Source organism: Notolepis coatsorum (genome assembly GCF_963971535.1).
Source record: "Notolepis coatsorum genome assembly, chromosome: 13".
NCBI lineage: Eukaryota > Metazoa > Chordata > Actinopteri > Aulopiformes > Paralepididae > Notolepis > Notolepis coatsorum.
Window position 1 is genome coordinate 127,900,843 of NC_140177.1, and position 72,089 is coordinate 127,972,931.

Genomic DNA, 72,089 nt, shown 5'->3' on the forward strand with positions numbered 1-72,089 from the left:
CACACCAGTCCTAGCCTCCCTACACTGGCTCCCAGTCCCACTTAGAATAGACTTCAAAATCCTCCTCCTCACCTTTAAGGCACTATCGGGTGCAGCACCCCTATACATCACCGAGCTCATCACCCCCTACGCAGCACCCAGGTCACTAAGATCCTCCAACCAGGCTCGGCTGGTCCCCCCCCCGCACCAGACTCAAAAAGAGAGGCGATCGCTCCTTCAAGGCCGTGGCCCCCAAGCTATGGAACCAGCTTCCCCTGGAGATCCGATCTGCCCCCTCGCTGGAGACATTTAAGGCCCGTCTAAAAACCCACTTCTATTCCCTGGCCTTCAATAAACCCTGATTCTCCCAGGCCTAACTCACACACTCCCATGTAATTTTATCCTGCCCCCTAACTCTTGTATCTCTTCTTATGCTCCTCTGTCCCCTGTGTGCTACTGTACTTTGTGTTCCCCTATCCGTGTGTTGTCCTACTGTCCTATTCTCTGAATGTACTGTCTTGTCCTGCTGTGCCTTTTTGTATTTTTGTATTTGTGTATTTTATATTAGGACATTGATTTTAAGCTTTGATTGTACAGCACTTTGGTTGGCTCTTGTGCTTTTAAATGTGCTATATAAATAAATTACTTGACTTGACTTGACTTGATACATGGAACATTCTGGAATAACAGCAATATGTGGCCAGACATACAGCCAGAAGACCTCCGGGGGAATAACATTCTTCACAACGGAACATCGCCCACCCCTGGCTAGGGGAAATGCTGAATATACGTATTTAAAAACTTATTTTTATTAATAGGAAATAATTCCACTACTTCTCCACTTTATACTCTAGGTGTTTAAGCATAGCAAAGCTCTTTCAAGATCTAAGTAAACGTTCTCTTTTCTTTTTTTTCTTTTTTTTTCTCTATTCAGTTCAATACCTCTCTATTATTCTTGGGTTGCTTTAACTTACACAAGTTCGTATAAAATGTAAGTGATTATGGTATGATATTTGAAGCCTATTTTTATTTTATTTTCATTTTCATTTTTTTTTATTTTTTATTTTTATTTTATTTTACGGGAGAGTGGCCAAGCCACAGTTGACATTCTACTTATGGTAGAATTTAGAATGTTAGATCCTATGGTATACATAGGAAAGTTAAGGATAAATGGCTTATTCTGGGCTAACCGGTGGTGTAAGGGAGGGAGTTGTACGCAAAGGGGGTGTCAAAGGAACACAACCTTGTACAGCTCTTTGAGGGAGGGGGGTTTAGGGGATTATTTGTATATATGTATGTTTTTAAGCTCGGCTCTCAACGGGACCTCAATAATTGGATATATATCCATTGTGAATTCGTACTCCAGACGCATTACTAACAAGTACACAACAACATGTATAGATTATGGCTAGTTTGAATATAATGATCTGGAATACTGGGGGAATAAATAAACAACATAAACGCAAAAGCGTGCTCACACTGATGAAAAACAAACAGGTTGATGTGGCTCTTCTAAGCGAAACGCACCTTTTAGTGGAAGACAAAGTAACGGACAACATATATCATAACATTAGCCACTCTTCCTTTGGAACGAGATCCCGTGGAGTTGCTATAGTCGCGAAACGGAAGCTGAATATTGAATTGCAGGAAGTATGGTCTGATACAGATGGTCGGATAACCATAGCTAAAATTGTATACAGGAACAGGAAAATAGTGTTGGTAGCGGCATATGCCCCAAATCTGTACGAGGCTAACTTCTACGCTACACTTACCAGAACAATGTTAAACTTTCCTGAATACTCATTTATAATTGGCGCAGATTTTAATGCCATTTGGGATCCCGAGATGGATAAATCTTATCCCACCTTTTCCAATGATCAGAAAAATTCATCTAATGCATTAAAGGATTGGTCTAAGAATACAGGTGTAAATGACCTATGGCGATCACTCAACCCTACGACCCGAAAGTACTCTTGTCGATCAGCAAGACATAAGATGCACTTGTCCTAATAAACTAACCTACACTGTAGCACTCAACACTTTTATGAACATTGTTGCTCAGCTGATAGAGTTGTGCCCTTCCTGATGGCTTGTCATACAGAACTTGTAAGTCGCTTTGGATAAAAGCGTCAGCTAAATGACTAAATGTAAAAATGTAAAATAACACATTTTCCAGAATAGATTATGTTTTTGCATCCCCTAGACTATTTGATAACTATGACGTGGAAATGGTACCCAATGCACTATCAGATCACTGTTATTTACTCCTAAAAGGTTCATTTGGTATACTGTCATCCCGAGCCCCAAGATGGCGATTTAACTCGATATTGCTGAAAAACAAGAAATTCATTACACAATTCAAAGAAGCTCTTGTTGTATTCCTGCTGGAGAATGCGCAATCGGTACAGGACCCCAGAATATTATGGAAGTCTGTAAAGGGATTTATCAAGGATTTTACCGGGAACTTTTCCTCCAAAATACGCAAGAATTGTTGTTCAAAACTGGCAGAGCTGGAAACGCTTTACTCTACGTTATTTTCATCTTTACAATACAACTACTCGGTTCGATTGGAATCTCAAATTAATGTGTTAAAAAAAGAGATTAATGCCATTTTAAAACAACAATCTGAAGTTCAAATACGTAGCACAAGACAACAGTATTACTTTCATGGTTCTAAACCAAGTCACCTACTAGCTATGCAGATACGAGCCAACGCAAAATGTGCAGATATACCTACTATTAAGGCACAGCAAGGACTTGTTACAGACCCTAAAAAAATCAACGAGACATTCAAAGAGTTTTACTCCAACTTGTACAAATCAGAAATGGCCTTCGATCAAAACAAAATGGACATATATCTTAATCAAATTAACCTTCCTAAACTATCAGAGGATGACGCTAAACAGTTAGAAACACCCATCACACTAGATGAGCTTAGGGAGGCCATATCTGAAATGCAAAGTGGTAAGGCTCCTGGAAGGGACGGTATCCCACCAGAAATGTACCTCTCATGCTGGGATGTAATTGGACCCCTATTACTTAATATGATTTTATACTCAATCAAGGAGGGGAACTTCCATAAGATCGACAATATTGCACTCATAACAGTCCTCCTTAAAAAAGACAAAGACCCCACCGATTGCGGTAGTTATAGACCCTTGAGCCTCCTCGGAACCAATATCAAGCTGTATTCCAAGGTATTAGCCATCAGACTTCAAAAGCATATGACGTCTTTAGTTCATCCTGATCAGACTGGCTTCATAAGAGGTCGCTTGATCACGGATAATATAAGACGGTTATTACATGTGCTAGATGCCAGCAAGGATGACACCCCACCTATAGCGATGCTGTCCCTGGATGCGATGAAAGCCTTTGATAGGTTGGAATGGTCTTATTTATGGGCAGTACTAGAAAGGATGGGGTTAGGAAAAGGATTCATTGATATGATTAAAGTATTATACAAAGACCCATCGGCCATGATTACAACAGGTATAATCACCTCCGAAATCTTTCCGGTATCGCGCTCTTCCAGACAGGGTTGCCCTCTTAGTCCCAGACTATTCGCTTTATCATTAGAGCCTTTGGCACAATATATAAGACAATCCCAATCCATAGAACCAATCGCAATTAAGGGCACACAACATCATAGTTTCTATGCGGACAACATAATATTGTTCATGCAAAACCTTAACACCTCAATGCCTCATCTTCTCAAGTTGATTGATGACTTTGGCAATCTATCGGGATTTAGGATAAATTGGCCAAAGTCGGCCTTCCTTCCACTTAATGCCCCTGCAAAGAATATACTCCTTCCAGAAAAAATACCAATAGTTAAACACTTCAGATGTTTAGGAATTGAGGTATTCCCTACTATAAGCCAAACGGTGAAGTACAATTACACAAAATTCCAAGATAAGATCAAATATGACTTTGACAGGTGGTCCAAACTTAAAAACTCAGTACAGGCACGAGTATCAATAGTTAAGATGGATGTTTTACCTAGAATCAACTCCATTAGCTCAATGTTACCGTTACCCCCTCCTGATGGTTACTGGAAAAAATTACATTCCACCGCATATAAATTTATTTGGAATAACAAACCTCCATGAATAAAAAGATCCACCGCACAGAGAAACAAAGCCGACGGAGGTTTGGCATTTCCAGACTTTTACCACTATTTTAAAGCGTACTCTTTAAGACCACTGACAACCTGGTTTGACTCCCAAGCATCTGTATCCTGGAGAAACTTAGAAGAAAATATAGTAGCACCACATAGACTGCAGGACATAGTATACACCATATTATCAATTAAGCAATGCGAATAGAAATTTGGCCCCCTTATTACACATGTGATCCAGATATGGCGTGAAACACAAAAAAAAAATTCTAACCAACATAAATGGCATAGCCATACTCCCCTATTCAATAACAATGCACTCCTTATTGGAAAACGACCTATAAGCAGGGGTGTAAAGTACTTGAGTAATTGTACTTCGTTACAATACTTAAGTACTGTGTTGGGGGATTTGTACTTTACTCGAGTATTATTAGGTTTGTATACTTTGTACTTTTACTCCATTACATTTCAGAGAAAAAATACATACTTTTTACTCCTTACATTTAAAATGCAGACCTACAAAGTACAAATCTCACAGGTCCAACCATTTAAATTAGTATATTTTAATTGTTTATCTGGCCGAACTAACGTTAACGTTATTAATCCTGCGACCGCAGGTAAACAGCCAATCAAATCCCCATCAATGGAAAATGAACCCACCCATACCCATGCTGATTGGTCCTTGTGCAACACTAGAAAGCGGGGATCTTTGATTAAACACCTGCTATCAGAAGAATAGACAGTCAGATCCGCATTATGCTGTGGTTAATATTGTGATATTATTCAGGGTACTCCAGTATTCTGTCTTTAATATTGTGATATTATTCAGGGTACTCCAGTATTCTGTCTTTAATATTGTGATATTATTCAGGGTACTCCAGTATTCTGCCTTTAATATTGTGATATTATTCAGGATAATCCAGTATGCTGTGGTTAATATTGTGATATTATTCAGGATACACCATTCTGTTTTTAATATTGTGATATTATTCATGCTGTGATGTAAATGCCATCCATGTTAGTTTACCTTCAATGGAGAAGTGCATTAAATAATTTTAATGCAAAAAAAGTGTCCTCTGTTCTTTCATTTCAGCATTGTCTATCGCAGAACACATTCCATTGTGGGCAGAGTGTCTGCTTGGTTTCATTCCAGCCTTGCCTAAACACCAGCTGATGATTTCACTAATTGGCTCACCTCTTCAACTAACTCACCTGGTGCAATGTATAGTTAAAATGAAAGCTTGGCCCACGATGGAATGAGTTTGAGACCCCTGGTCTATCCCTTTAAAAAAAATTACTTTTACTTTTTAGTACTTAAGTACATTTAAAAGTAGGACTTTTTTACTTTTACTCAAGTGTGTTTTTAGCCAGATACTTTGACTTTTACTTGAGTCAGATTTTGAGACGGTACCCATACTTTCACTTAAGTATAATTTCTGGGTACTTTTTACACCCCTGCCTATAAGATACCCCAAATGGGAAAAGCAGGGCATACACACATTGGGAGATGTTTTCAACAAACGGGGTTTTTGTAGCTATCAAGATATACATAAAAAATGTAACCTCACCAGTTCCACATATTATTTTTACGCACAGTTATTGGATTGTTTGAAGGCTCATGGAGTCCCATTAAGGATACCAATTGAGCACCACAGATATCACAAATTCTTCTATGAAAGAGAGACATCAAGAGGCTTCGTATCTGATTTTTATCATCACTTACTAACATCTTCGTATGGAATCCTCCCCCTAGACTCAGTCTGGAGGAGGGATATACCAGACTTGGAAATAGATTTTGATTGGCAAGAAATCTGGGCAAACGTTCGAATTGCGTCACGTAACCCGGACCATCAACAAATGAATCTTAATTATATTCATAGGACATACCTGACTCCTATAAGATTGAACAGAATGGGACTTAAACAAGACTCCCTATGTTCCTTATGTACAAATGGGGATGAGGGTACATTTATGCACATGTATTGGGATTGCCCACCGGTTAAGATATTCTGGAAAGAAGTGTCCCAGCAATTATCAGTATTCTTATTTCTGAACATACCTGTACATCCCTCTGTATTGCTGTTGAATGATGTATTTCAGTTTGCAGCCCCTATACAGCTAAAGAGACTAGTTTTATCCGGTCTCACAGCTGCTAAAAAGCTGATAGCATCACGATGGATTCAACCGGAAAAAATTTGCCGGAAGGTATGGGTTCTTACCTATCTCGATGTGATTTATCTAGAAATATCGACAGCAAGAATTTTAGGTGTCAGTGAAACCAACATTGCAATCTGGTTAGAAGTGGTGGAGAGAATAAAAGCTAGCATATGAAGTGTAGTGCCTGGTTAGAAACGAATGAAAATGGATGGATTATCCAAGTGGGGGTCCGGGGGGGGTGAGCGAGCAGGAGCATACAGTATGTTCGTATGGTATTAGATAGCAAGTATTAGGTATATATCTCGTAAACTACATTTATAATGATTCAAATGTTGATTTCATTGGATGTTTACTGTTAATGCTTGTGTGTCTAATTTGTTGTTATGTTTAAAAAAATAAAAAAAACAAAAACAAAAAAAAATAATGTCCACAGTGTAAAACGAAGATATCCAAATGGTTTATTTCTCTTCCACAGCGAAGTCTTTCTTTACAGAAGTGGTCCTAAAGCTATTTTCCTAAATATTCACGTTACTACTACAAGGTAAGAAAACTGTATTTTCCCAGTCTCCAAAATCACAGCCGACTCGACACATGAAAATTCCTCCACACTGGAAAGCCGTAAATCAACTTGCCGGCTCTTTCCACAGCAAAACGGTAGGCTTGGCACCTTGGTTGAGAAATGCAGGCTTCTGGTCTATGTTGTTTAGTCTATCTGTTCAGTCCTGTTCAGTCCTGTTTCAAGATGCACACTGACTGTTCTTCTTCTTCTTCTTCTTATTTGAATTTCCGGCAGTGTAGACGCATCGTGGCGTATTACTGCCCTCCACAATTCTTGCTTCGCCCACACTTGAGAAAGTTTACACTCTTCTTCTTCTTCTTCTCATCTTCAAAACACATTTCTATCGTCTCTGTCTCCTTCTTCTCTGCTCCTCTTGTCATACAATCACAATACAAACATCATCTCCTCTCTTGGAGGGCCCCCCCAAGAGGGGGAACCCTCCATCTCATCGCCACTATCCTGACTGTTCTGAGAGAATTGTTGAGTATATATAGATACACAAATGTGCTAGAATGTTTGATTATGACATCATACTGTGACATCACAAATTGTGACATCCTCCGGGCACGATGCAATTAACACAAGTAGATTTCTTGAACTGATTTTAATGAAGCTTGTTCATTCTCCATCCAAACCTTCATCCAAACCATAAAATCTATATAACATACAAATGCATACAAAAGATACCATTAACATTGAAAGTCCATTAAAACCGTGGTCAGAACATCAACTGTCACATATACCAAATCATCATCCAAAACAATCAATACCTTATTGGCTGCGTGCCAGTATGAGAGAACATCGATGCGTTATGGTGTTATGTCTTTGATCCTTATCTTGGAAGATTGTCTTAAGTTGTCTTGATGGATTGTCTTTTGCTTGTTAAGATTGACAGGAAAGTCAATAATCCACCCACAGTCATGTCGCAACTCAAGAGAAAGAAGGCGGAAACACGTCACCGGATACCAGGTGGACCAAGTCTCGTGAGATGAAATAATTGCACAAACAAATAGAAATAGTGCGCCACTAATATATCTTATATAAACCCATAAGAAATACAACGAAATACAATTGTGTGTATTATTATTAATATACAAAAATAAGCATATAAAATTGTAAACGAATATAACTATATTAAATTAACCAACTGTTAACCATAGCTGCAGTTACACTCCCACCAATTACACATACTAATAAAATGTGGAATGTCTTATTGCACATACTTATAGAATGTGGAATTTCTTATTGTGGATACTTCAAAGGATATGTCTCTAAGATCAATTGGATTCAACCAGGTAAGTATCTCTTTCCAGTGTAAGACAAAAAACTAAAAACTCCTATTTCAGAGTAAAGGTAAGCAGAAAATGGGTAAGTGCCAAAACAGCTTAATGTTGAATAACTCACTAGTGCTCTAATCTGCTTCTATCAATGTAATGATCTTGTGTATTGGTCTCTCTAAATACACTGTACTGGTTGTAGCTTTCCCTTTGCTATCGTATGTGGTGTGGCTTACTAGCAGCTTCAACTTTCTGACTCTACCATCTTGTCCTGGGTAGACTTCAGTGACTCTTGCTAGTCACCATTCGTTGCGTGGTGTCAGTTCATCTTGGAGAAGGACGATGTCGTTGACTTTAGAGTTCCTTCTGGTTTTACACCACTTGTCTCTGTTGTAGGTTGAGAAGATATTCTTTCCTCCATCTTGTCCAAAACTCGTTGGCCAAATACTGAACTCGGCGCCACCTCTTTTGTAGGTACAGATCTTGCTTGATGAATTGTTCAGGTGGGGCAGAATGATTGTAGATTTCATCGTTAGAATGTAGTTAGGGGTTAAAGGGTCAGGTCCGGATGGGTCGTTCAGAAACTCACATCCCAGAGCCTTCAGTCTTTCTTCATTCATTCCCTTCATAAGTTCTGTAAATTATCTTCTCGCGCCAACAAAATTGGTTCCTTGATCACATCTGAGTTGGCGAACGTTTCCTCTGATCGCAATGAATGATCTGAGTGCATTGATGAATGAGTCTGTAGTCATATTGTCAACCACTTCTATGTGAATGGATCTTGAACATAGACAGGTGAGTATAAGTCCATATCTTTTTAGATCTTTTCTTCCTTCTTTAATGCAGATTGGGCGTCTTGACCTACACGTCCTCCCACCTTGAGGATCCTGTCTTCGTCCAGGAAGGAACTTAGCTTTTATAGCTTACTTTCTTTGGTCTTGGCAAGTTCATGCTTTTGCTTGAGTCCTTTAATCTCAGCTGGGAAGGCCTCTTCTTGAGTAAGCTTGATGATAACAAGCTCAGCTTCTTTTCTTTCTTCGATACTTGTATTCTCGTTGGTGCGTTCTTTTGTATATTCGGCACCTGACACATCTGCAGAGGTGCGATGAGACAGCGCTGCTGGATCCCATGGTCCACCATCCATTAGCTCTGAGTGCATTTGTTAGGTCAGGACCAGTGAGCAGATGGTCGTTGAGGGAAGTCTCTCGGAAGCGGGCAGAACAGTCAGACACGACGCATATTGTTGTGAAGGGCCAGATTAAAAGCTGAGAATCTACATTTATTGTTTTATATACCTTGTATATTATTTATATATACACGTTATATCCCTTTAAGCCTGCGTTTGAATCCCAGTAATATTCACTTTCCTCATTGGAGAACGTTCTCGGCGCCAGGCGGCGAGCCCCCAAAGTCAGGTTCAAAGGCGAGTCCAGGCATGTTGGAACATGCCTGGAGACGGCGCATTGATTCGAGACGAGAACTGAGGTTCGGCACTAGAAAGCCACTTAAGTATATATATCGCGGCAGGTGCGAACAGTAGCTGTTCATCAAGTTCAGTGTGATTCTAATGTAGTGAGAAGCAGTTCATCTAACAGAGCGTTGAGAACCACGTGCGAAGTGAATAGTAAAAGTGTCAGATTTAATGCAGTAACGTCAAGTTCGACTTAGCTTAATGTGAAGTAAAGAGTCGTTAATTATTGTGTATCGTGCCAACAGCAGTTCGTTCGTGTGCAGCATTACCCAGCAGTTCGTTCGTTTAGCTAGTGGAACCTTAGCCAGTGTGCGTGGACTAAATACATTGGTGCCAGTACACGAGGAGGGCCTAGTCGGAGAACCTACTGGACATGTGCATATTGGAACCGACGGCGGCGATTGCAGAACCAGTATTTGGTTGGATTATAGTGATTGTGGAACGTACTACCTGGAGAAGAGCATCGTTAATACCCACTGTCATTTGGATTTAACCACCGTGAGGATCTACTTCGGGCTGGCTTCGTGGACCGAGGCTAGCTGGCTATCATCATTGCTATCGTGCAATTGGATTACAGTTATTGCTTTGTTGCTGAGCATTTGGATTACAAGGACTGGATTCTGTACGTGAACCCCCTTCTTCTTCAATTGAACAGACTGAGTATCCGAACATTCTTCTTCCCTCCAGAGCTTACATCTCTGGGAGGAAACCCCTTGTCTCCAGCGGTACCAGCGTTTCCCCCTATAATTGCCATCCTACGCCAGGCGGCGTTAGCCTAGTACCCCATCGTAGGAATTATTCTATTCCCACTGACTTTTGCTACTGACTGACTTATGCATATTCTTCGCCATACAAGCGCGACCTTAATTCTCATATCTGTACAATTTGCTGCATAATAATAAATACCCTCAATGATATTTCTTTGTCACCGTGCCGTGTTATTATGAGTGTCTGCCATAATTAGTTGTACTGTCTGGCAAGTAATACTAAGTACATAATTAGCAGTGGTTTAATCTATCACAATCTTTAATACAGTCAGGGTTTTGTAACCCCTCAGTTACACATATTTTTCCTGGCTTCTGAGGATGATACACCCCGTGATGAGGTATGTACCAGGCCGGGCTGTTGTCTATCTCTTCCTCAGGGACTCTTTCTGCGTCACCACAGGAGATGATATTCTCCATAAAGGTACAATAGTCCTTGTAATAATTTCCATCTTTGTTCAGTCTTCTTTCGAGACCCTTCAGGCAGTGAATCGCGCTGATCTTGTTGTTACGTAGCTCTGGTCGTTCTCCTTTGAACGGCAGGGGCATCTCATAGTGACCGTTTTCCTTCTGTGTGATATTTTCTTTCAGCTTCGACAGGAGCTTCAGGTCATCTTGTGAAATGGGATTATCTTCCTTGGACCTTTCTGAGAAGTCGGACTCGAGGACCTTTAGGATTTCTGTAGGGGTCCCTTCTTTCACTTTGAGCCGATTTACATAGTGTACTTCTGTTTGAAGGTTGATCGAATACTCAAAATCCGGTGTCTTTTACCTCTATATGATGACTAATGGGGATTCTGTTTGAACTCCCTGCATCTGCCAGGACCCTGACGAGCTCCGATGTACTTTCATCCGGGGAGGAGACTACAGTTATTGGTGCAGAGAGCACATACAGGGAAGGAGGACTTGTAGGAGCAGGCATTTGGTTGACTGTTCTCCTCTCACTATCCACTTCGATGTTTAGCTTCTCTTCTTCTGTTGTCGCCACTTGGTCGTACACTTGGATTCTCGCTTGGGCTGTATTTAGACTTTTCATTTCCTCCAGTTGCTGTACCCTTCTTTTCCTTTCATCCAGGGTTCTTTGGAGGGCTGTATGTTCCTCTTCCAGCCGCTGTATTTCACTCTGTTCTTGGTCTTGCTCTTTCGTTAGCTTGAGAACAGCTTGGCCTGCAGCGACATCGGCAGCAGCTTCTTGACGTCTTACTGTGGACCTATTTGATCGTACAGAGGTCTTCTTTGAGTTAGAGAAGCGAGAGTTGATGCTTGCGTGGAATAGAAAACCTGCTTCAGGACAGTCATCTTCTTCTTCAGGAGTATGTCCATCCAGTAGGCTCGAGGCTCTTTTGAAGATGAACAGGGATGTTTGGGAGCACAGATTGACTCTCCTACGGGTTTCCTGATCTAGCGTGTCAACTTGTCATAATTCTTCATATGCGCGCTGGACGTCAGCGGAGAAACCACAGGTTTCAGTAATGACTGTTTCGAGTTCCTCAGTTACTGTCTCAGTTTGCGATAGTATCTCCTTGGCGCCTCTCACATTTATTTTCCATCTCTTATATACGAATTGGAACCTTCGCTGGAGTCCTATAATTTTCTCCTCTTGCATCTCTCTGCCCTTCTCTGTCAGAGTTATGATTCTTTCACTTTTTCTTGTATGCCTTTCAGCAGTGTCGCCGTCTTTACACTTTTCGGGCTGCTCTTGGGAATCTTCTTTGTTTCTGGGTTTATCTTTAACCTGTTCGATAATCTGTTCCTTTTGAGCTATTGTGTCATCTTCTTGTTCTAGCTCAGTAATCTTTCCTTTACGTGACATGTTGAAGACTATATGTAAATGTCAAGTTAATATGTGAGGATAATAAGTGTATAAGCCTTACTATTATTACTTGATGTGCGATTACTTAATTAATTGCTTAGTTATAAATGTAGACTTAATTAACTAAGCTAGTTTACTTATTTAACACTATGGCGACCGGAGCCCCGCTGCGATTTAGGCCTCAGAGGACAGAGGATTGTAAACAAACCGATGTACTTTCTAAGAGCTTTATATATCATTTATAGTATTGCTATCTGTCCATTCTCATTGTCACTTGAGTGCATAAACCGTGCCTTCATAATGGCTTAAAGAAAATAAAAATCCATCGTTGGTTGTCATTTTATAGCGTCGTGAATATAAGGTATATCGCGCTTTTCGTCTAGGCTTTTCTGCAGAAGGCTGCAAAAAAGGCTAAACGTTGGCGCCGTTATATCAAACGCCATTTCTGCTGTATATATACGAATGAAATAAAACAAACTGCGTAGCATCCGGACTATTACAGAGCATCTATGGATGAAATGGGGGCGGCGGGGAACGCCGATCAGTATTATTGATTAGCAATAGAGTGTGCGTTCCGGTAGCCAATGTCAGTAGTCTATCACGTTAGGTTATAAAACAATGTCCAATCCATCTGTAATTTGGGGTAATATTATCCTACCGTCAGGCCATGTGATCGCCGGCAGCATTTCCTCACCAGTCATCGGATTCTGGTAGATCGATATGCACATTGGCTAATCATAAATCCCATTATTCCACGCTGTAAAATACGTTCGGCAAGCTGATCAAAGATGGAGGGTCTTCGTTTGGAATCAAGGCTCTATGATCCGCCCACAGGACTGTAAAAGCATTTTTTTTTAAATCCCCTAAATGATACTGCAGTGGAGCGATGGCGCCCCTAAGCGGATCTGGCCGGTACTGCATGTTTCGAAAATCAAATATGTGGAAAGATCCTGCAAGTCGATCGGGGACCTAATAAGCGTTATAAATATGGAATAAAACAATAACAACTCGTCACGAGTATACTCGTGGCTCTGGACCACAACGCATGGAATCGAAACACATATATACTTGTGAACGGACGCCATAGTGTTAACTGGGCTGGTTGACTTATTTATACCAGGCTAGTTGACTTATTTAACTGGGCTGGTTGACTTATCTTGACCAGGCTAGTTTACTTATTTAACTGGGCTGGTTGACTTATCTTGACCAGGCTAGTTTACTTCTTCAACTGGGCTGGTTGACTTATTTATACCAGGCTAGTTTGCTTATTTAACTGGGCTGGTTGACTTATTTATACCAGGCTAGTTGACTTATTTAACTGGGCTGGTTGACTTATTTATACCAGGCTAGTTGACTTATTTAACTGGGCTGGTTGACTTATTTATACCAGGCTAGTTGACTTATTTAACTGGGCTGGTTGACTTATTTATACCAGGCTAGTTGACTTATTTAACTAGTGTAGTGGAAAATGTATAGTTTCCATATCATATTAGATCAGAATTACATCATTGCGATCGATCTCAGCCCTTCCACAGTACTCTGTAAAATATTAACTTTAACAGGCCTCTGTGAAGGGCTGTGTTTGTCTACACCAAACAGAGGCATAATGACATCCCGTGCAGGAGCATTTTGGGTCAGGATGGATGATCATATGGTATGATGTTAGGGAGAAGATACGCCTATTTAAGCCTGTCATGGTGTCATGTGATCAAATGTTCTAGAATGTCTATAAAAGTCAATGTAAGGGGAGGGACCGCTCTCTTCTTCTTCTTCCTCCTTTTTCTGACTGGCGCCGGGTTTCATATCAATTTGGTTCTGTATTACCCCTGTTCTGTATTACTTCTGTATTAATTCTGTTCTGTACTCTTAAACCAATGCTTTAAGTTGAATAAACTTCTATTGATAAATAATTAAGACCAGCCTCGTCTGCTTTTCCTTTAGAAGCCCATTCTCCTTCATATTGGTGACTCCTGACTTGGCTGTTGCCCTGGGCTCCTCGGCCGGTCCGGCTCGCAGAGAACTCTCTCGCAGAAAAATCGGCAGACAGGTCGACAACCCTATAGGTAAGCGCTTGGCTATTAGAAGAAATTGTCTGCTGAGGAATTTGCGAGAGAGCAGTTGAGCCTGGCCGACTGACTAGCTCAGTTATGGCAGCTAATAAAGAACACGTAAAGAATGGAGACGTAAAAAAAAAGGCACTATTGATCTGTTGTTAATGTGGTCCTTATCTATCTCTCTCAACTTCTCCTTGTTTTCTCTTGTGACTATCACTCTCTTTCCCTTTTATTCTAGATAAGTCATTTGTTTATTCTATCATTGTATTGTATACATACAAGTCATAATCGTTGTTTAGCTATTTAATGAACCAACTGTTTGGATCACCTGATCAGTGATCATAGAGCAGTCAGGTTTTTGTTTGGGTTGCTACCATAGAACAAATCTATCTAACAGACTAGCTGTTTGGGTCACTTACCGAGTAACCATAGAGCAGTTCGGGTTTTTTGTTTGGGTTGCATACCATAGAACAAATCTATCTAACAAACTAGCTGTTTGGGTCACTTACCGAGTAACCATAGAGCAGTTAGGGTTTGTTTGTTTGGGAAACTTTACCATAGGACGAACATAGAATGAAGGAGCTGTTTGGATTCCTTAATAAGGGATCATAGAGCAGCTGCACTGCACTGTTGTGTGTCTCTGCTGGAGACAGAAATTAAATACAGTTTAGTGTCTTAGATGAAAACGTCGGTTAGTCGAATAGTTATTAATTGATCTGATGTAAACTGGGAACTTTTTTGTTGTTGAATAAGGGAATGCCTGGCGACTGTGGGAAATCACAAGTCCGATACAAGACGCCTACCAGGTAAAGCCTATACGCCGTTTCTTAACTAATAGAAGAAGAATAACATGTATATTCATACCTGGGAGCTGCCCAGTACAACCACAGTCTGACACCGTTGGTCACTGAGCAACTCCACTGGATCAATTGGGGGTCAAGTGCTTTGCACAAGGGCACTTTAGCGGCAGGAATCGAACCAGCGACCTTCCGGCGCTTCTGTAACCATTAACCCCACCACCGACACAATTCTGGGCATTCTGCCAATTTCAAAACGTATGTTTACTCAAGCGGTAAAGTCCAACCATATTGTGATAAGGATACGACCCTAGTCGGGCCAATAATTAACAGGTCTTGGCTGCTGATCGGAAGTTTTTGTTTGTTTTGTTTGTAAGCTAGAGGTCGGGTGCTAACTGGGTCTCACTGACACCTGGTGGTTAGACACACAATCACGCACACAAAGACACATAATATACACATACAGACATACACACAGTGACACACACACATAGACAACACAGGCAACACAGACACACACAAGTTTGCACCATACATTGATAACAACATACACACAAAGAACTAATACAACACAGACACACGCACAGCAGAACTACACTACCACACACAGTGACACACACACATAGACAACACAGGCAACACAGACACACACAAGTTCGCACCATACATTGATAACAACATACACACAAAGAACTAATACAACACAGACACACGCACAGCAGAACTACACTACCACACACAGAGACACAGACACACACAGGATACACAGACAGACATACACACAGTGACACACACACATAGACAACACAGGCAACACAGACACACACACAAGTTCGCACCATACATTGATAACAAAATACACACAAAGAACTGATACAACACAAATATAGTAGTGACTACACACACACGCACACACACAAACTTGTCATAACTGTTTGAGCTAAATAGGGCCGGCCCACCAGCTGAAATAGACAAGATGGCGGCTAAGTGTACAGCAGAGGACATTATTGACTGAATTTTATCCGTTGTTGAGAGATTTAATTCTTTCAATAGGGGTCCATTGGCAGAAACGCACAAAGAACTCTGGGACAAGATGGCCTCCCGGAGGCACGTTTGACCTTTGCCTGTGCGATGAAATGAAGGTTATTATTCGTAACCATAAAACAGGCCAGACACCGGGACTTCCGGTTTAGCTGCAATATGTAGCGCACGCATTTGGCAATAGCTCCGCTCCCGTCAACGTTAATTTCGTTTAAAAACCTTATTTGGACAATACCAAAAGAGATTAGACCACATCGTATGTATTGATAAGACCTTCTACTAACTATATCAAAAGACAACATGGTTAAGGATAGGGAAAGGACGGGAAAGAAACAAGAAACGGCAACTTCAGCGGCGCAGATTGAAACACGATCAAGAAGAAACGTTCAAGGCGACGCGGATACAGATCCGTTGGCGACAAGCCCCGACGAGGATAATAAAGAGGAGATTACACCGAGACCATCGACTATTGTCCCAGACAGGGAGACAATAGTTGTCAACATAACAGGAGCGACAGGAACAAGCTCTGTGAGAGATAAAGCAGTTGATTTTGAGAAGATAATAGCAGACAAATCCATCGGCATCGTCACTGCACCTATACCACCAACTGACACAAGCAGTACAATCACACCACCCGATTTCAACTCATTGACTAACCTGATGAAAGAACAGATGGTCGCTTTCAAATTACACATCGAGGAACTCAAAGATGAATTCAAAGCACACGTCGATGCTAAACTCGAACACATCGATGCTAAATTAGAAGAAGTTAAGAAAGCGGTCGCTGTACAGTCCGAGCGAATCACGACAGTGGAGAATACGGTGACAGATATTATACGGGCAGTCAAAGTGAACGAGAACACCATCTGCATTGGCATGACAGAGGTGACAAAAGAGATAGAAAGGGTGGAAGAAGCATGCCGGAGGAAAATACAAGAGGTTAAAGATGAAGCGATGGAGAGGCTACTCGAAACCCAACACTACCACAGGCGAAATAACATCCGCATTGTAGGACTTGATGAAGCAGTCAATTGCGCAGACGACAACTTTCCAACAGTGCTATCAGTGATTTTGGGTAACAACTTTCTAAACACAGTGCCGAAAGTGGACCAAGCTTACAGAATCGGTTCTCGGGAGCAAAGAAACAACGGGCCAAGAGTCATCATTGTTACTCTGCGGAAGACGTCAATAAGAGATGACATCATCAAAATTGCTCGCATCCAACGTGGGAAGCTGAAACATGGTGATCATTCAATATTTATCTATGAGGATCTAAGCAAAGACGCCATCGCTCGACGTCTACCATACAAGGAGGTGATGCAAAAATTGTTCAAGTCTGGCCTCAGACCAAGGCTAACATACCCGGCGCTGCTATCGATCGTGGGCAGGGACGGCCGTAGGATTGGATTACACACACCTAAAGAAGCTGAGGAATATTGGAATCGATATGGAGCAGATCCCCCAAGGCAGAACGACACTGTCTGAAAACAGATAAGCCGCTTCATCTCTCTCTTTCTCTGTGTATATCAGTATTATAATGACTTTTATTGTGTTCATCAAAAGTAGCAGATGATATGCAGGCCGTCTACACCAATGCGTATTGTGTATAATACGATTCGTAATACATTATAATTTCAGACCTCTGGTCTCCGGGGAGACAAGAACATATCATTGGCATTAAGAACAATCTGGAAGATTCTGGGTTTATCGCTCGACTGCCCTGGGTCACTTAGATCATTCTGGAACACAACAACAGTCTATTAGTACTAGTGTATTCTACAACCTTCTAGAATATAATGCACCATGACAACGAAGGCTTGCAACTCTAACATTAAACATCCGGTGTGTATAAACATAGCATATGATCAATTGACTGAAGTTCAATCAGACCTTAATAATACTTTAAAAAATCAACCACACCTAAACGTATGAACACAACAAGGTTATTCTAACAATTTAAGTAATCACTCCACTGATGAAGAGATTGGCACATTGTAGCTCTAAAAGGCTCTGTTTTTCTATTTTATCTAATCACTCAATTCGGTTCTAGTGGCTTCTCCACGTTGAGAATTATTCTATCTCTCACTCCTTATCTTTATCTTTTTTTTATTATTTCTATTTTTTCTCTCTTTCTTTTATCTTACATTGTTCTTTTCCATTGTTCTTCACATTAAGGTGTTAATATTTCTCTACAATCTTTTCCTTTTTCCTGATGTTTCCTACATATGTTAGTAGAGGGTTCAAATGAATATGTTGATGAAAGTTTATTCTCTTTTTTTTAATTTTTCACAATATTTCATTACAGTAAGGGAAGGTGCAAGACCAAAAGCGACATTCTATTGTATTAGAATGAAAATGTTAGATCCTATGGCAATTAGCATAGGAAGATTAGGATTACAATGCTCAGTTTGGGCAATCCGGTGGACTAAGGGAGAAAGTCATACGCGGAGGATGTGTTTTTGGAACACAGGCCTGTACGACTCTCTGGGTGAGGGGAAAATAGGGGATTTTTATTTGTATATATATATGTTTTTAAGCTCGGCTCTCAACGGGACCTCAATAATTGGATGTACATCTATTGTAGCTTCGCACTCCAGAAGCATTACCAAAGACTACACAAAAACATGCATAGATTATGGCTAGTTTGAATATAATGATATGGAACACTGGTGGGATAAACAAACAACACAAACGCAAAAGCGTGCTCACACTGATGAAAAAAGAACATTTGGACGTGGCTCTACTAAGCGAAACGCACATTTTAGAGGAAGACATAGATACGTTAGCGGATAACACATACCATAATATTAGTCACTCTTCTTTTGGTACGAGAACTCAAGGTGTAGCCATAGTCGTCAGACGTAAATTAAATATCTAATTAAAAGGGGTATGGTCGGATGCTGAGGGGCGTATAACTATAGCTAGGATTGTACATAATAACAGGAAAATAGCGTTGGCAGCGGTATATGCCCCAAATTTATACGAAGTGGGTTTCTTCACCGATGAAATGTTAAACCATCCCGAGTACTCATTTATAATAGGTGCGGATTTTAATGCCATTTGGAATCCAAGGATGGACAAATCTTACCTCGCCTTTTCCAGCTAACAAAAAAATTCATCTAAAGCATTAAAAGATTGGTCAAAGACTACAGGGGTAAATGATTTATGGCGTTCACTTAATCCCACGACCCGAAAGTACTCCTGTCGATCGGCGAGACATAACACATTATCCAGAATTGATTATGTCTTTGCATCCCCGAGACTATTTGATAAATATGAAGTGGAAATGATACCCAATGCGCTTTCAGATCACTGTTATTTACTCCTAAAAGCAACATTTGGTATACTATCTTCCCGGGCCCCAAGATGGCGTTTTAATACTATGCTGCTTAACAACAAGGAATTCATTACACAACTCAAAGAAGCTCTCACAGTATTCCTACGGGAGAATGCAAACGCGGTGCAAGACCCCAGAATAATATGGATGTCAGTAAAGGGTATGATCAAGGATTTCACGGATAGATTTTCCTCCATATTGCGCAAAAATCAATGCACAAAACTGTCTGAACTGGAAACGCTTTACTCAACGTTATTTAATTCTTTAAAATACAACAACTCAACTAGACTAGAAAATCAAGTTAACGTACTAAAAACAGAGATCAATGCAATATACAGACAAAAATCGGAATTGCAAATACGCAGCACAAGACAACAGCAGTATTTCCAAGGTTCTAAACCTAGTCACCTATTAGCCATGCGATTAAGAATTAATGCAAAATTTGCAGATATAACTGCCATTAGAAAACAACAAGTACTTGTAACAGACCCCAAAATAATAAACGATACATTCAAAGAATTCTACTCCGACTTATATAATTCAGAAACGACCTTTGATCAAGACAAATTGGACACATATCTTAATCAAATTATTCTCCCTAAACTTTCGGAGGACGACGCTAAACAGTTAGAAGCACCGATCACATTAGAGGAACTCAAGAAGGCCATATCCGAAATGAAAAATGGTAAGGCTCCTGGAAGAGACGGTATCCCATCAGAAATTTACCTTTCTTGTTGGGACATATTTGGACCCTTATTACTAAATATGATCTTATACTCAGTCAAGGAGGGGAGCTTCCATAAACACGACAATATTGCACTCATTTCAGTCCTTCTCAAAAAAGACAAAGACCCCACCGAGTGCGGTAGTTACAGACCTTTAAGCCTCCTCGGAACCGATGTCAAACTGTACTCTAAGGTATTAGCCATCAGATTGCAAAAGCATATGACGTCTTTAGTTCATCCGGACCAAACTGGCTTCATAAGAGGTCGCCTGATCAATGATAACATAAGACGAATACTGCACGTACTAGATGCAGACAAAGAGGACACCACACCTAAGGCGATGCTATCCCTGGATGCTATGAAAGCATTTGACAGGCTGGAATGGTCGTTTCTATGGGCAGTATTAGAAAGGATGGGGTTAGGAAAAGGATTCATTGATATGATTAAAGTATTATACAAGGACCCATCGGCCATGATTACAACAGGCACATTCATCTCCGAAATCTTTCCGGTATCACGCTCAGCAAGACAGGGTTGCCCTCTTAGTCCCGGACTATTCAATCTATCATTAGAGCCTTTAGCACAATATATAAGACAATCCCAATACATAGAACCAATCGTAATCAAGGGCACACAACATCAAATTAGTTTATATGCGGACGACGTAATATTGTTCATGCAAAGCCCCAACACCACATTGCCTCATCTACTCAAGTTGATAGAGAACTTTGGTGATTTATCGGGATTTAAAATAAATTGGCCGAAGTCGGCTTTCCTTCCACTTAACATCCATGCAAAAAAAGACACAACCCTCCCAGGTGCGATACCCATGGTAAAACATTTTAGATGCTTGGGTGTGGAAATATTTCCCACCATAAGACAAACGGTGAAGCACAATTACACAAAAATACAGAACAAAATCAAAGACGACCTGGACAGGTGGGCAAAACTTAAAAACTCAGTACAGGCAAGGGTATCAATAGTTAAGATGGATGTATTACCAAGAATCAACTTCATCAGCTCAATGCTACCGTTACCCCCTCCAGAGGGCTACTGGAAAAGATTACACTCCTCCACATACAAATGTATTTGGAATAACAAACCACCTCGCATAAAAAGATCCACCGCACAGAGAAATAAAGCAGACGGTGGCATGGCAGTTCCAGATTTTTTGCAATATTTTAAGGCTTACACATTAAGACCATTGACAATATGGTTTGATCCCCAGGCTTTGGTATCTTGGAGAGAATTGGAAGAAAACATAGTAGCCCCACAGAGACTGAAGGACATAGCACACACTAAACTTCCAATCAAGCACTGTGAGCGGAAATTTGGCCCCATAATTACCCATGCAATCCGAACATGGCGGGAAACACAAAAAAAATATCCTAACCCTCAAAAATGGCATAATCACACTCCCATATTCAATAACAATGCACTCTTAATGGAAAAACGTCCTATAAGATTCCCTATATGGGAAGAGCAAGGCATACACTCATTAGGGGATATTTTTAATAACCAGGGCTTCTGTAGTTATGGAGAAATATGCACAAAGTTTAACCTCACCGAGTCCACATGGCTTTTTTACATACAGTTACGCCTATGTTTGAGGTCTCACGGTGTTCCATTAGAAATACCAGTTGAACACCACAGATACCACAAATTCTTCTATGAAAGAGAAACATTGGGAGGTTTTGTATCAGGTTTTTATTATCAATTACTAACGTCCTCGTATGAAACCCTTCAACTAGACACTGTCTGGAGGAGGGATATTCCAGACCTGGAAAGTGACTTTGATTTGGCAAGAAGCATGGGCAAATGTCCGTCTTACATCAAGGAACCCGGACCATCAACAAATCAATCTTAACTATATTCACAGGACATACTTGACTCCTATAAGACTGAACAGAATGGGCCTGAAACAAGACTCAAAATGCTCCCAATGTACAAATGGAGACGAAGGGACATTTATGCACATGTATTGGGACTGCCCACCAGTTAAGGCATTCTGGAAAGATGTGACCCATCAATTATCAAAACTCGTATCTTGGAATATACCAGTACACCCCTCTGTATTGCTTTTGAATGATGTTTTTGAGTTTGCAGTAAATCCACAGCTAAAGAGATTGGTTTTATCGGGTATCACAGTAGCTAAAAAACTGATCGCATCACGCTGGTTTCAACCGGAAAAAATGTGCCGGAAAGTTTGGTCTCTTACATATCTCGATGTGATATATCAAGAAATATCTACAGCAAGAATTCTGGGTCTCAACGAATCCAAAATGTCAATGTGGGTAGAAGTGGTGGAGAGAATAAAAGCTAGCTTATAATGGTAGTGTCTGGTTAGGAGTGAGGGATAATGGAGGTACTATCCAAGGAGGGGTCCGGGAGGGGGGGGTTCGAGCTGGAGCATATGTGTGTAGGGTTTTAGAAAATAGGTATTAGGGGTATGTCCTATATAAGCATTTGTATAATTGTTAATTTCGCTGGATATACACTGTATACGGTAAAATATTATTATAGACTTTTTTTTTGTCTTGTTTCTGTACTTGCATGTAATTTTAACCACCTTGACTGTTAGTTTCATTATGCATTATGTGTTGAGTACTGACTTTTAATAATTTCTGTTTTGCAATAATAATAAAAAAAAAAAAAAAAACACAACAAGTACTTGTAACAGATCCTGTAAAAATAAACGATACATTCAAAAAAAAAAAAAAAAACAGGCCAGACAAGCAAAGCGAGACTAAAGAAGAGGTCAGAGGAATTGGAAATATTAAAGCTTTTCGCAGACAAGGGAAAGGCATACAGGCAGATTGTTTTGGCAAACAATCAGAGGGAGGAGGAGGTAGGGAAGACAGCACCTCCACCTTATATCGCGCAGCTACCTGTGGGCAGACTGGAGATAAGAGGTGACTGTGAGGAAACAGACCCAGGGACCTCCCTGAGATCAGGCACAACATACCCCAAGCTGAGCGCCCACCCCCTCTATCCAAAGATACCCACAGCGTACAACGATGCCACAGATAAGAAGTTGACTGCAGGGGAAGGAGAGATAGAAGACCTTGACAGACAGGAGGAGGAGTTAGAGGAGGCAACTAAGGACAGAGAGGAAGGGAGCAGACTGAGTGTGTCCCAGCAAACGTCCGGGAAACACAGGGCATGCGACCACCACAGTAAGACTTTGCAGGATGAGGAGGAGGAGAGTGAGTGTAGGCAGCAGGAGAAAGGAAATGTTAGAGGGACCTTGACTTTCACCCCCGCAGCCATGCAGGGAAGTGTGACGGCCATAGGCCAGTTTCCCCTGCTGGTCAAAGGTAACAACATCTTTCACATTCCATGGTCAGCTTTGGATGTAGACGGGCTGTTAGCAAGGCTACCAGACCTCACAGAAGGAGCTTCTAGGTGGATCATGCAGTTTGAGGAAATTACATCACCTTTCTTACTATCAGTGGGCGACGGCAAGGCCCTGTTGAAACGTTTGTTAGGAGTAGGTGCCTGCCAGGAAATTATGGCTGAGACATCGATGCGGGTAGCATGCGGCACACAGGCCCATGATGGAGACATATTCAACGCACACAGAGCAGCATTGTGGTACAAACTCAGAAACCAGTTCCCATCGCGTATAAATCCGGCAAAACTGGCAGGGAACCCTATACTGCCGACAGAAGGGCCAGGTGCTTATGTGAATAAAATACTGAAGGAGTGGAGATACGAGTTAGGGCACAACCCAGAAGATGAGCCGTTGCAGAGAGCGATGTTCAGGGAAAGTGTGATGAGAGGGCTTCCGGGAGCAGTTAGGGACAGACTGGGAGATGCAGTAGGGTTGTTAGACATGACTTATGCTCTGTTCTGTGCACATGTAACCCACAGTGTTGAGAAGCACAGGGCTCGGGAACAGAAGGTCAGTGATCAGGACAGGAATGAAGCGAGGAAGTTAACTCAGCAACAGTTGCAGCCAAAAAGGAACTCCCAGGCTCCCAGGCAACAGACTGAGACAAGCTATGGGCAGCCTGGACCGCCATGTTGGAACTGCGGAAGGACGGGTCACAGACAATTTGAGTGTAGGTTGTTTTATCGACCTGGCTCTGATTATGGGAGGCCAACGTCCCAGGGGGGAGCACAGAGGTAACAGAAGGTCTCTCTCTCTCTCTCTCTCTCTCTCTCTCTCTCTCTCTCTCTCTCTCTCTCTTTCTCACATGGCTCCCTCGTGATTGTGTATGGCAGAATAGAAACTGTTTTGGCACGAATCACCGTGGGTCGATAAATAATGGAAGATCTTCAAGCATTTGCAGTTAAAATAGTCTATATATATATATATATTTGTATTAAAGGGCCAATCAACAAAAAATACCAGGAATACCAAGCCTTATAGTATTCAGGGGTTGGAGGGACTGTGTTGACATAGGTAGATGAGATTATTTAATAAAATATATATTTAAAGAAACATTAAAGGACAACTCTATTTTTGGATCGGACGAGTAGCCTTCACGAGGCACAGACGCGTCAACGTATGTTCTAGCCGGTTTCAGGCCTCAGGGTTTTATAGATTTATTGTTTTGTCAAGATGGGCCCTTATACTATGCAATAACTAAAGGAGGTATGGGATGGTTTAATAGGTTTAAATATGGGGAATTGTATTTCCTTTCCGCGGTCGACTCGTGTTGACAGAAGGTCTATGACCTAGTTTGAAATACAAAGATTGCGACGCATGGTGTAAAACCCAGTTATAAGTGTCACAGGGACACACCGAACTAACACACTTAACGATGAATCATCTTATGATGGATCATTTTAGAAGTACACAAACACAAACAGTTATCGGTTATCAGGGGAACAGATCAAATAGAGTTACCGTTGTGCAGAACCAAAGTGCAACGTGGGATTGGCCCATTGACCAGAATTGGAACCCCCCTTCTCACTAACTGGCAGAAACTTGGCTCATGAATGATTGATTGACTGGTTGAGAACTTGTTGACAGATGCAGAGCGCTGTAGGAAAAGCTGCATGAAAGCGGTAAATGTCTGGCATCAATGATTGCCAAATGCGTATGGTCAAGTTACAGTAAAATCAATTACATTTACAGATTACAACCTTTATGTAATGGTTAATATTTTGATAGAAGGTAATTTACTGTATTTGTATGGCTTTTACACTTAAAGTAGAAAAACTAAAGTAATCTGGAAAATAATACAGTGAATCTCCCGTGAAAAACGTTTGTTTTTATTTTTTGCAGTATGGGCATAATGTCAATTATGAACGACGGTACATTTTGCACCCTAAAGTATGACTTCTGTAGTAAGTTCCGTCCCGGCCTGATTTTAAGATACCCTTTTTCACCCCATCAACAGGGGGAGGGGGTGTATAGCATTATAGCATCAGTATAGCAGTATAGCATCAGCTGTCCTTTTCAACGGTGGACAGGGGTTGGCACACATGACCGGTGTATATTTATGGACAGTCATATCTTTACAGTGTGGACTACAGTATCTGTGTTTCTCTTTAATGTAAAATTATTTAGTTTTCTCTCAAATGCTCTTTTCAGATTATTTTTAAAAGCTTATCTTACTGGTGTACTGGCAGTTATTCCAATATGACATGACTCTATATAACTATAACTTTGCTGCATTGAGTTTTGGTAGTAGCAGTGTGACCGTTTCCCTAGAGGCATGCCTAGTGTTATACTTATGTCGATCAGGTGTACATGTTAGCTGTGAAGGCAAACAGATAGGTTCTCTTGCAATATATATTCCTCATGAACAAGATCAGGCTGCAATCCAGTCTGTCTTCCACCTTCAACCATGACAGCTTGGTGTGCATTACCTCCACACTGTTTCTCATTGAGCAGTTCAGGGCCAGACGGGCCGCTCTGTTCTGAGTGAGCTGGATTTTATTGAGCTCTTATCTTGAGGTGTTAGACCAGACAGCTGGACAGTAGTCAAGGTGAGAAAGAACTAACTTGCTCAATAGCTGTTCCGTCTAAAGATATATTTGGCTTCACATTTTTCTTATAGCATGCTTGGATCCCAATATTAGGCTCTTTGTTTTTGAGAATGTTTAACTTCAGCCTGTTTTCAGACACCCAAGTGGACACTAAGTTCAATTATCTCTGAAGGACTTCATTAAGTTCTTCTGTCTAGTCTGATGATGCATACGTTGTTGTATCATCGGCGTACATAACCATACATGTATTTTCTGAATACCCATGGCAAAGCATTTGTAAAAATGACGCAGAAGACTGGCCCCAGGTAGTTTCCCTGTGGAATTCCACACTGTCTGGGTTAAGCACCTCCTGGTGGTCCCCAGGTCCAGGCTGAAAACAAGGGGTGATCGAGCCTTCGAGGTGACAGCACCAAGGCTCTGGAACGCTCTCCCCCTGGACCTGTGAACGGCCCTCTCTGAAAACTCTTTTAGAAAACAACTAAAAACACATTTGTTCAGACATGCTTTTGGTCACACATAGGCATTTTTTCTTGTTCTCACTGTTCCTAGTTTTGTTTTAGTTAGTGACTCATGATTTTATCCAAATTCTTATATTCTACTTTTTCTATCTGGGTTCACTGTTTTTAACTGCTGTCTGTTGTTGTTGTCATTTATTTCTGATTTTGGTTTATTGTGTTTTTATATTATTAGTGTAGAGCACCCTGTGCATTCGTGCTGTGGGGGGTGCTATATAAATAAAGGTCGTTCATTCATTCATAGAGTTGGACAGGGTACCATTGAACACAATACATTGCTGTCTGTTACATAGATAGTTTTATCCAGCTGTAGTTCTGTATCCATATGCAGTTAGTTTGATGAGGGTGTGTTGGGGGGAGTCGATTTTCCAAATTGGGATTAGAAGCGTCAGAGGGACTTGTCACATTACACAATTTGACCTATTGATGGGGTCATTTTGTGGGGGGGAGAATGTGAATGGATATAATGTTATGAATATACAGTAGGTGAGGCTGAAGGAATATGGAACATTTGATTAACTACTGTTTATATCTATTTCAGGTGAACCAGAGATGACCAGGAGTGTGATTAATTAATTAATAGACTGACAAAAGTGTATTTGACTGACCATGACAGACGGAATGAATGGGCCATGAGAAGTTAATTGTTTTCTCCCAATGAGTTGATGGGTGGTGGAGAAAACAGAGATTATTCTGGAATCTGTAAACTATTAACCATGTCTTACTTCACAGGTTTTACAGGGCTGGAAACACTGTAAAGAGGGGTACCCCGTAAGAATTAGTAATAATTAGGAAATGGGTCATGCTAGGACCAAGAAAAACCGGTGCAAACAAAGAAACTAACCTGTAAATGCTTACTAAAATGCTTACTACTTGCTATAAGATATCCCAGCAAACTAACAAAAACGCTAATTTAACACAGCATCGCAGCTTAAGGTCCGCGCTGCAAAGGACTTTTGCATGAGCAATTGCAAAGCGAGCCCAGAATGAGTCACTAGGACAAAACCTCTTGAGTCTTGATTGATTTTTAATGACTGTCATTCTGTCAACCTTTTGAAGGAGTGAGTGACATAAAAAGTATGGAGGCCAGTGATGCAACCTGCTCTGACGACAGTCCAGGCCAAAGGAACCACGACTCAGCATCGCCTGGAGCGCCAACGGACGTTCAAGACAGAGACAAGGGCAGTTGTGGTTATAAGAGTTATTGGTCAACAAGATTACCCTGTGGGGTGTAAGCCAATGGTATAAGCATATTTGTTCTGTGTCAGCCTGTCAGGAAGACGGAGCAGGACAAGCAGAAGGGAGGAGACAGAGACTGTGGAGGTTCTGAGGGGCCCCAACAGGGGGAATGAGATGGACGGAAGTTTGAGTCGTCTGCCGTTGACACGAAGGCCAGCACCTTGAAGCTAAGTGCAATGCAATAACACCTGTGCCAACCCATTTAGGGCAACTTTGCCAGCATGTTCACCACATGAACATATCACTATGTATGTAAATGATGAGATGTAAATGTATTTGTTCCTCGAGGGGAGTTATTTTGCACAAAAGAGCAACAAAAGCCTAGATATGAACAAACCAGTAAAGGCAAACAAGACATATGCCTAATAAATATGAATATCATAAAATGTGATACTGCATGACCTTCAATGGCACCATGGTGCAAGGATGAAATGACCATATTTTCGGTATTAGAAATCGATGAGTTTTTAGAAGCATCAGTTAAAAGGTGGTCAATTACAGCTCTATAACTAGCCTTAGTCCTCGAAAAGAGGGCCAATCAGGGCCACATTATCCACAAATTGATCATTTTGCAATAGTCCTGGTGACTAATTAAGTCATTAATGTACACGAATGAGCAGAAGACACAGCCTTGTGGTACTCCAGTCTGAGGACTGATAAGGATGGTCATGACAGCTCTGATATAGGAATATGATGGAGTCAGTATGGGGAAGTGGGCAGATGTTAGCAGGTACTGTGGGGGCAATATGAAGGAAATTACATCCAATGTGTGCATAATATATGTAAAGCCTCCACTGGCAGTATCCACGAATTCCTGCATATACATTATCTGCCAGTTGTGAAATTCATGTGTTTTGGATGGGTTCCGGGGAATATACAATTTGAAGAGTTTTGTGTAATTATTCTTCTTTCAATGCATTGTATAATCTAATATAGCCATTTAAAAAATATTAATTAATCATCCACAGGAATGTAGCCCAGAATCGAGCATAATTCCCATTATCATCATGCCAAGATAATTGGGAGCCCTGTGACACTGATTAAATAAACACATGCTGTGAGCATGTTGAGAGCTATTAGTTATACATCCAGAGGTCTTAGTGCCATGGGTAAGTCATTAGGACAATAGTCTGGGCATATGGACAAAGCACTACATGTGTGAGGTTTGGTCCGTTCCCCGCCACACGCTCCGTTCCTTTAAGGTACTATGTTGATTGATGCATTCCCCGCCACACGCTCCGTTCCTTTAAGGTGCCGTGTTGATTGGTGCATTCCCCGCCACACGCTTTTGGAGCAAGTATCGATCTCATCACGCAGCTGTCACAGTTTGTAATTAGCGCCCCTGACGGCTTTATATACACAGACCTTCTTGCTATCGTTGTCGGGTCGTTCTGGAATACAACTGCTTTGCCTGCTTTTTTCCCGTTGCTGTTTCCTGGTCTATATTCTCTCCAGGACCTTTCTGTGGAGAACTGTTTGGAGCTGCGCCTTGTTACCCGTTACGCGTTGCACTTGGGTGAGTGGAAACAAACCCCTCTGGATAATTTGGATTGTGTGTTATTGAAGAAACACAGAAGATATCCTTTTGTTTGCTCTGGATAAGTTCTGATTGTGTGTTATTGAAGAAACACTGAAGAGATCATTTTGTTTGCTCTGGATAATTCTGATTGTGTGTTATTGAAGAAGCACTGAAGATATAATTTTGTTTGCACTGGACTCAGCCGGATTGTGTGTTATAGAAGAAGCACTGAAGACATCTTTTGTTTGCACTGACTCTGCTAATTGTATGTTGGGGAAAACACTGATACCTATCTCTTTCTCCGTTTCCCACCTCGAGGAAGAGCTGGGAGTATCTGCAGAGCCGCTACAACATCATATGCCAAATTCCCACCACTGTCGCCAGGAGGATTCTGCAGAGCGGCTGATGACTCTGCCGGAGGCAGTCTCCCCGTTTGTTTGATTACTGTACCTATTCCATCTTTTGACTCTGTAAATAAATACGCCCTAGCATTTGGCTAACTCTGAACTTCCTGTCTGTGCCGTTGCGTTTGAGGTCGGTTACAAACCATAACATTACGACCCGACCATGACGACCTCAGCTGACACAGACAGGGTCAGAACAGCGTTGGCGGTCCAGATTGAGTTAACCAACGACCACAGCCTACAGCTAGGTGCGGCTGCGGCTGCTGTACAGGAGCTCCGAGACCAGGTCCTGCCTATTCAGGAGTCCCTTGGCTCTCTGGCTAGCCAGCAGACAGCCCAGGGTAATCAGCAGACTAATATTCTCCTCCAATTACAAGCGCTGAGTGAAGCCGTTAACACCTTGCTTGTAACCCCACCTACTTCAGGAGCCTCGGCCGGAGCATCACCCGCAGCCCTGGCAGGCCCCGCGCCTCCCGATCCCGCACCTCGGGAGCCCCGTCTCTCCGAACCATGGTTGTTCGATGGTAACTTCGAGGATTGTGCCACATTCATCATGCAATGTGAGTTGGTTTTTCGTCATCAACCCAGCCGATTCACTTCAAGGGGAGCCCGAGTGGCTTACATGACTAACTTGCTCTCAGGCCGGGCAGCCCAGTGGGTCACTGCCTCCTGGGCAATGGGGGCTGATTTCTGTTTTTCCTACCCAGACTTCGTGGCTGAGCTCCGCAGGGTTTTCCACCACCCAGCCCGGGGCCAGGACCCTGGAGCCCGGTTGGGCACCTTCCGGCAGGGCAGTGGCGGGGTCACCGACTACGTGCTGGAGTTCAGACTGGCGGCAACGGAGAGCGGTTGGAACGATCAGGCGCTTCGTCTCACCTTCATGAGGGGGCTCAACGACGCTGTCAGGGACCAGCTCGCGACCCGTGAGGAACCTGAGTCCCTCGAGGACCTATTCAGCCTCGCCATTCGCATCGACGGACGCCTCCAGGAGAGAAGACGTGAGAGAACCCGACAGGGACCTCCAGAGGTTCCCCAGACCCCCCGTACTCGTGACGGTACTGCGGTCCGCCCTGCTCCCAACACGACTGGTGGTTCCTTCCCCTCCCGTTCGGTGCCCGCGGAGGAACCCATGCAGCTGGGACGTTCACATCTTAGCCAAGCTGAACGGGAGGCGAGGTTCAGGTCCGGCCTTTGCCTCTACTGCGGTCGGGATGGACACCGTATCGCCAACTGCCCCACCCGGCCAAAAGACCAGGCTCGCCGGGACCCCGGGAGATCCTGGTGAGACAGTGGCTCAGGAGGTAGAGCAGTCGTCTGGCAATCCGGAGGTTCCCAGTTCGATTCCCGCTCCTCCCGGGCAGCATGTCGATGTGTCCTTGAGCAAGACACTTAACCCCTAATTGCTCCTGATGAGCAGGTTGGCACCTTGCATGGTTGCCTCCACCGTCGGGGTGTGAATGTGTCAGTGAATGTGTGAGTGAATGGGTAAAATGTGAGTAACAAATTGTAAAGCGCTTTGGATAAAAGCGCTATATAAAAAAGCAGCCATTTACCATTTACCATTTCTCGTTCCCAGAGCCGTGCACCACCTAGCCGTCTGATGAGCGTCACCCTGGCCTGGGCGGACCAACGGGCCACGGTGGAGGCACTCATTGACTCGGGTGCTGACGAGAGTTTCCTAGACTTCGAGTTTGCTACCCGTGCCAACATTCCACTAGAGGACCTCGTGAGGCCATTGGAGGTGTTCGCATTGGACCAACACCACCTGGCTGACATCACTCAACGCACCTGTCCTGTCCTGCTCACCATTGCTGGTAACCACGTTGAGAGACTCCAGTTTTTTATCACCAGATCCCCTCTTGTCCCAGTAGTCCTGGGCCGGCCCTGGCTCGCGCTGCACGAGCCCCACATCGCCTGGTCCTCCGGTACCATCAGGGGGTGGAGCTCCTCCTGTCATGCCCAGTGTCTTCAGGCGGCGTCCTGTCCCTCGCCCCGGAGATCCGTTTGTGAGCCGCCTCCGGACCTCTCGACCATACCCCCCCGAGTACCATGACCTCGAGGAGGTTTTCAGTAAGTCCAGGGCTCAGGCCCTTCCGCCTCACCGGCCTTACGACTGTGCCATCGACCTCCGCTCAGGGGCTCCCCTTCCCGGCAGCCGCCTCTACAGTCTGACCGTCCCTGAGAAGGCAGCGATGGATCAATATATCTCTGAGTCCTTGGAAGCAGGACTCATTCGGCCTTCCTCCTCTCCTGTGGCGGCCGGTTTCTTCTTTGTTGGGAAGAAGGACGGAGACCTTCGACCCTGCATCGACTATCACCAGCTCAACGAGATCACCATTAAGAACAAGTACCCTCTTCCTCTCATGAACTCCACCTTCGAGCCTCTCACCCAGGCTACCGTCTTTACCAAGCTGGACCTCCGGAGTGCCTACCATCTAGTCCGTATCCGAGAGGGCGATGAGTGGAAGACCGCCTTCAAGACTCCCAGGGGCCACTACGAGTACCTGGTAATGCCATTCGGCCTCACCAACGCTCCGGCAGTATTCCAGACGCTCATGAACGACGTCCTTCGTGACATGCTGGAGGAGTTTGTGGTAGTATACCTAGACGACATCCTCATTTTCTCCAAGACCCTCGAGGAACACATCCAGCATGTCCGCCGTGTGCTGGAGCGCCTCCTCCACAATCGGCTCTTCGTCAAGGCAGAAAAGTGCCGATTCCACTCCGACTCCGTCGATTACCTGGGCTTCATCGTGGAGAGAGGCTTGACCCGAGCTCACCCTTGCAAGATCCGGGCCGTGGAGGAGTGGCCGGAACCCACCTCTCGGAAGGAGTTACAGAGCTTCCTCGGGTTCGCCAACTTCTACCGAAGATTCATCCGGAACTACAGTCAAGTGGCGGAACCGCTTACCAGGCTGACCTCTCCCGCCCTGCCGTTCGACTGATCTCCAGCGGCGTGTGCTGCGTTCCGCTCCCTCAAGAAGAGGTTCACTTCCGCCCCGATCTTGCTCCATCCAGACCCCAAGAGACAGTTCATCGTAGAGGTGGACGCCTCGGATACTGGACTAGGAGCTATCTTATCCCAGCGGTCGGCAACGGACCAGAAGGTACATCCATGCGCCTTCTACTCGCGTCGTTTCCTCCCTGCCGAGAGGAACTATGACATCGGCAATCGGGAGCTGCTGGCGGTTGTGGCTGCCTTGGAGGAGTGGCGTCATTGGCTAGAGGGGGCCGAGGAGCCATTTACCATTTGGACGGACCACAAGAACCTGACGTACATCCGTGCTTCCAAGCGCCTCAATGGCCGGCAGGCAAGATGGGCCAGCTTCCTCAGTCGGTTCGACTTCTCGCTGACGTTTCGCCCTGGTTCCCGCAACACGAAGGCCGACTCCCTGTCCCGGTTACACTCCAAGGGGGCTCCAACCACTGAGGACCCGACTCCCATCCTCCCAGAGGCCAGGGTGGTAGGAGTAGTCACCTTGGGCATCGAGGGGGTGGTAAGGCGTGCCCTACGCTTCCATCGCGCTCCAGGCAATGTACCGGTTCATCGTCTCTTCGTCCCCGACTCGGTCCGGTCCCGGGTCCTCCAGTGGGGCCATACCAGCCGGTTCGCCTGCCACCCGGGCGTTCATCGCACGTTCTCCTTCCTGGCTCGTCGATTCTGGTGGCCCACCATGAGGAACGACGTCAAGGAGTTCGTACTGGCCTGCGCAGTCTGCGCCCGCAGCAAGGCCTCACACCAGGCACCCTCCGGGCTATTGCAGCCGCTTCCCATTCCGAGCCGTCCTTGGTCCCATGTGGCGTTGGACTTCGTCACGGGTCTTCCTTCTTCCCAGGGGAACACGTGCCTACTGACCGTGGTGGATCGGTTCAGCAAGGGGGTTCACCTCGTGGCCCTTCCCAAGCTTCCCTCGGCGGCCGAGACGGCGGACCTCCTGACACGCCACGTGTTTCGCCTCCATGGTTTTCCCCAGGACATCGTCTCGGACCGGGGGCCCCAGTTCACTTCCCAGGTATGGCGGGCTTTTTGCAAGGGATTGGGGGCAACGGTCAGTCTTTCCTCTGGTTATCATCCCCAGACTAACGGACAAACAGAGAGGATGAACCAGAGTGTGGAGTCTGCTCTTCGGTGTGTGGCTGCCGAAAAACCCGCTTCCTGGAGCCGTTTCCTTCTCTGGGTCGAGTACTCCATCAACTCCATGGTCAGTTCCGCCACCGGCCTCTCACCCTTTGAGGTATCCCTGGGCTACCAACCCCCTCTTTTCCCTGCACAGGAGTCGGAGGTGGCAGTTCCCTCCGTACAGGACCACCTCAACTGGTGCCGTCGGGTCTGGGAGATCACCAGGACTGCGCTGCTCCGGTCATCGGAGCGCGCCAGTCGTGGGGCGGACCGGCGCCGGGTCCCTGCGCCGATGTACCACCCTGGGCAGAGGGTGTGGCTTTCCGCAAGGGACCTTCCACTTCGGTCCTCGGCCAAGAAGCTTAACCCCCGGTTCGTCAGTCCTTTTGAGGTTCTGAAGGTACTCAGTCCGGCGGCAGTGAGTCTTAAGCTTCCTGCGTCCATGCACATTCACCCCGTTTTCCATGTGTCCCGGGTTAAGCCTGTCTCTCTCAGTCCCCTGATGCCTCCTGCTCCGGAACCACCTCCTCCCGAGATGGTGGACGGTCACCCCCAGTGGCAGGTCCGCCGGTTGATGGGCGTTCGACGGCGGGGTCGGGGGTTCTAGTACCTGGTGGACTGGGAGGGGTACGGCCCGGAGGAACGGAGCTGGGTCTCCCGCCAGCTCATCGTGGATCCCGGCCTGATCACCGACTTCCATCGTGCCCATCCGGGCGAGCCGGGTCGGGCTGGTCGCCGGGTGGCTCCCGTGGAGGGGGGGGTACTGTGAGGTTTGGTCCGTTCCCCGCCACACGCTCCGTTCCTTTAAGGTACTATGTTGATTGATGCATTCCCCGCCACGCGCTCCGTTCCTTTAAGGTGCCGTGTTGATTGGTGCATTCCCCGCCACACGCTTTTGGAGCAAGTATCGATCTCATCACGCAGCTGTCACAGTTTGTAATTAGCGCCCCTGAAGGCTTTATATACACAGACCTTCTTGCTATCGTTGTCGGGTCGTTCTGGAATACAACTGCTTTGCCTGCTTTTTTCCCGTTGCTGTTTCCTGGTCTATATTCTCTCCAGGACCTTTCTGTGGAGAACTGTTTGGAGCTGCGCCTTGTTACCCGTTACGCGTTGCACTTGGGTGAGTGGAAACAAACCCCTCTGGATAATTTGGATTGTGTGTTATTGAAGAAACACAGAAGATATCCTTTTGTTTGCTCTGGATAAGTTCTGATTGTGTGTTATTGAAGAAACACTGAAGAGATCATTTTGTTTGCTCTGGATAATTCTGATTGTGTGTTATTGAAGAAGCACTGAAGATATAATTTTGTTTGCACTGGACTCAGCCGGATTGTGTGTTATAGAAGAAGCACTGAAGACATATTTTGTTTGCACTGACTCTGCTAATTGTATGTTGGGGAAAACACTGATACCTATCTCTTTCTCCGTTTCCCACCTCGAGGAAGAGCTGGGAGTATCTGCAGAGCCGCTACAACATCATATGCCAAATTCCCACCACTGTCGCCAGGAGGATTCTGCAGAGCGGCTGATGACTCTGCCGGAGGCAGTCTCCCCGTTTGTTTGATTACTGTACCTATTCCATCTTTTGACTCTGTAAATAAATACGCCCTAGCATTTGGCTAACTCTGAACTTCCTGTCTGTGCCGTTGCGTTTGAGGTCGGTTACAAACCATAACAACATGTGGGGGTTTAATAAAACTACTGTTTGTATTGGTATAGTAAATGGGGGAAGATGCTGGTCAAATGTTGTCTGTCATGGGTGTTGGTTAAGAACCAAATTTAGATATTGTGGGAAATTCTAATTGAATTGAACTTTCCTCTTGGAGGTTGCATTGGGCCATGCTGAGACGTGTTGGAGGACAGTCGACGTCGCAGGGGGTTCCCGGAGCTGAAGGATGAAGATCCCAACAGACTTTTCTCGCTTACAGAGGACTGGCTTACGGCCATAACAACCTGGACACGCCCGGTCTCATCCTATCTCAGAAGCTAGGCAGGATTCAAGCCTGGTTGGTACTGGGATGGGGGGCATCAGGAAAGCGCATGGCAAGAAGATGGCAGGCTGAGTCGTGGACGTGGACTGGACAAGGGACAGAGTGGGACATTAATAAAAGTGTTGTTATGATCAGGCGATTATAATGTGTTTATGGTTGTTGTCGTTGCATTCATATAAGATAACTATGTTTCTATGACCCTTTTTTCTTTTTGCATAAATCAGTGTATTGAATGTTGGCTGAACCATGGTTAGACTCAGGAAATGTATTCAGTCATACACCATATGTGATCAGAGTGGATTGAAAGTGGGAATTACCGACAAGATTACAATGAGTTGAGTTTTACCCTTCTCACACAGAGTTTTAATTTGTTTCTCCTATATATATATAATAATCTATATAATAAATGTGATGAGACGGGAAGTTTCTTGACATAATTGTAGGTTCTGAGACATTCGTTCTTGATACGGACATGCACATATTGGTGGGTCTGTGAATTAGTCTGAAGCGGTGATATTCACTCTCAATCAACAACGTATGTCTCGGTGCACGGTAAGTGAGGGGAGGAGCAAAGTCGGTAAAGGAAAGTGTTTCAGCAGACTGCTGGAAGTGTAGAAAGATTCAGTAAGTGTCTATGAGCCCACCAGGGACAGAGCCTTGGTGGGACTGAGTGGTTATGGCTATAGGTCATAAAAGATGGAGCAAGATGGAAATGTGGAAGTAGGATGGTAGTGAGGTTATGCTATGTATTTCTTTTCTTTCTTTTTCTTAGGATAATACTCTATTCCAGGAAGTTCTTAGTTGGGGTCAAATTTATTTAATTTAAATTTTTTATTTATTATTATTATAATTTATTTTTATTTTTTATTTTTTATTTTTTACTTTTACTCAAATTACTTACGTTTACATTTTCTTAGTTGTCTATAGGTGGGACTGGTGGCAGCCCCAACAGGGGGAATGTAGTGGAAAATGTATAGTTTCCATATCATAAGATCAGAATTACATCATTGCGATCGATCTCAGCCCTTCCACAGTAGGCCTACTCTGTAAAATATTAACTTTAACAGGCCTCTGTGAAGGGCTGTGTTTGTCTACACCAAACAGAGGCATAATGACATCCCGTGCAGGAGCATTTTGGGTCAGGATGGATGATCATATGGTATGATGTTAGGGAGAAGATACGCCTATTTAAGCCTGTCATGGTGTCATGTGATCAAATGTTCTAGAATGTTCTGACCGGCGCCGGGTTTCATATCAATTTGGTTCTGTATTACCCCTGTTCTGTATTACTTCTGTATTAATTCTGTTCTGTACTCTTAAACCAATGCTTTAAGTTGAATAAACTTATATTGATAAATAATTAAGACCAGCCTCGTCTGCTTTTCCTTTAGAAGCCCATTCTCCTTCACTAGGCTGGTTGACTTATTTATACCAGGCTAGTTGACTTATTTAACTAGTCTTTACTTTACTAATGTAGGCTAAACTCCCCTTTAATCTATATGTATCAAATAAGGTTGATCAATGAAATTGCACTTTTAAACCTCAAAGCTCTTATTTCAATACATGCATGAATGGGGATCTAAGCTACAGAAAGTAAGATGCTTAAAAAAACATTACAAAAAAAACACATGGATGAAGGCGACACCTTGTGGTTGTGTCTCACTTCTCTCACCCTTCTAGTAGTACATTTACAATATTACCCTTTGTTAGAACACTAAACTTATAAGTGTTCAACCTTATGGCTTTCTTGCAAATTATAGATCTTGGTGCAACTTTTTGCCTTTTTAGTACATTTACAATATTACCCTTTGTTAGATCACTACTTCTTATAAGTGTCCAACCTTATGGCTTTTCTTGCAAATATATCTCTTGGTGCAACTTTTTTGCATTTATATGGTGGAGAAAGTGAGTTTAAACTACACAGATGCCGTCATTCCAGATGCTGTACGATGACCGTTGACTTGAACACCGGCACCATCTTGTGGTTTTACACCGTGGTCCATCCTCGCTGCTTCATGATGAGCGAGACGAAGACCGGCGCCATCTTGCTTCCACTTGACTTCGCGTTGACAGTTAAGATTTTACTGTCCTGCTCCATAAGATTTTACTGTGACATCCTCCGGGCACGACGCAATTAACACTTTGGGTGCTGATAGATTTGTTCATTGATTCCTGGTAATATTTGATGTCTGTGCCACACTGCTCTCTGTGTCTCTCTCCAAGGGCCGGCTCCCTCCTCACACACATGCAAAATCATGTAGCAGAACATGCAAAATCCTAGTTCACTCTCTCTCTCTGGCAGTTATACATGCAAAATCCTTCCTTTCAGCACACACACACACACACACACACACACACACACACACACACACACACACACACACACACACACACACACACACACACACACACAGAGACATACACACAGAGACATACACACACCCCCCTCCCCTTTCTAAGAGTGTATAAAGTGACATGTAATAGGACATTCTGTTCTCTTTTTTTGGCTCCTGCTCTCTTTTGTCTACTGGTGATGTGCCCGCGCGGGGTGACTGTCTGTCTTCTTCTCTAATGAATAAAAGCTCCGTTTGAGAAATACTCTGTCTCCGCTTCGTCTTTCGGCCGACTGGCCCACTGGCAAATCAATTAAGAATTCACGACCAGGGATAGGAAATCCCTAACAAATGGAGGTTCCAGTGAGAATTGATGTGGGCCAGCCGCAACCAAGGACGACGCGGAGGAGGAGGAGACGGTGCAGAGGATCCAGCAGTCACTACCAGCTGTCTGCAGCGCGTCTGAACCAGGGGTGAGATACCAGCAGCCCCTCAGACGTCCGTGACCAGACCACCAGACGACCGGATGACAGGCAGGAGGAGACGAAGGACAGACGGGCCAGGATGAGAGGCGACCGGAGGAGATGGCAGCTGTGCGAGAGGCCGGAGATGACCACCGCAGCACCGGAGAGGAACACCGCAGCCAGGCACCGCTGGCACCGCAGATCAATCACTGCTGATCGTCGTCTACGACACGCAGTTCATCCACGACTAGAACGGGGGAAGCGGCCGCAGGAGAGACACTGAGCTGAGTTGGAGTGATGGTGGGCCGGCCGGCGAGAGGTGGAGCGGACAGTCCAGAGACACTGGGAAGGCAGCGGACCGGAGGAGGCACGTTTGCCTAGGGGACCGCACCCTGGAACGGGAACCAGCTCAGGAGGAGACCCACGTCCCCTAGAAGACGGGACCAGGGGTGCACTGTAAATAGAGGGGGGGTTCCTCTGGGTTAGGTGAGGTTAAAGTCCTAAAAGAGGGGTTAGAGTCCCCGGGTTAAAGTTCCCACCGGAGTAAGGGGGGTCCGGCGGGGTTACGTGCTATCTTCTGTTAAGTTGCCAGAGTTGTGTTTCTCTCTTTCTTCTCTCTCTCTCTCCCGCTTTCTCCCCTCCCTCTATCTCTCTCTCTGCTCTCCTGATGTTGATTATCCCGTCTGGTATTGGATGTGATGCATGTAATGAGGTGACAATCGACGGATACAGATCAATGAACTGTGTGTTGACGTTTTTTAACGTCAAAAGGGGGAATTGATAGATTTGTTCATTGATTCCTGGTAATATTTGATGTCTGTGCCACACTGCTCTCTGTGTCTCTCTCCAAGGGCCGGCTCCCTCCTCACACACATGCAAAATCATGTAGCAGAACATGCAAAATCCTAGTTCACTCTCTCTCTCTGGCAGTTATACATGCAAAATCCTTCCTTTCAGCACACACACACACACACACACACACACACACACACACACACACACACACACACACACACACACACACACACACACACACACACACACACACACACACACACACACACACACACACACACACAGAGACATACACACAGAGACATACACACACCCCCCTCCCCTTTCTAAGAGTGTATAAAGTGACATGTAATAGGACATTCTGTTCTCTTTTTTTGGCTCCTGCTCTCTTTTGTCTACTGGTGATGTGCCCGCGCGGGGTGACTGTCTGTCTTCTTCTCTAATGAATAAAAGCTCCGTTTGAGAAATACTCTGTCTCCGCTTCGTCTTTCGGCCGACTGGCCCACTGGCAAATCAATTAAGAATTCACGACCAGGGATAGGAAATCCCTAACAAATATTGATAGTTTTAATTCATTGATCTGTTGTCAATATCTGTACACTGACGTCAGATGTCTCTGTGTAGACACAGGCCGCCCCAAGAAACGGTCTCTGTGTAAACAGATGGGCCCCCTTTGAAACAGTCTAGACACAGGTGCATGATGATATCAGGAGCATGCACAAGCCTACACACACACCAGCACACACACTTTAACACACTCTGCGGACACATCACGCAGACACTAATGCACACACATAGAGAGAAATATACACACCCCCCCCCCTTTTTTTGTCCACCTAGACATGTAAACTCATGTCTCTCACTTTAGCACACACACACACCGACACACACACACTCACCCACACACACACCAACACACATGTACACACACAAATTATATGCCGTCATCTCAGACATCAATGCACACACATAGAGAGACATACACACCCCTCGAGAGTGTCTCACTTTAGCACACACACACACCGACACACACACACTCTAACACACACACACACACACACACACACTCTAGCACACTAACACACATGAACACACAGAAAAGCATCTGATAAGGAGAGCGGAGGAATCAGCCCCTCCTTTCCCCCATCTAAGCAAACACCAGCACACACACACACACACACACACACACCACACAGACATCAATGCATACACACCGAGAGAAATACACACACCATCTGATAAGGAGAGCGGAGGAATACAGCCCCTCCTCTTCCCCATCTAAGCAAACACCAGCACACACACACACACACACACACACACCACACAGACATCAATGCATACACACCGAGAGAAATACACACACCATCTGATAAGGAGAGCGGAGGAATACAGCCCCTCCTCTTCCCCATCTAAGCAAACACCAGCACACACACACACACACACACACACACCACACAGACATCAATGCATACACACCGAGAGAAATACACACACCATCTGATAAGGAGAGCGGAGGAATACAGCCCCTCCTCTTCCCCATCTAAGCAAACACCAGCACACACACACACACACGGACACACCACACAGACATTCATGGATACACACAGAAAGGGATACACACACCATTCTGACGAGAAATGTATAAATGATGTGACGATGTATTGACGAAACCACCACTTGGCACTGGCTCGCTCGGTGTGCGGAGGTGCGTGGTCCGGATTGTGATCTACTTGTGCTGTGACGGTTCAGTAAAACTCTGCAGACTGCCATCTGACTCTGTCTCACTCTCTGTTCACCTCGCCGACATTCAATAAAAGAACTATGAGGGAATTCCTTTCAAATGGGGGCTCGACCGGGATTGGTGATCGGAAAGAGGTGAGCAGAGACCGAGTAGATTATCTGCAGAGTTGGCACAGGATGAGTAGATCATAATCTGTATTTTTTTTTTTTTTTTTTTTTTTTTTTTTTGTCTTCTTGTCCGTTTCGTGCATTTCTCCTGGGACGAGTTGAATGGCTGTGTGCGGCAGATCGGATGACGGACCCCGGGGCTGTTTCTTCAATGACGAAAGGTGAGCAGAATACCAAGTTTCTGCAAATTGGAAATTCCAAATTTAAAATAGGTTTGTCATTTGAATGAAATATGCCTGCGTCTGCGAGATCTGTGGCCACACACTGTACATAGGACTTCATGCAGTTTTTTATTTTTATTTTTATTTTTATTTTTTTATCGAGTCAAGTCCTGAGAGGTTGGAGTCCTGGAAGAGGGGTTAGAGTCCCCGGGTTAAAGTTCCCTGGTTAGGGGTTAGAGTCCCCGGGTTAAAGTTCCCTGGTTAGGGGTTAGAGTCCCCGGGTTAAAGTCCCTGGTTAGGGGTTAGAGTCCCCGGGTTAAAGTCCCTGGTTAGGGGTTAGAGTCCCCGGGTTAAAGTCCCTGGTTAGGGGTTAGAGTCCCCGGGTTAAAGTCCCTGGTTAGGGGTTAGCACCTTTCCAACGTGGCCCCCGTCGTCACGGTCACTATTAGTTAGAAGGAAAGTGGTACGAAAAAGTTCTGATATGTGTGTTGAATTAATAATGTGTAACACATGTATGAAGTTCCATATGATGAGTGAAGCCATGTCTCCAGTCGAGTCAAGTGGATATATGAATATTCATCACGGAACACAAACCCATGCGTTATGTTGTTGATAAGGAGGCCACTATCATTATATTAAAATGAATAAGTGGTAGGGAGGCCAACCTATTATTATTAGAATAAATATCGTCCATATTGCATTAGTGTGCTGCTCTGTGGTAGAGGGATGCGGCCGCGGAGCGAGGGAACAGGTCTCTCTCCACATTGCAGTTTAATCATGATCCAATTCTTTAGCGGAGTTCTCACTCGCTGTCTCAGCACACATGAAGCGCGCACCGCGCACTGCTGCTGCTGCTGCTGCTGCTACCCCCTCCCCACCTGTTGCATGTAAACAGAGGCTATTGCCTCACCGTGACGTTAGTCTAGTCAGTGTGGGACCTTCGTGAGATAACGTTAGCTACCGTTACAAGATGACCCAGTCAACTATTCACTTAGTTTAATACATGACTTTGAGGCATTGTGTAACGTTATCCAGCCGGCTAGCTACGGATAGCTCCCGACATCAACAAATCCATCAGCAATAGTCCAGTGCATAATACCTCGGTTGGCTAGGTAACTAGTCACTACGAAATGTCGCAGTAAACTAAATAGTTCACTGAGGCGTTGTCCCAACGCCATCCAGCAGTAGCTACAGAAAGCTCCTGGCATCAATGTCCTACAAGCGTCCTGCAAGCTACCTACAACAACAACATGCGTATTCGAGTACATCGCATGAGTGAGGGCTGCTGACTAGGGTCCAGGTGCAGCGCCGGAGAATTCTTTTGCATGCTGATTCTGAATGTAGCGTTTAGGGTCCAGCTGCACCCCCGGAGAATCCTTGCTCGAGTATACACACAGACAGTGGAGCTGTTTGCAGACAGCGAGGTGGCGATGTCTCGCAGATAATACAACTACAAGTATGATTATATAATATATATATATTTTATTCAAAATAATAATTATATAATTTTTTTTAATCAAAAACAATCGATATAAATAATGGTAAAATAGTTATTTAAAAATTTGCCCCTAAAAAAAAAAAAAAAAAAAAAAAATTTTTTTGCCCCTAAATTTCTCATTTAGGGGCAAGTGTGCCCCTAGTGAAAAAGCTTAGCGTACAGCCCTGTGGGGGCTATGGGCCTTACGTCTAGGTCAGGCATTATAGCTCAGCTACAATCAATGGGCGCAGAGAGATTTGTGTCAATGTCAATCCGTGACGTAGCATTCTTTAAAGACGGTATGTTGCGAAATAGGGCAGGAGAAGGAAGGGTGATTACGTTTCCCCCCCTCAATCCCCATTAATCTATCTTGTGTTCCCTCTCTCTTAGGCCTAAGGGGGAGTGGGTGTAGACTGGAATTGGCTGAGATTAGGGGTAGAAAGGCCTAATACGATACTAAGTGCATGTCTTAAGATTCCAACTAAAACATGTGTGTTGATACAGGTATGAAAGGTTGTTGTGTTTGAGTGATAGATTTTGTTTGTCATGGTTTATTAATAGGTGGTATGAGAAGGTATTAGTAGGTGTAATAGGTGGTATGAGGAGGTGGTATGAGAAGGTATTAGAAGGTTGTATGAGGTGTGGTGGCGACACCTAGCGGGCAGATACTGTCACATCGCTCCCTGGTAGCGTCTGCTAAAATGTCTGGGCGTGTTAACTCCTAAATCAGGGAAGACTGGTTAAATATATATGTTTGTTTTTCTCTCTCTGGTTTAATCAGACTGATTGTATTCAAACTTCCGCTCTTCTTGTTTTATGCTTTTTATTGTATTTAAAATACCCGCAGGGGGAGTTTTATTTCTAAAGGTTTCTAATTTTATTTCCTCTCAATTCGTTGTTTCTATGGCTTGACGAGCTATCATTCTACGTACCGATCCAGACTGAAGAGCCAGTCGATCCTCAACTCTTCAAGTGTTCCCCACGTGGACCGTCTGGTCGGTCACGACTCTAAAAAATCATAATCTCCATCATCACTTTAATCATGATGTAATTAGACGATACCAAAATACATAACAAAGTTGTTTTGTTACAGAGACTACATACACTGCAAGGGGAAGAGAATCCTCAACGTTCTCATGGTGTAACTAATAACAACTCTGACCAGGAAATATAATACAATTATATAAATAATAATACTGTCACGGTGTCCAGTGAGCAGACTAGTATGAATGGAATCCAAGTGTGTTTCAAGTTGTTCGCATATTATTGTCTAGTTACACTGTAAATACAGAAATGGAGGGGATGCTGGGTACCAGATGATGGTGAATGGAGGGGAGGCTGGGTGTGTAGGTGATGGAGAGGGTGGTATGTATGGTATGGACGAGTTGGAGGCCCTGTTGGGGATGCATGGAGAGGATGCCCACGGGGCAACTGCAGGATCCGTGCTCAAGGCACCGGCCTATGAGGAGCCCTTGGAGGATGCACAGGCCGGCTCTCCTCCCCGTCTCTTTCCTGTCCAGCTGGGGTCCCCCGTGTCTGAGCCACCGGACTCTGCTGACATGATGGCATCCGGGGATGAGGATGTGGGGGAACCAACTGCAAGTTTCTATGAGGTCGTGGTAGGGTTGTGAGAATGGAGACAAGATATATATTTTTTTCTTTCTTTTCTTTTTATCATATACTCATTAGAATATTGTCTACTCATGGGATATTGTATACTCTTATGTGGGACAATGTGTGTTTTGTTTTGATTTATGTGAATTTTAGTCTGATTTTCTAATGATCCTTCGGCATAGAGATTGCAACCATTGAAAATCATTGCATTATTTTTTCTTCTTTTTCATTTGTGAGTTTGGGTGATGGTGACGGAGTATGACGCTGATATGCCGGAACTCGGAATCTGGAAGTTGAGTGGTTCTTTACGCATTTTTTTTATGTATTTCAATCAATGGGTTTTCTCATAAATAAGTCTGGATGCATTGTACTGGTTGTTGAGTAAGCTGTGTGGTGTTCTGTGTGCTTTGATTCTTCCAACAGGCTATCGGGTTGGGGAGAGGCTGAGCGACCATGGACGCGATGGGGAACGGTCAGCTGTCATCCACTTCATTAGGGACGCTGTGGTCATGCTGAGAACCGTACCGAGGCCCTTCTCCGCCGGTGGTGGGGTGGAAATACAACCCCGACGATGTCACGAGCTGTTGCTCGCTGCTCGCCTGAAAATATAGGGCTGGTGCCGGATTGAGGGGGAGGGGCCGGCAACAGGACTTCGGCCTGAATTCAGTATGATGCAGTGTCCTCTGGGGGTGATGGCTGACTGACGGTGTCGGTCGCCCCTCTCTGCCTGATGGCCTGCGGTGTTTGGACTCTGTGTGGACTCCACACAGCAACTGAATAAATTGAACTGAATTGGACTCCACACAACAACTGAATAAATTGAACTGAATTGGACACAACAACTGAATAAATTAATAATAGATGAGAAAGTATAAATTGATTGAAATTATGCGAAATGTGACTGAACTGAAACTGAACTGTCTTGAGATATGGTTGATATTGTGCAAAAGAAAACTGACCTGGCTGAACTGTCTTACATAGTATTTTAGGCATGTACATTGTATGAAAGCGGTCAAGCATCATTTCCATATTTTACAGGTCCTGGTTAAGGTTATATCAACGTCAGTTTATTGTTATTTTTTTTGTGTTTTCATTCCTCTATGAATTTATATTGTGTGATTGTAATTAGTATTTCACGGGTTGATCTATGGCCTGCCTTGGATTAAGTGCAGGTCTGGTGTATTGATGACAGTGTTGGTGGTCATCCGATATGTAGGTATATGTCAAAGCGATGTACTCTATTTGTTCCTGACCTTGGCCTTTTAACGGGTCCATGCTTAGTGTATGTCTTGGTGATTGATGGTTGTGTCATATTGTTGGGTGCACAATGAATTGTTGTGTTGACATATGGATTTATATGTCAAAAGGGGGATTGATAGTTTTAATTCATTGATCTGTTGTCAATATCTGTACACTGACGTCAGATGTCTCTGTGTAGACACAGGCCGCCCCAAGAAACGGTCTCTGTGTAAACAGATGGGCCCCCTTTGAAACAGTCTAGACACAGGTGCATGATGATATCAGGAGCATGCACAAGCCTACACACACACCAGCACACACACTTTAACACACTCTGCGGACACATCACGCAGACACTAATGCACACACATAGAGAGAAATATACACACCCCCCCCCTTTTTTTGTCCACCTAGACATGTAAACTCATGTCTCTCACTTTAGCACACACACACACCGACACACACACACTCACCCACACACACACCAACACACATGTACACACACAAATTATATGCCGTCATCTCAGACATCAATGCACACACATAGAGAGACATACACACCCCTCGAGAGTGTCTCACTTTAGCACACACACACCGACACACACACACTCTAACACACACACACACACACACACACACTCTAGCACACTAACACACATGAACACACAGAAAAGCATCTGATAAGGAGAGCGGAGGAATCAGCCCCTCCTTTCCCCCATCTAAGCAAACACCAGCACACACACACACACACACACACACACCACACAGACATCAATGCATACACACCGAGAGAAATACACACACCATCTGATAAGGAGAGCGGAGGAATACAGCCCCTCCTCTTCCCCATCTAAGCAAACACCAGCACACACACACACACACACACACCACACAGACATCAATGCATACACACCGAGAGAAATACACACACCATCTGATAAGGAGAGCGGAGGAATACAGCCCCTCCTCTTCCCCATCTAAGCAAACACCAGCACACACACACACACACACACACACACCACACAGACATCAATGCATACACACCGAGAGAAATACACACACCATCTGATAAGGAGAGCGGAGGAATACAGCCCCTCCTCTTCCCCATCTAAGCAAACACCAGCACACACACACACACACGGACACACCACACAGACATTCATGGATACACACAGAAAGGGATACACACACCATTCTGACGAGAAATGTATAAATGATGTGACGATGTATTGACGAAACCACCACTTGGCACTGGCTCGCTCGGTGTGCGGAGGTGCGTGGTCCGGATTGTGATCTACTTGTGCTGTGACGGTTCAGTAAAACTCTGCAGACTGCCATCTGACTCTGTCTCACTCTCTGTTCACCTCGCCGACATTCAATAAAAGAACTATGAGGGAATTCCTTTCAGTGCCGGCCAAAAATCCGGAAAATGACTGTGGGTTGCCAGGATTCCTGGACGATTCTAGCATATCTCATGATCTTAGCGGAGCTATTTCTATATTTTATATTATAACTATGGGGAAATGGTTGGGCTCATTTGAAGACGACAAGTTGATGTACACAATGCAAAAAACCGTTTGTTTCTGCATGTCTTCGTTCGTTCACAATTACAAGTTAAAAAACGTCAACAAAAGATAAAAGTGGAGGTAAATTATTTAGAACAGAAGTTACAGGCACTTTTATGAAAGGTGTGCCGGCGGGGTGATAATAGGTACTGAACGTGTTATAAAGCAATTTAGACTGGGATGGATGGATGGATGGTTTGATTGATTGATTGTTTGACAGATTGTTTTATTGGTTTGATTGATAGAATGTTTTATTGTTTTGTTGATAGTTTGATTCATAGATTGATTTGTTTGATTGATTGATTACTTTGTTGGTCATTTGATTGATAGAATGTTTGATTGTTTTGTTGATAGTTTGCTTGATAGAATGTTTGATTGTTTTGTTGATAGTTTGCTTGATAGAATGTTTGATTGTTTTGTTGATAGTTTGATTCATAGATTGATTTGTTTGATTGATTGATTACTTTGTTGGTCATTTGATTGATAGAATGTTTGATTGTTTTGTTGATAGTTTGATTCATAGATTGATTGGTTTGATTGATTGATTACTTTGTTGGTCATTTGATTGATAGAATGTTTGATTGTTTTGTTGGTAATTTGCTTGATAGAATGTTTTATTGTTTTGTTGATAGTTTGATTCATAGATTGATTGGTTTGATTGATTGATTACTTTGTTGGTCATTTGATTGATAGAATGTTTGATTGTTTTGTTGATAGTTTGATTCATAGATTGATTTGTTTGATTGATTGATTACTTTGTTGGTCATTTGATTGATAGAATGTTTGATTGTTTTGTTGATAGTTTGCTTGATAGAATGTTTGATTGTTTTGTTGATAGTTTGATTCATAGATTGATTGGTTTGATTGATTGATTACTTTGTTGGTCATTTGATTGATAGAATGTTTGATTGTTTTGTTGATAGTTTGATTCATAGATTGATTGGTTTGATTGATTGATTACTTTGTTGGTCATTTGATTGATAGAATGTTTGATTGTTTTGTTGATAGTTTGATTCATAGATTGATTTGTTTGATTGATTGATTACTTTGTTGGTCATTTGATTGATAGAATGTTTGATTGTTTTGTTGATAGTTTGCCTGATAGAATGTTTGATTGTTTTGTTGATAGTTTGATTCATAGATTGATTGGTTTGATTGATTGATTACTTTGTTGGTCATTTGATTGATAGAATGTTTGATTGTTTTGTTGATAGTTTGATTCATAGATTGATTTGTTTGATTGATTGATTACTTTGTTGGTCATTTGATTGATAGAATGTTTGATTGTTTTGTTGGTAATTTGCTTGATAGAATGTTTTATTGTTTTGTTGATAGTTTGATTCATAGATTGATTGGTTTGATTGATTGATTACTTTGTTGGTCATTTGATTGATAGAATGTTTGATTGTTTTGTTGATAGTTTGATTCATAGATTGATTTGTTTGATTGATTGATTACTTTGTTGGTCATTTGCTTGATAGAATGTTTGATTGTTTTGTTGATAGTTTGATTCATAGATTGATTTGTTTGATTGATTGATTACTTTGTTGGTCATTTGATTGATATGCCTGGCGCTAATGAACAAGTAAGTTTTATAACTACTGGTGTAGGTCCAGACAACATTATTATAAAATACAGAATACTTTACAATGCAAAAAACTTGAAACTTTGATGCCATGAACATTTTTATTGTAAAATATGTTCAATAAACTGGGTGACAAGTCATCAGTACCAACCATTGTTGCTGTGCATTATATGCTGGTAACATTCACAGTATAGGATTATGGTAATTTACCAAGACAATACCTTATAAAAAGTGAACACTGGAGGATAATCAACCATTGTTTCAGTGCATTTAGGAGTTTGTTGGTAACATTCACAGTATAGGATTATGGTAATTTACCAATACAATACCTTATAAAAAGTGAACACTGGAGGATAATCAACCATTGTTTCAGTGCATTTAGGAGTTTGTTGGTAACATTCACAGTATAGGATTATGGTAATTTACCAAGACAATACCTTATAAAAAGTGAACACTGTGATGATAACCAACCATTGTTTCAGTGCATTTAGGAGTTTGTTGGTAACATTCACAGTATAGGATTATGGTAATTTACCAAGACAATACCTTATAAAAAGTGAACACTGGAGGATAATCAACCATTGTTTCAGTGCATTTAGGAGTTTGTTGGTAACATTCACAGTATAGGATTATGGTAATTTACCAAGACAATACCTTATAAAAAGTGAACACTGGAGGATAATCAACCATTGTTTCAGTGCATTTAGGAGTTTGTTGGTAACATTCACAGTATAGGATTATGGTAATTTACCAATACAATACCTTATAAAAAGTGAACACTGGAGGATAATCAACCATTGTTTCAGTGCATTTAGGAGTTTGTTGGTAACATTCACAGTATAGGATTATGGTAATTTACCAAGACAATACCTTATAAAAAGTGAACACTGGCTGATGATAACCAACCATTGTGTCAGTGCATTTAGGAGTTTGTTGGTAACATTCACAGTATAGGATTATGGTAATTTACAAAGACAATACCTTATAAAAAGTGAACACTGGAGGATAACCAACCATTGTTTCAGTGCATTTAGAAGTTTGCTGGTAACATTCACGTCACATGAACTACAGGGCATATCTTACTTGGTCTCTCGCATCGATGACTGCATTGTCCATTGATAAATGGATGAAGCGCCAGATGATCTGTGGACCAAAAAATATCCAATACATGCTTCCAAAGTATATAAATAATAGGCCAATGGACTGCATTAGAAAAGTGTGGTATGTTACCTACAGTATATACTTTTTTAAACTGGGTGACTGTCAGCAACCATTGGTTCTGTGCAAACGGTAAAAATGAGGGGGGAAAAAGATAAATAAAAAAAAAACTATATACACACACAATGCAAATTATGAATGGAGTCGATACAGCTAGATCGCTAACATAACGTCTCATCTGCAAGTGGTCCAAACATGCCTATGCAATATCGACAACCGTGGCCCAAATACATGTGTTCAACGCATTTGTCTTGTACAGAAAACAGTGCAACTACCCATACACTATACTATACTATACTATACTATACTATACTACAATATACTATACTATACTATACTACACTATACTATACTACACTCAGCTAGCTATACTATGTACCGGTACACATGGTTCTGTCTGTATCACACAATGATGGATTATTTAGAAGTAATCTGTACTTCTGTGTGCCGGATTATTTAGAAGTAGTCTGTACTTCTGTATGACAACTAATAAAGAAACTATTTAGAGAAATCCCTCTTTGTGTGGTACAGAGCGAAGCATTTGTCACGATGCAGGGGGACTTTGCACGATGTGCAAAAATATCTGGTCTCACTCCTGATGCCACGCCTACTGCAGACACGACATTTCCTACACGGTAGCTTTTTCTTCGGGGTGGCTTTGTATGCAACCATTACATGCTTCACAAAGCCACCCACTAATCTGCTCTGCGGGTCCCCCAGTGGGGCCCTAGGGTCGACACGCCCCACCTGCTCAGCCCCTGCCTCCTCCTCATCCCCACCCCCTGCCTCCTCCCCTGCCTCCTCCCCTGCCTCCTCCCCTGCCTCCGCCTCCGCCTCCATCTCCGCTGTCACCCCAGGAATCTTCTTCTCCTTACCGTCTGTGTAGGTCCGCGCCACAGCCCTGGTGAACCGGAAGAGGTTGGAGTAATGCCCTTGTGGGTGCTTTTTTTTGTACAAGACAAAAGCGTTGAAGATACATATTTGGATCAGATACATCACAAACTTTTTGGTCCACTTTCCAGTCTTACGTGTAACCGGATAGTACGATATATTCTGATCCAGCTGATCGACGCCGTTCATGAATTTATTGTACTCCAGGATTGATGATGGCTTGAGCATCTCCACCCTCAGCGCTTTGCTCTTCTTCTGCTTCTTCCACACCATCGCCTTTTCCATGGTGTCCTCGTGGAAGCTGCTGATGGTCTTCACGATTCTCTTATCGCGCCATGCCACGATCAGGACCTCCTTGTTGTTGACCGCAATGCGCTCCCCCACACCGATGTCACGTTTGGTAATGTTCTTGATGATGGCTGGCTCGCCCCGGTGCTTCCTGAGGGTACCACAGACGTCGGTCCTCAACTGTCGGAGCCTGGCAGACATACGTACCGAGTTGTAGAAGTTGTCCATGAAGAGCGTATAGCCGGCCCCAGACAGACATCCAAGCAGACCGACGACCGTGTCCCCCAGGAGCGAGCCTTCCCGACAATATGGCTTAAATGAAAAGCAATATCCTGTGCGTGATTCGCACAGGAAGTAGGACTTGATGCCATAGCGGGTGGGCTTGTTGGGGTTGTAGACCCGGAAGGTCAGGCGGCCTCGCCATGCCATCACCCCCTCGTCAATGGCGAGCTCGCGTTCAGGCTGGTACAGCTCCTTGCACCTCGCGTTTACATGGTCGACTACAGGGCGTACTTTGCACAATTTGTCTCTAACCTCCAGGGAAGTATTGTCCGCAAAGTGGAGGAATCGCCAGATCAATTGGAACCTGTTGCGTGGCATGGTCTCAGAGTAGTACGGTGTGTACATCATGTCGTCAGTGGTCCACATCTGGTCCACGCGAGGCTTCCGCAGGACACTGCTAAGGAAATGGAGTCCGAGGAACTTCTTCAGCTCCTTCAATGTGAGGGGCTTCCAAAGCAGTGCCCTGCTACTGGTTAGCGTGGGGTCCAGCCGGGCAATGGACTGCTCAGCGTAGAGGTTGGACTGGGCAACAATAGAGTTCAGAAAAGCATCTGTCAGGAACAGATCCATCCATTTCGCAGGCCGGTAAGATCTGAGTGCCATGGCGTCCTGGAGCAACCCCGGTTGGGCTGTGAAGGGGATCCTTTGAGGCACCCAGCCCTCACGAGACCAGGCATTCTCCTCTTCCTGGCGGATCGCAGCCCTGCTCTTCGCTCCTCCACGTCGCACGCCACGACCTGTCAATTATACAAATATACTATAACACCCCTACTGTAGACATTCATATGCCACGTAGTTACAAACTGTGTGAGTGAATGAGTGAGTGTGTGTGGGGTTCAGATGTCAGAGCTGGACGTGGTGTGGGGGTCAGAGGTCAGAGCTGGAAGTGGTGTGCAGAGTGAGGCCAACTTACCTCTCTTAGATGTGCGTTTCCGCCCTGCAACGGGTTCCGGCATGTCCAGACTAGCATCCAGTTCTAGAATCACATGATGTAATACATTACACTAGGGCAACGTATTGTCATTGTATTTACCACCATCACCACCAGACCAGGCCCTGCAGCAGCCTCATGCAGCACTCCTCCATCACATCCAGAGAGCAGACTGTAACATGAGGAGGATCACTGTGTTCAACATGCAGCACTCCTCCATCACATCCAGAGAGCAGACTGTAACATAAGGAGGATCACTGTGTTCAACATGCAGCACTCCTCCATCACATCCAGAGAGCAGACTGTAACATGAGGAGGATCACTGTGTTCAACATGCAGCACTCCTCCATCACATCCAGAGAGCAGACTGTAACATGAGGAGGATCACTGTGTTCAACATGCAGCACTCCTCCATCACATCCAGAGAGCAGACTGTAACATGAGGAGGATCACTGTGTTCAACATGCAGCACTCCTCCATCACATCCAGAGAGCAGACTGTAACCCCCCCCCCCCTCTTGTCCCAGCTCCCTGCAGACCCTCTCTAACCCCCCCCCCCCCTCTTGTGCTCAGCTCCCTGCAGACCCTCTCTAACCCCCCCCCCCTCTTGTCCCAGCTCCCTGCAGACCCTCTCTAACCCCCCCCCTCTTGTCCCAGCTCCCTGCAGACCCTCTCTAACCCCCCCCCCCCCCCCTCTTGTCCCAGCTCCCTGCAGACCCTCTCTAACCCCCCCCCCTCTTGTCCCAGCTCCCTGCAGACCCTCTCTAACCCCCCCCCCCCCTCTTGTCCCAGCTCCCTGCGGACCCTCTCTAACCCCCCCCCCCCCCCCCTCTTGTCCCAGCTCCCTGCGTCCCAATTACCTGCAGGAGTAGAATGTGATCCCATGTCGTTGCCAGTCTCAGCGTCACTATCGGCAGGGTCTGCGCCAGAATCTGAATTGGATTAAATTCATTCAGTAAGTAAGTCTCACAAAACACAATAGTAATACATTTACACATACATAAATGTAGTTAGTACATACCCAAGCATGTTGGTGTATTGGCCCCGGATTCGGTTTCGGAGTGTTCTGCTGTGTGAACACAGAATAAATCAGCGGCCATCAAAGCATGTACATGTGTGTGTGTTGTAATCAATGGAATTTTACATATGCTACACAACCATGCATTTAAATATAGGCCTCGCCATGTGCCCATGCCATTGTGTATGTGTGTGCTGTAATCAATGGAATTTGCATATAGAGGCCTCACCATGTACTGCGAAGTTCAAAGGTGTTGGAGAGGATGCATGTCTTTTGATCTTGTGTGTGTGTGTGTACACACACACTGCACACACACACACACACATACACACACACATCAAATGGCATGGGGTGAGGCATCTACACACACACACACACACATCCATGTAACTAAATGTAGTGGCCTGTACATGCCTACTATATCCTATATCATTCAACTATCGATTTGAACATGCACAAAACAATATTCACATTGCAACATACCAATTACCACGTCGACCACCACCACCACGTCGTATCATGCCCAGCATGCAACTATTATCACTTACATGATAGCTACACACTTCAAAGAGCCACTTCAAAGGGCGTGCACATGCACACACACACACACGCACACAAGACAACCTAACTGTAGCACATGGTGGCGTGGCCTGTACTACATGCCTACTATATCCTATATCATTCAACTATCGATTTGAACATGCACAAAACAATATTCACATTGCATTAGTAAACATGACGTACCGTTGCCCCGTCGACCACCACCGTGTCCGACTCCCACGTCTGAATCGTGCGATGAATCAGACTCATACTTCCGACCCAAGCCGAGATCATCGTCAGATGATTCCGGAGCTAGAATATAATAAATGCATATCAGCGTTAGGTTTGGCAAACTAACGTTACATAGTCACAGAATAAGCGGTAGGTAAATCATCAAATACACGTTTCACACACACACAATCACATGCATATCGCCGGCGTTGGTTTGTCGAACTAACGTTACATAGTCACAGTATGTAAATCATCAAATACACGTTTCACACACACACACAATCACATGCATATCGCCGTTGGTTTGTCGAACTAACGTTACATAGTCACAGTATGTAAATCATCAAATACACGTTTCACACACACACATATATATATATATATATAAGACCGTGTAATTACCTGGTGGTTCCCAATCGGCGCTCCCATCAGATTCGTGGGCGGTCGAATCGCTGTCCCCTGACTCGCATGAAGAAGCTATGACCACAGCGGCAGCCTTCCTCTTCCTCGAACTGCGTCGGGTAGAGCCGCTCCCGGTCCCGGGGCGAGACGCGTTACTGGGCCCAGCAACGGTCTCACGGCTCTCTCCGATCGGAGCTACCAAAGACGTTGGTGCTGTTGGTGCTGCTGCTGCTTGAACAACCGCGGGTCCAAACGCCAGCTTCGTCTGAACAAAGCGACCCGCCGCCGGATTGTCCCCTCGCTTTCCTACACTACGTCTCTTCATACTGATCTAATAATCTAAATGAAACTACTAACTGATCAAACTACTATTACTACTACTGAAATATACTACCTAGACTACACACTAATCCCTCGAATAGTACTACTACTTAGCACGACTAAGTACTTTCTAAAGCACAGCTGAAACCTTACAATTAGTCTGATACTACCACTATACTGTATAACACTATAAATATAGACTATAGGCTGATCTCAATTCAAATATCTCTCTCAATCTCTCTCTCTCTCTCTATCGCTCTATCTATCTCTCTCTCTCTCTCTCCTCCAAAACCTCGTCGATTCTGGGATCGCGCTAACGTTTTATACCTGTGGTTACATTGGCCAGGTATGCTGGCCAATCAAATGCCAGATTCATTGTGGGGTACAATATTCCCCCTATTGTGATAGTGTTAGAAAATAGGGGGACACTGCCACCTAGTGAAATTTGAGAGGAAATGCAGTTTCCGGTTAAAATTTTCTTCCAAAAGCTCGGCGGTGAAGTTCAGACGGGGAAAATCGAAAAAAGATGTAAACAGATCAAAGACGCTGTACAGCGTCCTCGGCACCTTGAGCATGGCCGGGAAAGACGTTGTAAATCGTTTCTAGGCACCCAAAGTGTTAACACAAGTAGATTTCTTGAACTGATTTTAATGAAGCTTGTTCATTCTCCATCCAAACCGTAAAATCTGTATAACATACAAATGCATACAAAAGATACCATTAACATTGAAAGTCCATTAAAACCGTGGTCAGAACATCAACTGTCACTGTTACATTCAAGCCTAAAATATGGCTCGTGAAGGCCTTGAATGCAACGTGGTGGACACAGGACACTGGACAAGAGTTATCAAAAATAACTATTTATTTACAACTAACTAAATGGACAAAAAGAGTGGGAGCTGGGTGTTCCAGACTCCAAAGTTCAATAACAAAACTAATAGGCAAAAAGGAAAAACAAGCCGAATGTACAACAGGCAGTGAGAGCAGGTGAGACGCTGGAGAGCTGAGACATCTCTTGTGAAGTGGGGAGACTTGACTGCTGCCTGCACTCTGCATTTGTAGGGCGTGGTGCCTCATCACCACACCTGTGATCAATTAAAAAGCGGCCATTTTAAACACAAGCAAAAACAGGAAGAAACAGTGTGTCAATCAAACCACCAATTAGTGACAGCACACTTAACCACAATGTGAATATGCACTACAGACAGTAAGTATCCCTCCACCATGTGAAAGTAATACGTAACACCCCCACACCGAAGATTTATGTTCTTCTCCCAACTATAGCCCAAAGAAACCAACACCAAGAGAACGAACATAAATAAATAAGGGGATACTTACCAACCTTACCAAAAAAAATTCAACCACACACTCCAACATGTGCAGCGCCTGTACTGTGTTGAGTGTGAGCCCCGGTCAAGAGTCACACTCAACTGTACATAAAAAATTAATCGTGACCCACAGCCCATGAGTCACTACCACAAAGTGATAACGGGTCGGCCCCTGTCGAACACGACCCTTAACTCCGTCGAATGCTCCCTACTGAGGAACACTCGACACCTTTGCTTAGCACAAACAACACTTCCCGACTCTCGGCCAAACGAGACCTCACAAAAGGCCTGCAAAACAGAGACAATGAACTGGAACCAGCATGAGAGCTAAGCTCACCGCTCTCAGGACAGAAAACAGGAAAACAAAAAGAAACACGTCCCTGTGGCACCGCCACCGTGTCCGCCTCGCCCACCCCTGGCATCACCAGTTCAGGAGATAGTAAAGCAGGATGAACCGCCACAGGCAGGTCGTCCTCACCGCTGGAACACAGTAAACCATCATTCACAGAAACCGACATGACATCCCCACCACTCAAAATGGTGGCACAAAAATCAACGTCATGACTCAAAATGGTGGCACAAAAGTTTGCACGGTCATAAGCCACAAACTCTACTTCAACAGGCCGCTCCACCGATACCGACCTGGTAAACAGAGACAACAAACCAAAGTTATTTTCTTGACAAAAGTCAAACTCATTGCGCTCAGGACAACCAACAGGAAAACCATCAGCATACTTCCCCGGTACCATCACAGCGCCCATCTCCTCCTCACCTGGCACTGTTAGTACAGGAGACCGTACTGAGGGCTGTACCCCCGTTAGCCGTACAGGAGACTGTGATTCACGAACATCCAGAGCAGGATGTACCGCCTCAGGCACATCCTCACCGTCCCTGGAACATAGCAACACATCGGTCACAAAAGCACTTGGATCACCATTCAAAATGGTGTCACAAAAAATAACGTGGTCAGGATCCAACATGGTGGCACACACATCAACCTCGTCATGAAACAAAACGGTGTCAGAAAAATTTGTACTGTCACAAGCCAAAACGGTGGCACACACAGTAACAGTGTCATGACACAAAATGGTGGCACACACATCAACTTCGTCACGATCAAAATGGTTGCCACCCATTAGACTAGGTTGTGAAGACTGCTCCTGCTGTACAGGACACAGGTAACTAGATTGATTGATTGACCAGCATACCCAGTGCCTGGCAGAGAGTCAGTGTGGTCACATGAATCAATATCAGAACCACTAACCGACATACCGGGATCATCACCGCTGAAAAGTGACACATCACGAATGTTAGAGCCACTGTAGGAAGGCTGGCAGCCCAATTCTGGCCTTGTAGCCTCCTCAACCAGAACGGTGCCACATGAAATGTCAGAAACGGTGCCACATGAAGTAGCAACATCCTTCTCACTCTCATCCTCCTCATTCTCCTCCTCCAATTCGGCTGTGGCCTCAGCCACTGTAAAGGCTGGGAAGCCCACGAGATACTGCTCCGCCACTCGAGTATCTGGCATGCATGTCACCTCCGGTTTCACTAGTACTTTACCCCCAGCCAAGTCATTGCCCAAGAGCAACGTTACCCCCTGCATAGGGAGTTTGCCAGCCGCCACTCCGATCACCACTGGCCCTGACACTAGGGCACAATCAAGAAAGACATTATGCAGCGGCACATTCATCGTGTGCATTCCAAAAGCCTCAATAACAACCCCTGCAACCAACTCCGAGTGGTGCGTAAAGGGCAGGACACTACTTTGCACAAAAGATTGGGATGCGCCAGTAACACAGAGAATTGTCACCGGTACTTTAGGACCTCCCTCTGTCAATGAAACAAACCCCTTACTCTTGAAGGGCGTGTAAAGGTCATGAACCACTGCATCAGAGACCCCTAGTGGAGACAGAGCAACAGGTCTCACTATTAACAACACTGGTTTGGGCGGCCTAACATTTGGGCGCTTCTCGGGGTGCAAACGATAACAGTTATCCACAATGTGTCCCAGTTGCCCACAACCATGGCATGTCCGATTATCCTTATTATCCTTACTTACCCCTGGCCCACTAAACCTCACACCACCCCCAGCGCTGGAGACCACAGGCCTGTTAGGAGTCCATTTCGGCCTCCCCACATCATGCCCAGGATGGCTCCGTCTCTCAAAAGACGTCCTGTGGGTCAAAACATACTCATCAGCCAGGACCGCTGCTGCTGAACAGGTCCTGACTTTCCTCTCATTTAAGTACATGGCAATATCCTCAGAAACGCCATATACCTTGAACTCCTCTAATAAGATTAGGTCCCTAATCTCCTCCACTGTGGTGACCTTTTCCGCTGCACACCACCGGTCAAAAAGCAACCGCTTTTCCCTCACAAACTCCACAAAAGACTGAGAGACTTGCTTCCTTAAATTGCGACATTTCTGGCGGTAAGCCTCAGGGACCAATTCATAGGCTTTAAGGATAGCCTGTTTCACCAAAGCATAATCCTTATTATCAGGATACATCGACGCATACACGATCTGTGCCTTACCGCGCAAAGCACTCTGCATGAGGATAGTCCATTTATCTGCTGGCCAGCCGCAACTGCCAGCTATGTCCTCAAATAATAAAAAAAAACTATCGACATCCCTTTCCAAAAAAACCGGAACCATGCTTTTCTGCCTAGCCATATCAAAACCCGGCTCCCGATGCACATGTATAGCACCAGCACCACCCGCATTACGCATCGCCATCTCCCGGTCATATGCTGCCTGGGCGCGTACCTCCTGTGCCACCTCAATAGCTTCCTGGGCCTGGGCAGCAGCTGCTCTACCCTCACGCTCTGCCCTGGCTGCAGCTGCTGTACCCTCACGCTCTGCCCTGGCTGCAGCTGCTGCTGCAGCTGCTCTCCTCACCTCACTAGCTTCAATAGCCTCCCGTTCAGCTGCTTTGTCCTCACGGTCTGCCTTGTTAATAGCTGCAAGCTCACGTGCTGTCCTAAGCTCCTCATCTCGCCCACGCGGCAGCTCAAAGCATTCTCCCTCCTCCTCCAGAGTTCTACCTGCAGCCACACCAAAAACCTTCAGTGTACTCAGTTCCTCAATTAATTGACCTAACAAGTTCTCCTTTTTCTGGCCTGCATCGAGGTCTATTGAAAACCTAGTTGCTACCTGTATTAACTCATCCTTTGAACATTTCTTTACTTTAGCCAGTGTTGGCTCTGCAACAAAGTCATCAATGTCCAACGTCATTTTCTATTATCCTCAGTAAACGACAACAAATGAATACAACAATATTAATTACTAATTAATTAAGTAATTAATTAATCAACCAATTAATTAATTACCAATACTACAATTAATCCACAATAAGGGATATAGTTCAATATCCCAAACACAAGCAACTCACCCACCGTTCCTACGACCTGGGGTTCAAACTCCAATTTCCCTGTATCCACAAAAAGGTGTAGCACATAATTAAATGACAGTGATTTAAGATACACGGCATAACACAGCATGCAATTAAACTCACAAGCAGTAGTTCAAAACACACAGCATTTTATGTTAGCACGCAAAACAAATCACACTGTATTTAAGACACACGGCATAACACATACTGGATCAAAAGGTCAAGCTCAATAATGCATACAGATCCTATACTAGAGAATCACTACTAACCACACACAGATCCTATACTAGATAATTACAGCAGACACTGCTACTGGACACTAGCTACAGGCCTCTGCTGAGATGAACCACCCACAAGACTAACCCTGTGGTAGACATTTATCCCAAAATACTGGAACAAACGCTCTTCAGTAACACAAACCAAGTGAGGCAAAACCCCTTGTGTTACACTCAACAAACAAATTCAACAAACAAATTCAAATAATTCAAACAGGTGCTCCATACAATCTGATTTGACTCACAAATAGCTTCTAAAACCTACACTGCAGCCAAAAGAAGGACTGCTAGGCCCACCACATGTCTAATCTAACAAAAACACTTACATCAGGTCCTAACACACTAATTACATTCTCCGGCCCCCTAACCTACCTATACTGAAAGCTAATGCACTGTAGACCTAGCTTTCTTCAACCACACCTGCTACCAGCCAAAGATCATATACCAATCCCTTCAATGACCGTGTAGTAGTTTTTGATAGAACATAAATCCTAAATTATATTGAATCTGTTATTCCCAATAGAAAAGGTCATAAGATTAAGCTTTGATCAGAAAACAGCTGTCTTAGATAGTCAACGCAAGAACCCTCACAACAGGTTGTGTGCCGGGCCACTCAAACAGCCGGTTGTAAAAGATAAAGAAACTGTTTGAACAAGCTTCCTTCTTCCCCTTCGGGAGTGATAGAACAATAGAGCCACCTGGTTCCTTTAGGGTGGGACAGGAAGGATTTCAGATAAGCCCTAGCTAAACACAATGAGATGATGAGGTCACATGAAGTTGTTATCAGCTGCTTCGCGGCCTAGGGACACAAGGACAGTCAACTGTTCTGAGTAGTATGAAAAGTCTCAGATAGGAATTATAGTTAAATAAATTAGGTGTGTTTACTGAGGTAGAATGTTTACCATCAATGTGAGACTGTTAGGCTGGATCTTGGTAAATCATGGAGGAACATATTATTAATGAACGCTAAAGTATAAACTGTATAAAAGGGATATTGATGTAAGTTAAAAGAATGATTAGGCCTGTTAGCTATTCACTGAAAGTCAGCAGACTGTGTTACAGACTTAAATCCCCTGCAAAGTAAAACTAGTTTCACCTAGGGTGAAACTAGGCTTAATGGTACCAGACTGTGTTCAATTATGATATCTCTGTGTTTATGTAATCAATTGCAATTCGAATATATATATTGTGAGATCAATAACCCAAGTATTAAGTTGTTAGACAGTGTTTGTTCTTTGACTGGAAAACAAAGGAAATATAGAGTTGGCTGTGAAGCCAACCTCCTATTTCACATTCAAACTTAGTAGGCCTGGGATTGGAGGAAAACATCTGATGATGTCACTTTGGTAACGTCACACAGAGACTCCAGGCTTTTGATATAAGAGGGGGTGTGGTGACGATGAGGAGGGGACTCTGAAACTAAACCACGAAGGGACCACACCCACCTCTTCACACGGGAGGAGACGACGCGGAAGCAGAGGAGCAGAACAAAGAAGAACATTTTTGGAGGGAGAACAGACTTTGCTTTGTTCATCAGCCAGCGAACAAAGCCCATCAACAAACTATCAACTCTACTTTAATATTAGTCTGATATAAGGGATCTGTGGCTTAGTACTTGAATACCCTTATATCATTGCAGAATCCATTTCTCATTGTAATTACACTCTTAACTGTTAATTAAAACAGATGCTGTTTACCACCTTCTCCTCTCCATTTCTCCTGCTGCTCCGCTGGTCGTCAAACAAAGACCTCCTGGTCTTTGTTAAAAGTACTTTCTAGGGCTTTGAAGGTTTTGAACACAACGCAGAAGATTAGGTTCTGATTAAATCAGAACAATTAGCCCAGAAAAGTACTACATTTGGTGCTGTGACCGGAGGACCAGAAGCGACTCGGATGAGATTTTTTATTTTTTTTTTCTTCAAACTCAACAACGACCAGAGCTGCCGGACGACAGCTTCGAACCTGGGAAATAGGTGAGTGATGGGTCGCTCAGTTCGAACAAAGGGGTTGACAAAGTTAGAGCCTCATATAGGACATATATATGAAGAAGCGTTAGAAACCACTCATATTGAAATATATGAGCACGTTGGAAGCCTCATATAGGACATATATATGAAGAAGCGTTAGAAACCACTCATATTGGAATATATGAGAACGTTGAAAGCCTCGTATAGGACATATATATGAAGGAGTGGGGGCATAACAACTGTTTTAACAGCATGATCAAAGCGTTGAACTGCAGTAGATGAAACGTTTATTGAATCGTGAACGCGGTATATCTGGAGTGGCAAGTTTGACTGGGCGCATTTTGGGTAGTGAAAAAACCTATTTCATTTTTACCTAGAACTGGGCGCGGATAAGGTGGCAATTTTTTTACATATCGAGGCGATGAGTGAATTGTGTGTCTATGCTAGTTTGGTGGAGCAGGATCTGGGCCTGGAACCGTGACTCAAACGGCAGAGCGGCGCGGAGACTGGTCCATCGACGAGGTATAGGGTCGTTAATACACAAGTTCAACATTATTTGGATCATGTAAATCAGAATGATTAAGAGCGAAATAGATCAGTGTGATAAATAGGGGACACGTTATGCGATTACAGGAATGAAACGAGTTAATTAATGTGAGCGAGGGCTAGCTGGTGAGACGGGGTTGTAACATATTTTTCAGGGATAAGCGTTGTGACGTCAATTCGACGAAGCGTGGTATCTGCGTTAAATATCGACCGAATTAAATGAAGATTATGCCCGCTTTAGGGCATTTTCGAATAGGATTAAAATGGCGAGGGGGTTGTCGACAAATTGAGCTTGTGGATTACAAAAACCCGAAAGTCAAAGGCGGTCCTTTTTTAGTACGTACACACTCCAGGACATATTATGAGACGCGTCCGCTGTAATAAATGGCGAACAAATAGTACTTAATAAAGTGTTGGTTCAAAATACTGGTTGTAATCTTTTTTTTTTTTGATCCACTTTTTCTCCCATTTTTCTATATTTTTCTCCCATCCCAATTTTCGTATCATCCAATTCAACCCTCCCCTGTCACGAACGCTGTTTCTTGCCTCCCACAAGCCGGCTGCAATGTGGACTAAGTCATACATAGCACAAGTCCCCTCCGGTACTTGAGGTAACAGCAGTCGCATCTTTTCACCTGCGCAGCTCGATCTCTCAGTGTCGAGGAGTAACGCGTGGGAGGCTCACGCTGCCCCCGACACTTCCTGATTCTACTGCGCAGGCGCACCAACCGACTTGTAGGAGTCGCTTGTTCACAACGTTCGATCCCCACCCTTCAGTTTTCCCTCCCCGTAATACGGCCAATGTGTATTACTGCGGACGACCAGCTAAACTGAAAACAATGTGGAGAGCTGAATTCGAACACGCGAATCCTAGCGTCTCCACACTGGTGGCGAGTGCCTTGCCCACTACACCACCTAGCCGCCCATACTGGTTGTAATCTTAAACATTCAGTACAGTTAAAGTGAACGATTGCACTTGATCTCGTTTTTAATAGTCGCGCGGTAGTTATTGAATAAAGTAAAACAAAATGTGAATTTTTTAAAATGGCAGCGCAGACGTTCTAATAACAATAGCAAGAGGTCAAAATCTGAATGGATATTTGTGTTTTTATTTGTGGTTGGGTGTGGCAATGTTATGTATGTTTGAATGATGGCTATGGTTAGGAATGATTGATGAAACGTAAGAGTTTATTGTTGTATTATTATGAAATTTTAAATGACCAAACAGCCGTGGGGAAATGTAATAGTTGAACGCCGGTTTTTTCGAGGGCCGTTGGAACACGGCAGCAGTTAGCTGCTACATTAGCCTAGGGGGCGACCGGGGAATACTAGTGACGAAGCAGCGTAGTTTCGAGTGTATAAAGTCGATCGGTAGTATCATGGGACTACGGGGAAGGCACTTTAAAATTTTCAAATTCGATGCGGATAAAGTAGTTGTTTAATATATTAAGGGATCGGAATGGAGTGAAAGTTTGACCCGGAAGTCGTCCTGAGCACCGCGGAAGCGAAGGCGGTGGGGTCAAGCTAGTGTTTTGAGAAGGCCTGTGTGATGTAATGTTTTTATATTTTGATTAAATCTGTACACTGGCGTTTTGAGAGGATTAGAGTTCTGTTGTAGGGAAAGTGGTGTTGCGTTAACATTGCGAGGTGTCGGCCCGCGCGGCGAAACGGGACAATGGGCCGTTGGGGAACGTTATTATGGTGTCGAGGCGGAAGCTAAGCTAATGCTAACTAGCAGCGCTAACGGCTAAGCGGTCGCCGGTGGTGACGTCATAAGGGTGCGTGGAGCGGGGGACGGGCGGGCTACCTGCGCTGTGCTAAAGCTAACGAAGCTAATATGCTAAGCTACCTGTGCTAACGGCATAGCATGACGAGACTCTTGGAAAGTCTTGCGATGCGCGGCCAGTTTAGGTGGAGCGCCGTGGTAGCCATTTTAGACGGGGCGAGGGGTAATGATTATAAGGGATTATTATTTTCAAAGCGATGTGGTTGGAACTGCACTAGGGGGCGGTAGAGGCATATTTAGACTCCCGTCTTAAGCAGATGCAGGAAGCGTTTAGCGGCTGCAGTTTGTTGTGTGTGGCTGTGTTACATTGAAAGGATGGTTGAAAATATGTCCCTCTTTTAGAACCCCCCCCCCCCGCTCTCGCTCGCTCTCCCACTCTCTCCCTTTCTCTCTCTTCTCTCCCTGAACCCCCCCTCTCTCTCCCTCTTTCCCTCTTTCTCTCCACACCCCCCCTTCCTCTCTCTCTCCCTCTTTCCCTCTCTCTATCCACACTCTCCCTCCTCTCCCTCTCTCTCTCTCCCTCTCTCTCCCTCCCTCTCTCTCTCCCTCTCCACACCCCCCCTCTCTCTCTCTCTCTCTCTCCCTCTCCCTCTTTCTCCCCCTCTCTCTCTCTTTTCTCTCTTCTCTCCCTAAACCCCCCCTCTATCTCCCTCTCCACACCCCCCCCTCTATCTCCCTCTTTCTCCCCCTCTCTCTCTCTTTTCTCTCTTCTCTCCCTAAACCCCCCCTCTCTCCCTCTTTCCCTCTTTCTCTCTCCCTCTTTCCCTCCCTCCTCTCCCTCTTTCTCCCTCTCTCTCTCCCTCTCTCTCCCTCCCTCTCTCTCCCTCTCCACACCCCCCCCTCTCTCTCTCTCTCTCCCTCCCCCTCCCTCCCCACATCTCTCCCTATTTCTCTCTCCCCCCCCCCCCCCCTCAATCTCTCTCCCACTCTCTCTTTCTCTCTATGGGTCAGTTGATGCTCCCGTCCTGGTTGGAAGATCGTTCTTTAAGAGTGGGGTCATTTGACGAGTGGGGTGGCAGTTTATGTGGCACAGGCTATATTGTAATGAGGTGTTATATGGATGAGGAATCTCTCTTAAAGTTATCCCTCCTCCACCTCTCTTCCATTTTCTCTTCCCCCCCATGGCCCCCCAACTCGCTCTCTCTTTCTCTCCTATTTGGACTTGTTTATTGTTTATTGTTATTCTCTGTAGGTTTCAAATGCAGTTTATTGTTAGTTTTTGGGGGTTTCTGTGGGGGCTGGTAGTGGTATTGGCTGGCGTTAGGGCGATGATGTTGTAGCAACCTGCGGTGGGCCATACTCTCTGGCAGGGACATGCACAGGACTTTAGAAAGGCAGGTGCCGAAAAAGTAGAAAAGGGCATCTTTTATAAAATGCAATGCGAGCGCGCACAGCGCGCGAGCCCGATTTTTTTGGTTAATACAAGTCTATGGTACATTCAGTTTCACCGATGTCACCAAAACTACATAGTGTCCCTTTAATAACACAATATGCGCTCCAGACCAACAGCTGCAGGCGCGCTGTGTTGAGAGAGCAAGAGAGAGAGAGAGAGAGCGAGAGAGCGAGAGAGCGAGAGCGAGAGCGAGAGCGAGAGCGAGAGAGAGAGAGAGCGAGAGAGAGAGAGAGACCGCATTAACTCACTTGTTAGTTGAAACGTGGTCCAGGTCAGCAGGGCTTGATGAAGTATTATGTCCACTGTCCCACAGGCCACAGTCACAGACGTTTGATGTTTATCCACTGTCCAGACTGCATCCAGCCAAATCGCTTATTGTTAGCACTGTAGCTTTGTTGTTGTCAGCACACATTATCTCTTGAGATAAAGCTGGGAACGAGGTTACAGCACACGGGACATTCAGGAAGTAAAAAACTAATAGTGCTTGCCGATTGGTGCTAAGAACAGCAGGGCGGGTACAAGCGGTGTGACGTAATTGGCAGACTCGACTGTCAATCAAAATTATTCTGTTTTCCGTCAGAACAAATCCAGGCTGGAAGGACCTATTATTTACGAGAGGGGTGGCATTTCTCTCTCTTTCTTTACCTAATATTTAGATGCTATCGTGACATCTTTCATTTGGAAGGGCAGGGCAGTATATCTATATGTGCAACAGTAAAAAAAAAAAAAAAGAGAGGGTGGCATAAAAAGGGCACTTTCTAATGAAAAATGAAAAAGGCAGGTGCCCGGGCACCCCTTCACCCCTATGTGTGCACGTGCCTGCTCTCTGGCTCTCACCAGGTCTCCGTGCCAGTGGTTTGGATGTTGCGTTCATGATGGTGGGCCGTAAGTCGGAGCATGCTTTGAGGACAGGTTAGGGACTCTCCACGCAGATGGACCTGCGTGTGAGGGGGCACTCTGCTCGGCTGCACCTGCGATGGCGGTGTTGGTAGACAGATCGTCGTGGCTCGCTGTCTGCCTCCACGCATTGACGGGGATGCGCTATGTGTGCACTCGTCGAAGCTCGCTGCCACACTGCGCGCATTTTCGTTTTAACGGGGGTACGGGGACTGCTAGGCTGTCAACAGACAGGCTGCAAGGCCTTAGCAATTGACCAGGGTGTCAACAAGCGAAAGGGTGGAGCTTATATCGCCCCTATCAACGACCAGGCGGAGGGGGGGGAGAAGTAAACCTCTTCCACTAATCCGAGGGTCAACGGGGGTGGAGCAGCCAGCGACGACCTCCTCACAGCTGTGACAGCGACAGAGGGGAGATCTAATCACCCCACCTGAGAGCGACGCAACTGACACCCGAGGAAAGAGCTCCTGGTTCAACTGAACCGGCAATACAGCAGGGGGTCATACCCCTATAGAGTTCAGCACGAGGCACGAGGTCTCGACAGAAGACGGGGTGGGATGATGTCTAATTCTACCTCCCAGAGTTGGTTGTAGCATTAAGCAGTTGTGAACTGCACCAGCTCTGAGAAATAAGGAGGGGGCCAGGTCAATCCAGAAAACATTGACCCCCCCCCCCTTCTCACGGCTCCAAGTCAGAATTTGACAAACCACAGTGGAAACCAGTGGAAATTGATCCTGGTACGAAAAAGAGTGTCAAAGACTGCACACTGCACACAATAATTAAAATGGACTGCAAATAAAGATGTTTGAGTTTATAATTATACATAAGAAAGAGATGTAGACAAAGAATGTTGTGTTGATTTTTAGGATCCGAGTGTGGGAAACCGTATGTAATTTATCCAAGTATGATTTAAAATGTCTTAATTCTTATCCAGGTAGTAGTAAGCAGAAGTTAGGATCTATGTTTGACATATCATACTAGCTAATTAAGGATAGTTAATCTATCCGAGTGTGGACTGTAGTAGTTTTTGATAGAACATAAATCCTAAATTATATTGAATCTGTTATTCCCAATAGAAAAGGTCATAAGATTAAGCTTTGATCAGAAGACAGCTGTCTTAGATAGTCAACGCAAGAACCCTCACAACAGGTTGTGTGCCGGGCCACTCAAACAGCCGGTTGTAAAAGATAAAGAAACTGTTTGAACAAGCTTCCTTCTTCCCCTTCGGGAGTGATAGAACAATAGAGCCACCTGGTTCCTTTAGGGTGGGACAGGAAGGATTTCAGATAAGCCCTAGCACAATGAGATGATGAGGTCACATGAAGTTGTTATCAGCTGCTTCGCGGCCTAGGGACACAAGGACAGTCAACTGTTCTGAGTAGTATGAAAAGTCTCAGATAGGAATTATAGTTAAATAAATTAGGTGTGTTTACTGAGGTAGAATGTTTACCATCAATGTGAGACTGTTAGGCTGGATCTTGGTAAATCATGGAGGAACATATTATTAATGAACGCTAAAGTATAAACTGTATAAAAGGGATATTGATGTAAGTTAAAAGAATGATTAGGCCTGTTAGCTATTCACTGAAAGTCAGCAGACTGTGTTACAGACTTAAATCCCCTGCAAAGTAAAACTAGTTTCACCTAGGGTGAAACTAGGCTTAATGGTACCAGACTGTGTTCAATTATGATATCTCTGTGTTTATGTAATCAATTGCAATTCGAATATATATATTGTGAGATCAATAACCCAAGTATTAAGTTGTTAGACGGTGTTTGTTCTTTGACTGGAAAACAAAGGAAATATAGAGTTGGCTGTGAAGCCAACCTCCTATTTCACATTCAAACTTAGTAGGCCTGGGATTGGAGGAAAACATCTGATGATGTCACTTTGGTGACGTCACGCAGAGACTCCAGGCTTTTGATATAAGAGGGGGTGTGGTGATGATGAGGAGGGGACTCTGAAACGAAACCACCAAGGAACCACACCCACCTCTTCACACGGGAGGAGACGATGCGGAAGCAGAGGAGCAGAACAAAGAAGAACATTTTTGGAGGGAGAACAGACTTTGCTTTGTTCATCAGCCAGCGAACAAAGCCCATCAGCGACTTATCAACTCTACTTTAATATTAGTCTGATATAATGGATCTGTGGCTTAGTACTTGAATACCCTTATATCATTGCAGAATCCATTTCTCATTGTAATTACACTCTTAACTGTTAATTAAAACAGATGCTGTTTACCACCTTCTCCTCTCCATTTCTCCTGCTGCTCCGCTGGTCGTCAAACAAAGACCTCCAGGGCCCTCATTCATCAACGTGGACTTTGACCTTGACCTACTTCCACACGTAAGCACGGAATTTAGAACTAGCGCACGCACAGGGAAGTCGGCATTCATCACACGTGCGTAAGCAGGCTCTACGCACACCTGTCATGATGAATCCCACCTTGGCCCTGCGCCGCAGCTCGTGCACGCTTTCACGTATTTGCATACCAAAACCGCCCCGACCAACCAAATATGGTCAGGCCCTCCCCTTCAAATACCATGAGGGAATCCCTGTGCGTGGAATGTTGGAGGATGGCAAAGCGAACGAAAAAGAGAAACTACACAGACACCGAGGTGGAGGTCCTCGTAACGGAGGTGGATAAATAAAAGGCGGATTTGTAAACGGTGATGTCAGATATCAACGGCTCCCTAAGACCATTGCTGCAATTCTGCCTGGACAGCTCAAAATACTAATAAAGACCGTTCGTTGACCACTGTTTGGCGTTGGTTGTGTTGTGTGTCATTATAACCGTGCTGTACAATATGAATGCCTTTATTAGTTGTGTTCGATTGGCTATATGATTTTTAGAGGCATCTATTTTGTTGTCGGCTAATAAAGACCGCGCTGGAATATGACTGCCTTTTCCCGTGTTGTTTGATTAATACCCACGGATTAAAGTTCTCCTCAATTCTATTCCAAATCGCGATGGATCTCCCGTCAATTTTCTACCTGCTGCATGATTTCTAGAGGCATACTACTACAATCTATTTTAATGTCAGTATTGGGTAGCCTATATAAACAATATAATACGAGAGCATATACAAGAACAATGAATCTCACTGCATGTATGATGTATCCTGCCTTTCAATACATGAACTTGAATTCCATCATATAGTCTGTCCACTATCTGCATGGTGTCATTGCAATGCGTTTTCTATTCTTTCTTGTACAGTAAAAAGGGGGAAGAACACTATATTCATATGACTTATTCTGCTTACAGCTTCGAAATTCCACTTGTTTCGTTTAACGTAAAGCCTTTTAAATATAATCAAAACGTTCCCGTGTTTCGGCGGTCTGTGCGCAAAATAATAACGAGTTGAGCTTTATGATTTATGATGAATTGAAAATGGGGGACCCTGATGTAAACAGGACGAAAGTTGGTCTGCATCCCCAATTAACAATTGTATGTACTGAGCTGTACTGTACTGTACCCATTCTGCAATCTGTTAATAAACTTTTCAATCAATCAATCAATCAAGCTACGCGGAGCGCAGTCAGTCAGTAGCCTACACCCCGTATATTCCGATAACGCTATATAAACCATGAATGAATGAATGAATGAGAACTTTATTAACAGATTGCAGAATGGGTACAGTACAGTACAGCTCAATACATACAATTGTTAAGGGGATGCAGACCAGAGAAAGACTTTCGTCTTGTTTACATCAGGGTCCCCCATTTTCAATTCATCGTAACATATATGACATGCTGCATTCATTCTGAGAGAAAGATCTATTATTCCAAATGCTATTTATAGGGTTTTGACCATAATTACACTAATATCGCTGTTTCACAATGAACTATGATGAATCACGGGGGTCATACAGAACACGCGCCAGTGACTTTATTTCCGCCTTGGAACTAATGCAGGACTGAGGAGTGCTTATGCGTAGTAACGATATTCTACCACTGGGAGCTAGGTACGCCAGGTCTGAAATGTGCGTAGATGTACGCACGAAGTCAAGTTCAAATCGAAATTGATGAATCCCACTCTTTGCTTAGAAATGATCGTACGCACGGGTTACGCACAGATCTGTGCGTAGAACACGTTGATGCATGAGGGCCCTGGTCTTTGTTAAAAGTACTTTCCAGGGCTTTAAAGGTTTTAAACACAACATAGAGCAGATTAGATATTAGGTTCTGATTATATCAGAACAGTAAAGCTCAGGAAAGTACTACAACCGCCCCAGGAGTATGTGGTACACAGGACGCTAACAGCCAGAAAACAATGAATTTACCTACCTGTGGTGTCCACTAAACTAAATATTTTAAGCATACCAGTAGTCAAATCAAATTATAAATTAAGAGCATACTTACCTGTTTGAAGACCGGCTAGAGCCCCCATGTTACATTCAAGCCTAAAATATGGCTTGTGAAGGCCTTGAATGCAACGTGGTGGACACAGGACACTGGACAAGAGTTATCAAAAATAACTATTTATTTACAACTAACTAAATGGACAAAAAGAGTGGGAGCTGGGTGTTCCAGACTCCAAAGTTCAATAACAAAACTAATAGGCAAAAAGGAAAAACAAGCCGAATGTACAACAGGCAGTGAGAGCAGGTGAGACGCTGGAGAGCTGAGACATCTCTTGTGAAGTGGGGAGACTTGACTGCTGCCTGCACTCTGCATTTGTAGGGCGTGGTGCCTCATCACCACACCTGTGATCAATTAAAAAGCGGCCATTTTAAACACAAGCAAAAACAGGAAGAAACAGTGTGTCAATCAAACCACCAATTAGTGACAGCACACTTAACCACAATGTGAATATGCACCACAGACAGTAAGTATCCCTCCACCATGTGAAAGTAATACGTAACAGTCACATATACCAAATCATCATCCAAAACAATCAATACCTTTGGCTGCATGCCAGTATAAGAGAACATTGATGCGTTATGGTGTTATGTCTTTGATCCTTATCTTGGAAGATTGTCTTGTTAAGTTGTCTTGATGGATTGTCTTTTGCTTGTTAAGATTGACAGGAAAGTCAATAATCCACCCACAGTCATGTCGCAACTCAAGAGAAAGAAGGCGGAAACACGTCACCGGATACCAGGTGGACCAAGTCTAGTGAGATGAAATAATTGCACAAACAAATAGAAATAGTGCGCCACTAATATATCTTATATAAACCCATAAGAAATACAATGAAATACAATTGTGTGTATTATTATTAATATACAAAATAAGCATATAAAATTGTAAACGAATATAACTATATTAACCAACTGTTATGGTTTGACACCGACCCCAAACGCAAACGGCACAGAGAGAGTAGTTTCAGAGTTAGCCAAAATCTAGGGCTTGTTTATTCTACAGAGTAACAGAAAGAACTTGGTTGAGAACAGAAACAAACTGGGAAA